At 45.0% G+C, this 70,165-nt stretch overlaps 20 non-coding genes and 2 pseudogenes across 20 annotated transcripts; all 22 read left to right on the forward strand.

Annotated features, from left to right (window-relative positions):
* Positions 1-22,866: 22,866 nt before the first annotated feature.
* Positions 22,867-23,030, forward strand: LOC135028027 (U1 spliceosomal RNA). Its single transcript, XR_010224393.1, has one exon. It is a non-coding gene; the product is annotated as a U1 spliceosomal RNA (small nuclear RNA).
* A 152-nt stretch (positions 23,031-23,182) lies between these two features.
* LOC135027970 (U1 spliceosomal RNA) lies at positions 23,183-23,345 on the forward strand. Its single transcript, XR_010224349.1, has one exon. It is a non-coding gene; the product is annotated as a U1 spliceosomal RNA (small nuclear RNA).
* A 671-nt stretch (positions 23,346-24,016) lies between these two features.
* Positions 24,017-24,180, forward strand: LOC135028021 (U1 spliceosomal RNA). The gene has a single exon (XR_010224387.1). It is a non-coding gene; the product is annotated as a U1 spliceosomal RNA (small nuclear RNA).
* A 152-nt stretch (positions 24,181-24,332) lies between these two features.
* Positions 24,333-24,495, forward strand: LOC135027973 (U1 spliceosomal RNA). Its single transcript, XR_010224352.1, has one exon. It is a non-coding gene; the product is annotated as a U1 spliceosomal RNA (small nuclear RNA).
* A 671-nt stretch (positions 24,496-25,166) lies between these two features.
* On the forward strand, positions 25,167-25,330 carry LOC135028026 (U1 spliceosomal RNA). The gene has a single exon (XR_010224392.1). It is a non-coding gene; the product is annotated as a U1 spliceosomal RNA (small nuclear RNA).
* A 152-nt stretch (positions 25,331-25,482) lies between these two features.
* On the forward strand, positions 25,483-25,645 carry LOC135028000 (U1 spliceosomal RNA). The gene has a single exon (XR_010224371.1). It is a non-coding gene; the product is annotated as a U1 spliceosomal RNA (small nuclear RNA).
* A 666-nt stretch (positions 25,646-26,311) lies between these two features.
* On the forward strand, positions 26,312-26,475 carry LOC135028025 (U1 spliceosomal RNA). Its single transcript, XR_010224391.1, has one exon. It is a non-coding gene; the product is annotated as a U1 spliceosomal RNA (small nuclear RNA).
* A 152-nt stretch (positions 26,476-26,627) lies between these two features.
* LOC135027980 (U1 spliceosomal RNA) lies at positions 26,628-26,790 on the forward strand. The gene has a single exon (XR_010224356.1). It is a non-coding gene; the product is annotated as a U1 spliceosomal RNA (small nuclear RNA).
* Positions 26,791-27,461: 671 nt separating this feature from the next.
* On the forward strand, positions 27,462-27,625 carry LOC135028011 (U1 spliceosomal RNA). Its single transcript, XR_010224377.1, has one exon. It is a non-coding gene; the product is annotated as a U1 spliceosomal RNA (small nuclear RNA).
* A 152-nt stretch (positions 27,626-27,777) lies between these two features.
* On the forward strand, positions 27,778-27,940 carry LOC135027968 (U1 spliceosomal RNA). Its single transcript, XR_010224347.1, has one exon. It is a non-coding gene; the product is annotated as a U1 spliceosomal RNA (small nuclear RNA).
* Positions 27,941-28,611: 671 nt separating this feature from the next.
* Positions 28,612-28,775, forward strand: LOC135027954 (U1 spliceosomal RNA). The gene has a single exon (XR_010224333.1). It is a non-coding gene; the product is annotated as a U1 spliceosomal RNA (small nuclear RNA).
* Positions 28,776-28,927: 152 nt separating this feature from the next.
* On the forward strand, positions 28,928-29,090 carry LOC135027981 (U1 spliceosomal RNA). The gene has a single exon (XR_010224357.1). It is a non-coding gene; the product is annotated as a U1 spliceosomal RNA (small nuclear RNA).
* A 671-nt stretch (positions 29,091-29,761) lies between these two features.
* Positions 29,762-29,925, forward strand: LOC135028012 (U1 spliceosomal RNA). The gene has a single exon (XR_010224378.1). It is a non-coding gene; the product is annotated as a U1 spliceosomal RNA (small nuclear RNA).
* Positions 29,926-30,077: 152 nt separating this feature from the next.
* LOC135027997 (U1 spliceosomal RNA) lies at positions 30,078-30,240 on the forward strand. The gene has a single exon (XR_010224369.1). It is a non-coding gene; the product is annotated as a U1 spliceosomal RNA (small nuclear RNA).
* A 671-nt stretch (positions 30,241-30,911) lies between these two features.
* On the forward strand, positions 30,912-31,075 carry LOC135028044 (U1 spliceosomal RNA). Its single transcript, XR_010224410.1, has one exon. It is a non-coding gene; the product is annotated as a U1 spliceosomal RNA (small nuclear RNA).
* Positions 31,076-31,227: 152 nt separating this feature from the next.
* LOC135027996 (U1 spliceosomal RNA) lies at positions 31,228-31,381 on the forward strand (annotated as a pseudogene).
* Positions 31,382-32,061: 680 nt separating this feature from the next.
* On the forward strand, positions 32,062-32,225 carry LOC135028034 (U1 spliceosomal RNA). The gene has a single exon (XR_010224400.1). It is a non-coding gene; the product is annotated as a U1 spliceosomal RNA (small nuclear RNA).
* Positions 32,226-32,377: 152 nt separating this feature from the next.
* LOC135027977 (U1 spliceosomal RNA) lies at positions 32,378-32,513 on the forward strand (annotated as a pseudogene).
* Positions 32,514-33,211: 698 nt separating this feature from the next.
* Positions 33,212-33,375, forward strand: LOC135028022 (U1 spliceosomal RNA). The gene has a single exon (XR_010224388.1). It is a non-coding gene; the product is annotated as a U1 spliceosomal RNA (small nuclear RNA).
* A 152-nt stretch (positions 33,376-33,527) lies between these two features.
* LOC135027990 (U1 spliceosomal RNA) lies at positions 33,528-33,690 on the forward strand. The gene has a single exon (XR_010224365.1). It is a non-coding gene; the product is annotated as a U1 spliceosomal RNA (small nuclear RNA).
* Positions 33,691-34,336: 646 nt separating this feature from the next.
* On the forward strand, positions 34,337-34,500 carry LOC135027957 (U1 spliceosomal RNA). The gene has a single exon (XR_010224337.1). It is a non-coding gene; the product is annotated as a U1 spliceosomal RNA (small nuclear RNA).
* Positions 34,501-34,652: 152 nt separating this feature from the next.
* Positions 34,653-34,815, forward strand: LOC135027993 (U1 spliceosomal RNA). Its single transcript, XR_010224368.1, has one exon. It is a non-coding gene; the product is annotated as a U1 spliceosomal RNA (small nuclear RNA).
* Positions 34,816-70,165: the final 35,350 nt, after the last annotated feature.

The raw sequence follows: 70,165 nt of genomic DNA on the forward strand, positions 1-70,165 counted from the left end.
ACATCCTGAAGGTAAATTTAGTGGATCCTGCGCTCTTGGCAGGGGGATAACCGCCACAGCCCACCCCCCAGTGGTCCGGAAACGCCTCCGTTGTGCAGACCATGCCCTGCCAATGGCATTCTAACGCTGTTTGCACGCCCCCCTCCTTCCCCGCAACCACCTCTGCCTATCAATCAGGCAGGGTGATAGCATCTCACTGGGCTCCTGGGGTACGCACGCGCAGTGCGGCCATTGCACGTGCGCACCTCACAAACTAATTCAGACTGCAATCGCTGCTGCTGCTGCGGTCTGAATTACCCCCTGTGTTTCTCTGTCCCCCCCATTAGTGCTGCTTAGTGTTCGCTCTATCCACACACTTCTGTTCCCCCATCCACACCGCTCTCCTCCCTCCAATCAACAACACTCTTACCTCATCTGAGCAGCTTTGTCTTCCGCTCAGACCTTCAGTTGCATAGACTGCATGTGTGTATTCCAATGAGCACACACATCTGTGAATTAGCAGCTCCACCATTGTGTGAGTGACAGCAATCTCACTCTGTGAGAGTGCTGAATCTGCACTTACCCACAGGCTGTGATGGCATACCATATCTGTATTGCGCAAGGAACACGTCCATTAAGGCGTCAGCCTTAATGATCGGAATTTCATTGCTTTTTGGAGTTTGAGTGGAAGAGTTACAACAGGTTTCTGAAATTTCGATCATGTCTAAGAAGCCTTAATGGGACATGTGAAACCGTAAGGTTTTTTGTCTATGGAATTTCATCGCTTTTTTTAAATTTATTTTTTTTATTCAGAAATGTAAAATTTCACTGTAAGAATAAACATTTGATTTTTTAAATGTTTAATGAAAATGTTCGTATAACATCACTGTTCTGTGCAAAATTATTTTATTAACCAAACCAAATTGTTTAAGGTCCGTACACACTTAACGATTTAATGAGCGACGTCGCTCATTTTATCGTTAAGTGTGTATGCAGCCAGCGACAAACGATGCGCGGCCCCGCGGGTCGGCAACAATCTTCGCTGTCGGTAGGGCATGCAGGAAGGATGTGGACTGTCGTCCACGACCTTCATGCAGGGCTGGCGGGGGCGTGACGTCACTGAGCGATATGAGCGGTCATATCGCTCAGTGTGTACAGTCGGCCGCCGGCCGGCCCGGGAGGGGAAACATTAGACGATGTAGCTCACAGAGCGACATCGTTTAATGTGTACGGGCCTTTAGACTTTGGTAAAAATATTTTGCTGCCTTTGCAGCTGATGCAGGGAGGGGGGTAGGCGGCAGCAGCCTGTAACTGAGGCTGGAGGTAGGCGTGAAATGCATTGCTTGTACGTGTGAGTGCGTGGTGTCAGGTGCTGCGCGTATATATGTGTGTGTGTGTCAGGTGCTGCCTGTGTATGTGTGTGTCAGCTCCTGTGTGTATGTGTGTGTCAGGTGCTGCGTGTATATATGAGTGTGTCTGATGGTGCGTGTGTATGCGTCAGCTGCCGCACGTGTGTGTGTGTGTGTGTGTGTGTCAGGTGTTGCGGGTGTATATGTGTGTGAGTATCAGGTGCTCCGCGTGTGTACAAGTGTATGTCTGGTGCTGTGCATGAATACTTATGTCTGTGTCAGGTGATGCGCGTGTACATGAGTGTGCGTCAGGTGCTGCGCGTGTACATGAGTGTGCATTAGGTGCTGCGCGTGTACATGAGTGTGCATCAGGTGCTGCGTGTGTACATGAGTGTGCGTCAGGTGCTGCGCGTGTACATGTGTGTGCGTCAGGTGCTGCGCGTGTACATGTGTGTGCCTCAGGTGCTGCACGTGTCTATGTGTGTGTGAGTAAGGCACTGCGTGTGTATGTGTGTGTCTGATGGTGTGCGTGTATATGTATGTGTCAGGTGCTGCGTGTATATGCATGTGTCAGGTGCTGCGTGTATATGCATGTGTCAGGTGCTGCGTGTATATGCATGTGTCAGGTGCTGCGTGTATATGCATGTGTCAGGTGCTGCGTGTATATGCATGTGTCAGGTGCTGCGTGTATATGCATGTGTCAGGTGCTGCATGTTTATTTTATTGTGTCTGATGGTACGTGTGTGTGTCAGGTGCCGCACGTGTATATGTGTGTGTGTGTCAGGTGTTGCGCGTGTATGTGTGGGTCAGGTGCTGCATGTTTATTTTATTGTGTCTGATGCTACGTGTGTGTGTGTCAGGTGCCGCACGTGTATGTGTGTGTGTCAGGTGTTGCGCGTGTATGTGTGGGTCAGGTGCTGCATGTTTATTTTATTGTGTCTGATGCTACGTGTGTGTGTGTCAGGTGCCGCACGTGTATGTGTGTGTGTCAGGTGTTGCGCGTGTATGTGTGTGTCAGGTGCCGCGCGTGTATGTGTGTGTCAGGTGCTGTTCCCCTTCTTCCCATCCCAGCTCTCTCTGTAGAATACAGCTCTGCACCCAGAGAGAGGGAAAGACTAGGGGGCTGATCACTGCACTGCTCACTTTTTGGTCATGAGTTCGGCCTCCTGTTTCTTCCAGTGCTGTGTTCCTGCAGCCTAGCCCTCCCTGTTGTGCCAGAGAATCAGCCCTTCCTTCCCCTGACAGAGAGAGAGAGCCCGAGGCAGAGACACTCTTCCCATAGCTGGCCTACCCCCAGTACTTCAGCACTGGCCATGCGGCAGTCAACAAAGGAGACCAGCAGGGGGTTCTGGCAGCATCAGCTGTGGCCGCAGCTGGATCGGGGAGGCCTGCAGTGTCTGAGGTGGGCAACACTTCCTCCGCCGCTGTCACCTTCCCCTGCCGGAGAGAAAGCCAGAGACATACCCTTCCCGCAGCTGGGATACCCCTAGTACCTCAGCGCTGGACAGGCAGAAGTCTATGGAGGGGACCGGCAGGGGTTTCGGGCCGCAGCAGTAGCAGCGGCCGCAGTCAGATCAGGGAGGCCTGCAGGGTCAGAACTGGGCAGCACTTCCACCAACACTGTCACCTCTGTGCTGGGCATGTACACCAGTCCGTACGGACGGAGGTGTCCACAACAGGCAGCAGTATAATGAGTCAGACAAACTCATTACATGCTGCCCACTGCTGCGCCGCATGCCCTCGATGGAGGAAGCCTAGATGCGGTCCCCAGCGGCAGCGAGGGAGAAGGGTGATCACATCACCCTTCAACCCGGCACCTCACAATCAGCTGGGGATCTGCAGTAGCTTCATCTCTCTCTTCCTCTCCCTCTCTGACAGCACAGCAGCCCCTCTGGGTCCCATGTAGCTCTGCCCCCCTGCTCACAGTTCACTCGGCCTCTCCTAAATAAAAAGAAAATAAGAGCCTGACCTGCTGCTCAGATGCGAGGAGGGGACGGGCGGTAGGTCCTCTGTGAGTACACTACACAGTCAAAATTAACTCTGACTCCTCACAACAGTGTGGACTGCAGGCGACGTCAGATGCCAATTTGGGTGTGCTTGCCGCACTACCTGCCCATCAAGCCCAACGTGGCATTTTGTATTAGGAACCCTATAACAGCATTCCGACATCCCTCCCTATGACGCTGCCATCCATACACTGCCGCTCTCATACATCCGTACACCGCCACTCTCATACATCCGCACACTGCCGCTCTCACACAACTGTACACTGTTGCTCTCATACATCCATACACTGCCGCTCTCATACATCCGTACAACCCCGCTCTCATACATCCGTACAACCCCGCACTCTTACAGCCGCACTCTTACAGCCGCACTCTTACAGCCGCACTCTTACAGCCGTACTCTTACAGCCGTACTCTTACAGCCGCACACTGCCGCACTCTTACAGCAGCACACCGCCGCACGCATACAGCCGCACACCATCGCACTCATACAGCCGCACACCGACGCAGTTATACAGCCGTACATTGCCGCTCTCATACATCCGCACACTGCCGCTCTCATACATCCGCACACTGCCGCTCACATCTATACATACATAGCCTCCATACATCTACACATCCAATCCCCGCGCAAGGGAACACTGAAATCACTATCACTTTTCCCCGGGGTGTGACCACAGCCAGCCACTACTCCGGCCACCTTCTTGTGACACCAAAATGCATCTTACCTATCATCAGGGTGGTGCTGCTGCTGGGGGCAGGTTGCTGCCTCAGTCTCCTAGTTGGTGCTGCGATTGGAGGGGGTACTGCTTCCCTGTGCTGCCACTGTCTCCCGGATCATCGTGCCGCTGGCTGAATTGCAGCTTGACGCTACTGCTGCCGGGAGTAACAGCTTCCTGACTGTTGTTGCTGGTGGCTGCCTACTGCTCATTGCCGCCGGAACACTGACCGGCTCGGCAGTGATGCTGGCGGAGGAGTAGTGGCGGTGGGGTGGTGCCTGCTCCCTTCCCTCGAGCATGCCGCAGTGTAAAAAAATAAATAATAGAGAGCATACCAGGGTGAGAGTCTGTATGGATCACAGTGATTACACGGGGCACAGCATAAGGACACCTTGCTGTGAGGGGCTCTGCCCACACAGATTGCTGCACCCTCTCTGATGTCAGCCGCTGCCCTCTCGTTCTCTGGGCGGCCAGTTCCAGTGTGAGGTAGGAGAGGAAGAGAACACACAGGTGTTAGGCGCCGTGGTCCGCGATGTCCTCGCGGCCCGGCGCCTAGCAACTAGGGACGCCGAGCGTGCTAGCCGCCGGCTCCCTAGCAACGCTAGGACGCCGGGCGCGCTGAGCCGCCTGGACCCTAGCAACGGGGACGCCACGGACGGACTGCGCTCCCCTTGCAGGGTCAATCAAGTGAACTACACACACACACTTGTCTTCTGGTCGTGCAGCAAGGCAGCTGCACGGCATTGTGCTAATCAGGCTCTGAACTTCTGATTGAAGGACTCCCTGCTAAATACCTTCTCAGTGCTTCACACAGACGCCGGTAATAGCTTCCTGCATGCTGCTTTGGTTTGCTGACGTCTGTTCCAGTTCTGCTGTGTCCGGTCATTCCTGTCCTCAGAGTTCCTGAATCTTAGTGTTGTCATCTCTTCCCAAGGAGTCTTCCGGTCCTCATTTACCCGCAACAGTCGCTAGAGGATCTCGTGTGGTTTTCGTGAGTGGCGGCTCTGCCGCGTGCTGCGGCCTAGGCCGCTTTATTTTGTATTCTGTGTTGGTGCATTTGCGGAGGTTTACGCTCCCACACTCCTCTCCGGAACTCGCCGGTGCCGGGTAGAAGAGTGGACAAGTGGGTATTTTGGTTGTCCTTTTCCCTGGCGGTTTTCCGTACATACTCTAGTTTAAAGTTAGTTTTGAGCCCCTGGCTTTGTTGTTTAGTAGAGGGCCCCTTGTTATCACCCTGTCTCGGATTTCTCTTTGTCTCCCATTAAGACCTGAGGGGGCATCGGAGTTGGGCAGACGTAATCCGCCCTTCAAACGCGGCTGCCATGGGCCCAAGCAACCATAGTCTCGCAAGAGATTTCTGACAGTACGGGCGAGACAACGGAGATAGGGCGCCAGGGGCTATTCCCGTTCCCACTCCCTTTCCAAGCATTACGTTCCAGTACTCAGGTCCTTGCTATAAGATATCCCCAGACCAGAGTATTGGAATCATAACAACAGGAGAGCAGCCCTGATATATAACAGAGGTGGAAGTTCTATAGGCAGCAGAGACGGAGACCAGCCAGCCAGTCTCCCAGTGCCCTGATCACTACACGCCGCCAGCACAGCATTACAGGAGGGTCCTATAGTGCTGCCCTGAGCTAACAGGTGTGTGTACCATTGTGCTGCGCCCTGGTGTCTCTGAGAGGGGTGAGGTCACCGTGCCGCTTTAGTATATGGCTTTTCCTTAGTACTGTAAGTTACAGCCCTGCACTAGTAGTGGCAACTCTGCCCTATGTGAACCTGTGAGGTTATTTTCCTATTTACAGAATAACCGGGGAGAAGGCGGCCATATTGCGGCTCTCAAGAGAAGGCACTCTAGTACACCCCCTGCTGGCGGCCACTGCGCAGGCGCAACAAATTGAAATGCCCGATCTCTATAATGGGGCATATTTCTCTTAATTAAAAAAAACCTGTAACTTTCTGAAAAACCACAACCCCAAAAGGCACTTCACAGGGACATGCTCTATCTAATAAAACAAACCCCAAGTCATATATATATATATAGATATATATATATATATATATATATAATAAGATTTTACTCACCGGTAAATCTATTTCTCGTAGTCCGTAGTGGATGCTGGGACTCCGTAAGGACCATGGGGAATAGCGGCTCCGCAGGAGACTTGGCACAACTAAAGAGAGCTTTAGGACTACCTGGTGTGCACTGGCTCCTCCCCCTATGACCCTCCTCCAGACCTCAGTTAGGATACTGTGCCCGGAAGAGCTGACACTAAGGAAGGATTTTGAATCCCGGGTAAGACTCATACCAGCCACACTAATCACACCGTACAACTCGTGATATTATACCCAGTTAACAGTATGACAACAACGGAGCCTCTGCACAGATGGCTCTCAACAATAACCCTTTTGTTAACAATAACTATGTACAAGTACTTGGGATGGGTGCCCAGCATCCACTACGGACTACGAGAAATAGATTTACTGGTGAGTAAAATCTTATTTTCTCTGACGTCCTAAGTGGATGCTGGGACTCCGTAAGGACCATGGGGATTATATCAAAGGGAGAGTGCGGATGACTCTGCAGCACCGAATGAGCGAACTCCAGGTCCTCCTCAGCCAGGGTGTCAAACTTGTAAAATCTTGCAAATGTGTTTGACCCCGACCAAGTAGCAGCTCGGCAAAGTTGTAAAGCAGAGACCCCTCGGGCAGCCGCCCAAGAAGAGCCCACCTTCCTCGTGGAATGGGCTTTTACTGATCTAGAATGCGGCAGTCCCGCCGCAGAATGTGCAAGCTGAATTGTGCTACATATCCAGCGAGCAATAGTCTGCTTTGAAGCAGGAGCACCCATCTTGTTTGGTGCGTAGAGGATAAACAGCGAGTCAGTTTTCCTGACTCCAGCCATTCTGGAAACATAAATTTTCAGGGCCCTGACTACATCCAGCAACTTGGAATCCTCCAAGTTCCGAGTAGCCGCAGGCACCACAATAGGTTGGTTCAAATGAAACGCTGAAACCACCTTAGGCAGAAATTGGGGATGAGTCCTTAATTCCGCCCTATCCATATGGAAAATCACATAAGGGCTTTTACATGACAAAGCCGCCAACTCTGACACACGCCTGGCCGAAGCCAGGGCCAATAGCATGACCACTTTCGACGTGAGATATTTTAACTCCACGGTTTTAAGTGGCTCAAACCAATGTGATTTAAGGAAATCCAACACCACGTTGAGATCCCAAGGTGCCACTGGAGGCACAAAAGGAGGCTGAATATGCAGCACTCCTTTAACAAAAGTCTGAACTTCCGGCAGGGAAGCCAGTTCTTTTTGGAAGAAAATCGACAGAGCCGAAATCTGGACCTTAATGGACCCCAATTTGAGGCCCATATTCACCCCTGACTGTAGGAAGTGCAGGAATCGACCCAGTTGAAATTCCTCCGTTGGGGCCTTCCTGTCCTCACACCAAGCAACATATTTTCGCCATATGTGGTGATAATGTTTTGCGGTCACGTCCTTCCTGGCTTTGATCAGCGTAGGAATGACTTCCTCCGGAATGCCCTTTTCCTTCAGGATCCGGTGTTCAACAGCCATGCCGTCAAATGCAGCCACGGTAAGTCTTGGAACAGACAAGGCCCCTGCTGCAGCAGGTCTTGTCTGAGCGGTAGAGGCCATGGGTCCTCCGAGATCATTTCTTGAAGTTCTGGGTACCAAGCTCTTCTTGGCCAATCCGGAATAATGAGTATAGTTCTTACTCTTCTCCTTCTTATTATCCTCAGCACCCTTGGTATGAGAGGAAGAGGAGGAAACACATAAACCGACCGGTACACCCACGGTGTCACTAGAGCGTCCAACGCTATCGCCTGAGGGTCCCTTGACCTGGCGCAATAGTTTTCTAGCTTTTTGTTGAGGCGGGACGCCATCATGTCCACCTGTGGCCATTCCCATCGGTTTGTAATCAGCCGGAAGACTTCTGGATGAAGTCCCCACTCTCCCGGGTGGAGGTCGTATCTACTGAGGAAGTCTGCTTCCCAGTTGTCCACTCCCGGAATAAACACTGCCGACAGTGCTAACACGTGATTTTCCGCCCATCGGAGAATCTTCGTGGCTTCTGCCATCGCCATCCTGCTTCTCGTGCCGCCTTGTCGGTTTACATGGGCGACCGCCGTGATGTTGTCTGACTGAATCAGTACTGGCTGACTTTGAAGCAGGGGTCTTGCCTGACTTAGGGCATTGTAAATAGCTCTTAGTTCCAGAATATTTATGTGTAGGGACATTTCCTGGCTTGACCATAGTCCCTGGAAATTTCTTCCCTGTGTGACTGCTCCCCAGCCTCGAAGGCTGGCGTCCGTGGTTACCAGGACCCAGTCCTGTATGCCGAATCTGCGGCCCTCCAGAAGATGAGCACTCTGCAGCCACCACAGTACAGACACCCTGGTCCTTGCAGACAGGGTTATCCTCTGATGCATCTGAAGATGCGATCCGGACCACTTGTCCAACAGATCCCACTGAAAGATCCGTGCATGGAACCTTCCGAACGGAATTGCTTCGTAAGAAGCTACCATCTTTCCCAGGACTCGCGTGCAGTGGTGCACCGACACCTGTTTTGGTCTTAGGAGGTCTCTGACTAGCGATGACAACTCCTTGTCCTTCTCCTCCGGGAGAAACACCCTTTTCTGTTCTGTGTCCAGAACCATCCCCAGGAACAATAGACGTGTTGCAGGAACCAGCTGCGACTTTGGAATATTCAGGATCCAGCCGTGCTGTTGTAGCACCTGCCGAGCAAGTGCTACTCCAATCAACAACTGTTCCTTGGACCTCGCCTTTATCAGGAGATCGTCCAAGTACGGGATAATTATAACTCCCTTTTTTCGCAGGAGTATCATCATCTCGGCCATTACCTTGGTAAACACCCTCGGTGCCGTGGACAGACCAAACGGCAGCGTCTGGAATTGGTAATGACAGTCCTGTACCACAAATCTGAGGTACTCCTGGTGAGGAGAGTAAATGGGGACATGCAGGTAAGCATCCTTGATGTCCAGTGATACCATGTAATCCCCTTCCTCCAGGCTTGAGATAACCGCCCTGAGCGATTCCATCTTGAACTTGAACCGTTTTATATACGTGTTCAAAGATTTAAAATTTAAAATGGGTCTCACCGAACCGTCCGGTTTCGGTACCACAAACATTGTGGAATAGTAACCCCTTCCTTGTTGAAGGAGGGGTACCTTGACTATCACCTGCTGCAAATACAGCTTGTGAATTTGCCTCTATCACAGCCTCCCTGTCCAAGGGAGATGTTGGCAAGGCAGATTTTAGGAAACGGCGAGGGGGAGACGTCTCGAATTCCAGCTTGAATCCCTGAGACACTACTTGTAGAATCCAGGGATCCACCTGTGAGCAAGCCCACTGATTGCTGAAGCACTTGAGATGGGCCCCCACCGCACCTGGCTCCACCAGTGGAGCCCCAGCGTCATGCTGTGGACTTAGCAGAAGCGGGGGAGGACTTTTGTTCCTGGGAACAGGCTGTATATATATATATATATATATATGCACACACACTCATGTATATACATGTATACACAAATACACGTATGTACATATTTATGTATGTCTTCAGGATCTCTTGCACTTACATGTGCAGCAGAGTACTGCAATGGAAGCATGCTGGGCCCATAACCCAGAGGTAGGCAGATTGAAACTATCCTCTGCTATATGCATTTTTTTTTGTTAATTAAAGTAATCCAAAACTGGGATTGATATTTTGTCTCTTTTATTTTTACTTAAAGTACAATAACTTTTACCATTTTAATTTGTTTTAATAGTATATTGACAGTATTGTTTTCTTTCAAAAATCCACTTCATTTTCTTTACCCTATTATTAAAATGGTAATTGACAAAAACAAACTACATTGTCACCAGAAGAGCAATACAAAATGTACAAGTGATATATTAAAATCATCTTTCCAGCTTGAATTTCAATGATGCATTGGGGCAACGATTTTGTGAGAAACATCTTCACCCTTAAATAAAGATTTTCTTAATTCCTTACCTGTGTGCTAATTAGATATCACCTTGTTTTCATATTAAACAGACTTCCACATGAGAAAGCAGCAAGGATGCAGTGGCGTTAATGTTTCCTGGTGTCAACCTGTATTATTTCAGTAGACATTGAAATGAGGATGCATCTTGCTGCCTTTCCAATGAAGCAAGTTTAATTTAGTAATAGGTGAAAAACCATCCTTACAAAGGTGTTAATCAGAGACTTGGCTTTGTGGACACTTTTCAGAGAACAAATTTGTTAGCATAAAAATAAAGCCAGAAAATAAAGAGCTGTTTAATCACTCAATTGGATTTTTCTGCCAGCATATTTTTTTTCTCTGCAACCCACTGCTAAATTGTGCTTCCTAGCTGTTTTTATAAAATCACTGAATCAAATCTAAATCTGATTACATCAGAGAAGGCCAAGTACCCTACACCATAACAGTGGGTTTGAAATTTTGACTTGTCTACTTAAAGATCACCAAAATCTGATAACAAGGTCAATTAGGTCCCTGGGTGGGATTGAACCACCAACCTTTTGGTTAATAGCTGTACATACTAACTGATTGCGCCACAGAGACACTTTGCAAAAGTCCATACTGACAAAGGCTAATAAGCATTCATCTAAAACGTTTCCTAGCAAAACTTTAAAAAGTCAATAATCTGGAGAGTTTTTGTAAGATGTTTCTTCCATCAACCAACGAAGAAACACATTGGTACTTTCCCATGATGAGTGAGTGCTTCAGGATCTCTTGCACTTACATGTGCAGCAGAGTACTGCAATGGAAGCATGCTGGACCCATAACCCAGAGGTAGGCAGATTGAAACTATCCTCTGCTGTATGCTTTTTTTTTTTTTTTGTTAATTAAAGTAATCCAAAACTGGGATTAATATTTTGGCTCTTTTATTTTTACTTAAAGTACAATAACTTTTACCATTTTAATTTGTTTTAATAGTATATTGACAGTATTGTTTTCTTTCAAAAATCCACTTCATTTTCTTTACCCTATTATTAAAATGGTAATTGACAAAAACAAACTACATTGTCACCAGAAGAGCAATACAAAATGTACAAGTGATATATTAAAATCATCTTTCCAGCTTGAATTTCAATGATGCATTGGGGCAACGATTTTGTGAGAAACATCTTCACCCTTAAATAAAGATTTTCTTAATTCCTTACCTGTGTGCTAATTAGATATCACCTTGTTTTCACATTAAACAGACTTCCACATGAGAAAGCAGCAAGGATGCAGTGGCGTTAATGTTTCCTGGTGTCAACCTGTATTATTTCAGTAGACATTGAAATGAGGATGCATCTTGCTGCCTTTCCAATGAAGCAAGTTTAATTTAGTAATAGGTGAAAAACCATCCCTACAAAGGTGTTAATCAGAGACTTGGCTTTGTGGACACTTTTCAGAGAACAAATTTGTTAGCATAAAAATAAAGCCAGAAAATGAAGAGCTGTTTAATCACGCAATTTGATTTTTTTGCCAGCATATTTCTTTTTCTCTGCAACCCACTGCTAAATTGTGCTTCCTAGATGTTTTTATAAAATCACTGAATCAAATCTAACTCTGATTACATCAGAGAAGGCCAGGTACCCTACACCATAACAGGGGGTATGAAATTTGACTTGTCTACTTAAAGATCACCAAAATCTGATACAAGGTCAATTAGGTCCCTGGGTGGGATTGAACCACCAACCTTTTGGTTAATAGCCGTACATACTAACTGATTGCGCCACAGAGACACTTTGCAAAAGTTCATACTGACAAAGGCTAATAAGCATTCATCTAAAACGTTTCCTAGAAAAACTTTAAAAAGTCAATAATCTGGAGAGTTTTTGTAAGATGTTTCTTCCATCAACCAACGAAGAAACACATTGGTACTTTCCCATGATGAGTGAGTGCTTCAGGATCTCTTGCACTTACATGTGCAGCAGAGTACTGCAATGGAAGCATGCTGGGCCCATAACCCAGAGGTAGGCAGATTGAAACTATCCTCTGCTATATGCATTTTTTTTTGTTAATTAAAGTAATCTAAAACTGGGATTGATATTTTGTCTCTTTTATTTTTACTTAAAGTACAATAACTTTTACCATTTTAATTTGTTTTAATAGTATATTGACAGTATTGTTTTCTTTCAAAAATCCACTTCATTTTCTTTACCCTATTATTAAAATGGTAATTGACAAAAACAAACTACATTGTCACCAGAAGAGCAATACAAAATGTACAAGTGATATATTAAAATCATCTTTCCAGCTTGAATTTCAATGATGCATTGGGGCAACGATTTTGTGAGAAACATCTTCACCCTTAAATAAAGATTTTCTTAATTCCTTACCTGTGTGCTAATTAGATATCACCTTGTTTTCACATTAAACAGACTTCCACATGAGAAAGCAGCAAGGATGCAGTGGCGTTAATGTTTCCTGGTGTCAACCTGTATTATTTCAGTAGACATTGAAATGAGGATGCATCTTGCTGCCTTTCCAATGAAGCAAGTTTAATTTAGTAATAGGTGAAAAACCATCCTTACAAAGGTGTTAATCAGAGACTTGGCTTTGTGGACACTTTTCAGAGAACAAATTTGTTAGCATAAAAATAAAGCCAGAAAATGAAGAGCTGTTTAATCACTCAATTGGATTTTTCTGCCAGCATATTTTTTTTCTCTGCAACCCACTGCTAAATTGTGCTTCCTAGCTGTTTTTATAAAATCACTGAATCAAATCTAACTCTGATTACATCAGAGAAGGCCAGGTACCCTACACCATAACAGGGGGTTTGAAATTTTGACTTGTCTACTTAAAGATCACCAAAATCTGATAACAAGGTCAATTAGGTCCCTGGGTGGGATTGAACCACCAACCTTTTGGTTAATAGCCGTACATACTAACTGATTGCGCCACAGAGACACTTTGCAAAAGTCCATACTGACAAAGGCTAATAAGCATTCATCTAAAACGTTTCCTAGAAAAACTTTAAAAAGTCAATAATCTGGAGAGTTTTTGTAAGATGTTTCTTCCATCAACCAACGAAGAAACACATTGGTACTTTCCCATGATGAGTGAGTGCTTCAGGATCTCTTGCACTTACATGTGCAGCAGAGTACTGCAATGGAAGCATGCTGGGCCCATAACCCAGAGGTAGGCAGATTGAAACTATCCTCTGCTATATGCATTTTTTTTTGTTAATTAAAGTAATCCAAAACTGGGATTGATATTTTGTCTCTTTTATTTTTACTTAAAGTACAATAACTTTTACCATTTTAATTTGTTTTAATAGTATATTGACAGTATTGTTTTCTTTCAAAAATCCACTTCATTTTCTTTACCCTATTATTAAAATGGTAATTGACAAAAACAAACTACATTGTCACCAGAAGAGCAATACAAAATGTACAAGTGATATATTAAAATCATCTTTCCAGCTTGAATTTCAATGATGCATTGGGGCAACGATTTTGTGAGAAACATCTTCACCCTTAAATAAAGATTTTCTTAATTCCTTACCTGTGTGCTAATTAGATATCACCTTGTTTTCATATTAAACAGACTTCCACATGAGAAAGCAGCAAGGATGCAGTGGCGTTAATGTTTCCTGGTGTCAACCTGTATTATTTCAGTAGACATTGAAATGAGGATGCATCTTGCTGCCTTTCCAATGAAGCAAGTTTAATTTAGTAATAGGTGAAAAACCATCCTTACAAAGGTGTTAATCAGAGACTTGGCTTTGTGGACACTTTTCAGAGAACAAATTTGTTAGCATAAAAATAAAGCCAGAAAATAAAGAGCTGTTTAATCACTCAATTGGATTTTTCTGCCAGCATATTTTTTTTCTCTGCAACCCACTGCTAAATTGTGCTTCCTAGCTGTTTTTATAAAATCACTGAATCACATCTAAATCTGATTACATCAGAGAAGGCCAAGTACCCTACACCATAACAGTGGGTTTGAAATTTTGACTTGTCTACTTAAAGATCACCAAAATCTGATAACAAGGTCAATTAGGTCCCTGGGTGGGATTGAACCACCAACCTTTTGGTTAATAGCCGTACATACTAACTGATTGCGCCACAGAGACACTTTGCAAAAGTCCATACTGACAAAGGCTAATAAGCATTCATCTAAAACGTTTCCTAGCAAAACTTTAAAAAGTCAATAATCTGGAGAGTTTTTGTAAGATGTTTCTTCCATCAACCAACGAAGAAACACATTGGTACTTTCCCATGATGAGTGAGTGCTTCAGGATCTCTTGCACTTACATGTGCAGCAGAGTACTGCAATGGAAGCATGCTGGACCCATAACCCAGAGGTAGGCAGATTGAAACTATCCTCTGCTGTATGCTTTTTTTTTTTTTTGTTAATTAAAGTAATCCAAAACTGGGATTGATATTTTGGCTCTTTTATTTTTACTTAAAGTACAATAACTTTTACCATTTTAATTTGTTTTAATAGTATATTGACAGTATTGTTTTCTTTCAAAAATCCACTTAATTTTCTTTACCCTATTATTAAAATGGTAATTGACAAAAACAAACTACATTGTCACCAGAAGAGCAATACAAAATGTACAAGTGATATATTAAAATCATCTTTCCAGCTTGAATTTCAATGATGTATTGGGGCAACGATTTTGTGAGAAACATCTTCACCCTTAAATAAAGATTTTCTTAATTCCTTACCTGTGTGCTAATTAGATATCACCTTGTTTTCACATTAAACAGACTTCCACATGAGAAAGCAGCAAGGATGCAGTGGCGTTAATGTTTCCTGGTGTCAACCTGTATTATTTCAGTAGACATTGAAATGAGGATGCATCTTGCTGCCTTTCCAATGAAGCAAGTTTAATTTAGTAATAGGTGAAAAACCATCCCTACAAAGGTGTTAATCAGAGACTTGGCTTTGTGGACACTTTTCAGAGAACAAATTTGTTAGCATAAAAATAAAGCCAGAAAATGAAGAGCTGTTTAATCACGCAATTTGATTTTTTTGCCAGCATATTTCTTTTTCTCTGCAACCCACTGCTAAATTGTGCTTCCTAGATGTTTTTATAAAATCACTGAATCAAATCTAACTCTGATTACATCAGAGAAGGCCAGGTACCCTACACCATAACAGGGGGTATGAAATTTGACTTGTCTACTTAAAGATCACCAAAATCTGATACAAGGTCAATTAGGTCCCTGGGTGGGATTGAACCACCAACCTTTTGGTTAATAGCCGTACATACTAACTGATTGCGCCACAGAGACACTTTGCAAAAGTTCATACTGACAAAGGCTAATAAGCATTCATCTAAAACGTTTCCTAGAAAAACTTTAAAAAGTCAATAATCTGGAGAGTTTTTGTAAGATGTTTCTTCCATCAACCAACGAAGAAACACATTGGTACTTTCCCATGATGAGTGAGTGCTTCAGGATCTCTTGCACTTACATGTGCAGCAGAGTACTGCAATGGAAGCATGCTGGGCCCATAACCCAGAGGTAGGCAGATTGAAACTATCCTCTGCTATATGCATTTTTTTTTGTTAATTAAAGTAATCTAAAACTGGGATTGATATTTTGTCTCTTTTATTTTTACTTAAAGTACAATAACTTTTACCATTTTAATTTGTTTTAATAGTATATTGACAGTATTGTTTTCTTTCAAAAATCCACTTCATTTTCTTTACCCTATTATTAAAATGGTAATTGACAAAAACAAACTACATTGTCACCAGAAGAGCAATACAAAATGTACAAGTGATATATTAAAATCATCTTTCCAGCTTGAATTTCAATGATGCATTGGGGCAACGATTTTGTGAGAAACATCTTCACCCTTAAATAAAGATTTTCTTAATTCCTTACCTGTGTGCTAATTAGATATCACCTTGTTTTCACATTAAACAGACTTCCACATGAGAAAGCAGCAAGGATGCAGTGGCGTTAATGTTTCCTGGTGTCAACCTGTATTATTTCAGTAGACATTGAAATGAGGATGCATCTTGCTGCCTTTCCAATGAAGCAAGTTTAATTTAGTAATAGGTGAAAAACCATCCTTACAAAGGTGTTAATCAGAGACTTGGCTTTGTGGACACTTTTCAGAGAACAAATTTGTTAGCATAAAAATAAAGCCAGAAAATAAAGAGCTGTTTAATCACTCAATTGGATTTTTCTGCCAGCATATTTTTTTTCTCTGCAACCCACTGCTAAATTGTGCTTCCTAGCTGTTTTTATAAAATCACTGAATCAAATCTAACTCTGATTACATCAGAGAAGGCCAGGTACCCTACACCATAACAGGGGGTTTGAAATTTTGACTTGTCTACTTAAAGATCACCAAAATCTGATAACAAGGTCAATTAGGTCCCTGGGTGGGATTGAACCACCAACCTTTTGGTTAATAGCCGTACATACTAACTGATTGCGCCACAGAGACACTTTGCAAAAGTCCATACTGACAAAGGCTAATAAGCATTCATCTAAAACGTTTCCTAGAAAAACTTTAAAAAGTCAATAATCTGGAGAGTTTTTGTAAGATGTTTCTTCCATCAACCAACGAAGAAACACATTGGTACTTTCCCATGATGAGTGAGTGCTTCAGGATCTCTTGCACTTACATGTGCAGCAGAGTACTGCAATGGAAGCATGCTGGGCCCATAACCCAGAGGTAGGCAGATTGAAACTATCCTCTGCTATATGCATTTTTTTTTGTTAATTAAAGTAATCCAAAACTGGGATTGATATTTTGTCTCTTTTATTTTTACTTAAAGTACAATAACTTTTACCATTTTAATTTGTTTTAATAGTATATTGACAGTATTGTTTTCTTTCAAAAATCCACTTCATTTTCTTTACCCTATTATTAAAATGGTAATTGACAAAAACAAACTACATTGTCACCAGAAGAGCAATACAAAATGTACAAGTGATATATTAAAATCATCTTTCCAGCTTGAATTTCAATGATGCATTGGGGCAACGATTTTGTGAGAAACATCTTCACCCTTAAATAAAGATTTTCTTAATTCCTTACCTGTGTGCTAATTAGATATCACCTTGTTTTCATATTAAACAGACTTCCACATGAGAAAGCAGCAAGGATGCAGTGGCGTTAATGTTTCCTGGTGTCAACCTGTATTATTTCAGTAGACATTGAAATGAGGATGCATCTTGCTGCCTTTCCAATGAAGCAAGTTTAATTTAGTAATAGGTGAAAAACCATCCTTACAAAGGTGTTAATCAGAGACTTGGCTTTGTGGACACTTTTCAGAGAACAAATTTGTTAGCATAAAAATAAAGCCAGAAAATAAAGAGCTGTTTAATCACTCAATTGGATTTTTCTGCCAGCATATTTTTTTTCTCTGCAACCCACTGCTAAATTGTGCTTCCTAGCTGTTTTTATAAAATCACTGAATCACATCTAAATCTGATTACATCAGAGAAGGCCAAGTACCCTACACCATAACAGTGGGTTTGAAATTTTGACTTGTCTACTTAAAGATCACCAAAATCTGATAACAAGGTCAATTAGGTCCCTGGGTGGGATTGAACCACCAACCTTTTGGTTAATAGCCGTACATACTAACTGATTGCGCCACAGAGACACTTTGCAAAAGTCCATACTGACAAAGGCTAATAAGCATTCATCTAAAACGTTTCCTAGCAAAACTTTAAAAAGTCAATAATCTGGAGAGTTTTTGTAAGATGTTTCTTCCATCAACCAACGAAGAAACACATTGGTACTTTCCCATGATGAGTGAGTGCTTCAGGATCTCTTGCACTTACATGTGCAGCAGAGTACTGCAATGGAAGCATGCTGGACCCATAACCCAGAGGTAGGCAGATTGAAACTATCCTCTGCTGTATGCTTTTTTTTTTTTTTGTTAATTAAAGTAATCCAAAACTGGGATTGATATTTTGGCTCTTTTATTTTTACTTAAAGTACAATAACTTTTACCATTTTAATTTGTTTTAATAGTATATTGACAGTATTGTTTTCTTTCAAAAATCCACTTAATTTTCTTTACCCTATTATTAAAATGGTAATTGACAAAAACAAACTACATTGTCACCAGAAGAGCAATACAAAATGTACAAGTGATATATTAAAATCATCTTTCCAGCTTGAATTTCAATGATGCATTGGGGCAACGATTTTGTGAGAAACATCTTCACCCTTAAATAAAGATTTTCTTAATTCCTTACCTGTGTGCTAATTAGATATCACCTTGTTTTCACATTAAACAGACTTCCACATGAGAAAGCAGCAAGGATGCAGTGGTGTTAATGTTTCCTGGTGTCAACCTGTATTATTTCAGTAGACATTGAAATGAGGATGCATCTTGCTGCCTTTCCAATGAAGCAAGTTTAATTTAGTAATAGGTGAAAAACCATCCTTACAAAGGTGTTAATCAGAGACTTGGCTTTGTGGACACTTTTCAGAGAACAAATTTGTTAGCATAAAAATAAAGCCAGAAAATAAAGAGCTGCTTAATCACTCAATTGGATTTTTCTGCCAGCATATTTTTTTTATCTGCAACCCACTGCTAAATTGTGCTTCCTAGCTGTTTTTATAAAATCACTGAATTAAATCTAACTCTGATTACATCAGAGAAGGCCAGGTACCCTACACCATAACAGGGGGTTTGAAATTTTGACTTGTCTACTTAAAGATCACCAAAATCTGATAACAAGGTCAATTAGGTCCCTGGGTGGGATTGAACCACCAACCTTTTGGTTAATAGCCGTACATACTAACTGATTGCGCCACAGAGACACTTTGCAAAAGTCCATACTGACAAAGGCTAATAAGCATTCATCTAAAACGTTTCCTAGAAAAACTTTAAAAAGTCAATAATCTGGAGAGTTTTTGTAAGATGTTTCTTCCATCAACCAACGAAGAAACACATTGGTACTTTCCCATGATGAGTGAGTGCTTCAGGATCTCTTGAACTTACATGTGCAGCAGAGTACTGCAATGGAAGCATGCTGGGCCCATAACCCAGAGGTAGGCAGATTGAAACTATCCTCTGCTATATGCATTTTTTTTTGTTAATTAAAGTAATCCAAAACTGGGATTGAAATTTTAGTCTCTTTTATTTTTACTTAAAGTACAATAACTTGTACCATTTTAATTTGTTTTAATAGTATATTGACAGTATTGTTTTCTTTCAAAAATCCACTTCATTTTCTTTACCCTATTATTAAAATGGTAATTGACAAAAACAAACTGCAATGTCACCAGAAGAGCAATACAAAATGTACAAGTGATATATTAAAATCATCTTTCCAGCTTGAATTTCAATGATGCATTGGGTCAACAATTTTGTGAGAAACATCTTCACCCTTAAATAAAGATTTTCTTAATTCCTTACCTGTGTGCTAATTAGATATCACCTTGTTTTCACATTAAACAGACTTCCACATGAGAAAGCAGCAAGGATGCAGTGGCGTTAATGTTTCCTGGTGTCAACTTGTATTATTTCAGTAGACATTGAAATGAGGATGCATCTTGCTGCCTTTCCAATGAAGCAAGTTTAATTTAGTAATAGGTGAAAAACCATCATTACAAAGGTGTTAATCAGAGACTAGGCTTTGTGGACACTTTTCAGAGAACAAATTTGTTAGCATAAAAATAAAGCCAGAAAATGAAGAGCTGTTTAATCACTCGATTGGATTTTTCTGCCAGCATATTTTTTTTCTCTGCAACCCACTGCTAAATTGTGCTTCCTAGCTGTTTTTTATAAAATCACTGAATCAAATCTAACTCTGATTACATCAGAGAAGGCCATGTACCCTACACCATAAGAGGAGGTTTGAAATTTTGACTTGTCTACATAAATATCACCAAAATACTGATCACAAGGTTAATTACATCCCTGGGTGGGATTGAACCACCAACCTTTTGGTTAATAGTCAAACACACTAACCGATTGCGCCACAGAGACACTTTGCAAAAAGTACGTACTGACAAAGGCTAATAAGCATTCATCTAAAACGTTTCCTAGAAAAACTTTAAAAAGTCAATAATCTGGAGAGTTTTTGTAAGATGTTTCTTCCATCAACCAACGAAGAAACACATTGGTACTTTCCCATGATGAGTGAGTGCTTCAGGATCTCTTGCACTTACATGTGCAGCAGAGTACTGCAATGGAAGCATGCTGGGCCCATAACCCAGAGGTAGGCAGATTGAAACTATCCTTTGCTATATGCATTTTTTTTGTTAATTTAAGTAATCAAAACTGGGATTGATATTTTTGCTCTTTTATTTTTACTTAAAGTACAATAACTTTTACCATTTTAATTTGTTTTAATAGTATATTGACAGTATTGTTTTCTTTCAAAAATCCACTTCATTTTCTTTACCCTATTATTAAAATGGTAATTGACAAAAACAAACTACATTGTCACCAGAAGAGCAATACAAAATGTACAAGTGATATATTAAATTCATCTTTCCAGCTTGAATTTCAATGATGCATTGGGTCAACAATTTTGTGAGAAACATCTTCACCCTTAAATAAAGATTTTCTTAATTCCTTACCTGTGTGCTAATTAGATATCACCTTGTTTTCACATTAAACAGACTTCCACATGAGAAAGCAGCAAGGATGCAGTGGCGTTAATGTTTCCTGGTGTCAACCTGTATTATTTCAGTAGACATTGAAATGAGGATGCATCTTGCTGCCTTTCCAATGAAGCAAGTTTAATTTAGTAATAGGTGAAAAACCATCCTTACAAAGGTGTTAATCAGAGACTTGGATTTGTGGACACTTTTCAGAGAACAAATTTGTTAGCATAAAAATAAAGCCAGAAAATGAAGAGCTGTTTAATCACTCAATTGGATTTTTCTGCCAGCATATTTTTTTTCTCTGCAACCCACTGCTAAATTGTGCTACCTAGATGTTTTTATAAAATTACTGAATCAAATCTAACTCTGATTACATCAGAGAAGGCCAGGTACCCTACACCATAAGAGGAGGTTTGAAATTTTGACTTGTCTAATTAAATATCTCCAAAATCTGATCACAAGGTCAATTACATCCCTGGGTGGGATTGAACCACCAACCTTTTGGTTAATAGCCGAACACACTAACCAATTGCGCCACAGAGACACTTTGCAAACAGTACCCACTGACAAAGGCTAATAAGCATACATCTAGAACGTTTCCTAGAAAAACATTAAAAAATCAATAATCTGGAGAGTTTTTGTAAGATGTTTCTTCCATCAACCAATGAATAAACACATTGGTACTTTCCCATGATGAGTGAGTGCTTCAGGATCTCTTGCACTTACATGTGCAGCAGAGTACTGCAATGGAAGAATGCTGGACCCATAACCCAGAGGTAGGCAGATTGAAACTATCCTTTGCTATATGCATTTTTTTTTGTTAATTTAAGTAATCAAAACTGGGATTGATATTTTTGCTCTTTTATTTTTACTTAAAGTACAATAACTTTTACCATTTTAATTTGTTTTAATAGTATATTGACAGTATAGTTTTCTTTCAAAAATCCACTTAATTTTCTTTACCCTATTATTAAAATGGTAATTGACAAAAAAAACTACATTGTCACCAGAAGAGCAATACAAAATGTACAAGTGATATATTAAAATCATCTTTCCAACTTGAATTTCAATGATGCATTGGGGCAACAATTTTGTGAGAAACATCTTCACCCTTAAATAAAGATTTTCGTAATTTCTTACCTGTGTGCTAATTAGATATCACCTTGTTTTCACATTAAACAGACTTCCACATGAGAAAGCAGCAAGGATGCAGTGGCGTTAATGTTTCCTGGTGTCAACCTGTATTATTTCAGTAGACATTGAAATGAGGATGCATCTTGCTGCCTTTCCAATGAAGCAAGTTTAATTTAGTAATAGGTGAAAAACCATCCCTACAAAGGTGTTAATCAGAGACTTGGCCTTGTGGACACTTTTCAGAGAACAAATTTGTTAGCATAAAAATAAAGCCAGAAAATGAAGAGCTGTTTAATCACGCAATTTGATTTTTTTGCCAGCATATTTCTTTTTCTCTGCAACCCACTGCTAAATTGTGCTACCTAGATGTTTTTATAAAATTACTGAATCAAATCTAACTCTGATTACATCAGAGAAGGCCAGGTACCCTACACCATAACAGGGGGTTTGAAATTTTGACTTGTCTACTTTAAGATCACCAAAATCTGATAACAAGGTCAATTAGGTCCCTGGGTGGGATTGAACCACCAACCTTTTGGTTAATAGCCGTACATACTAACTGATTGCACCACAGAGACCCTTTTACTTGCCTTACAGAGCAGCTCTGGAGCTGTTACAGTGCCCAGCTGCTGCAAGAAATCAGCTTGAATGCTTAAGGGGCTGGGGCATAGCCAACATGAGCCCCACACCGAAGGAGGGTGGAGGTGTTTAATGCGAACTAGGGGTCATCCAAGCGCCGCAAAAGGCCGCCATGCCCTGCACGCCCCTTTTCTCTTTTCATATGCAGACGAGGGTTGAAGCCAACTTTGACCCACTGCTTGGATGACATCACCATATGCAAATCCATCTGCTGCAGGCCTTCCCCCAAGAATGCTTGCACTAGTTGTTGCATTTGGTTTGTTGTTTGGGGGTGCTTCAGTATTAGGCAGCCTTCTGCCCTCCCATGTTCATCAGAAAATATGTGTTCTCCCTGCAGTTGTTGTCCCCAGATGAGAGTTCCCTTGTGCTGCCTCAGTTGAATCTCCTTTACTTGACAGAGATGTGCCTGAGCAGTGGCCCTCCCCAGCTCTATCCCAAATCATACTTATTTTGCATAGGAGATACCATGGTCATGAAGATTGTTCTCCCAGGGTGAGGTTCATTCATTGCATTCTGGGTATGCTGACCCCTATGATTTCCCCAAATGTGGGAAACTCGACTGCATTATTTGTGGTAGTGGGGGACTGTGTTTGTGCTTTCCTCTGGTCAGCTCTGGTAAAAGTCAGATTTCTTTGTCTCAGATCTTCCTCTAGCCTTGTTCTTTTTTCTAGAGTTCCCTTGCGCTGCCTCAGTTGGATCTCCTTCACTTGACAGGGGGGTACCCGAGCAGCAACCATCCCCAGCTCTAGCCCAACTCCTACTTACCTGCCAGGTGAGATACTATGATCATGAAGGTGCTTCTCCCAGGGCAAGGCTCACCCATTGCACTCTGGGTGTGCTGCTCCTGCGATTTACCCAAATGTGGGAAACTTGACTGCATAATTTGTGTTTCCCCTGGTCGGCTCTCGTATAATTCAGATCTCTTTGTCTCAGGTCTCTCTCCAGCCTAGTTTGCTGTCTGTTTCCACTTCTCTTTTCTTGAGCCGCTCCCTTCTATGCCCTTGCGCACTATCCTGACTTCTCCCGTCTGCTTACTTTGTGCTTTCCATTGCACAATGCAAACTACAGGTAGTACTGCAGGGCCCACACCCTTTTACTTGCCTTACAGAGCAGCTCTGGGGCTGTTACAGTGCCCAGCTGCTGCAAGAAATCAGCTTGAATGCTTCAGGGGCTGGGGCATAGCCAACATGAGCCCCACACCGAAGGAGGGTGGAGGTGTTTAATGCGAACTAGGGGTCATCCAAGCGCCGCAAAAGGCCGCCATGCCCTGCACGCCCCTTTTCTCTTTTCATATGCAGACGAGGGTTGAAGCCAACTTTGACCAACTGCTTGGATGGCATTACCATATGCAAATCAATCTGCTGCAGGCCTTCCCCCAGGAATGCTTGCACTAGTTGTTGCATTTGGTTTGTTGTTTGGGGGTGCTTCAGTATTAGGCAGCCTTCTGCCCTCCCATGTTCATCTGAAAATATGTGTTCTCCCTGCAGTTGTTGTCCCCAGATGAGAGTTCCCTTGTGCTGCCTCAGTTGAATCTCCTTTACTTGACAGAGATGTGCCTGAGCAGCGGCCCTCCCCAGCCCTATCTCAAATCATACTTATTTTGCATAGGAGATACCATGGTCATGAAGATTGTTCTCCCAGGGTGAGGTTCATTCATTGCATTCTGGGTATGCTGACCCCTGTGATTTCCCCAAATGTGGGAAACTCGACTGCATTATTTGTGGTAGTGGGGGACTGTGTTTGTGCTTTCCTCTGGTCAGCTCTGGTAAAAGTCAGATTTCTTTGTCTCAGATCTTCCTCTAGCCTTGTTCTTCTTTCGAGAGTTCCCTTGTGCTGCCTCAGTTGGATCTCCTTCACTTGACAGGGGGGTGCCCGAGCAGCGACCCTCCCCAGCTCTAGCCCAACTCCTACTTACCTGCCAGGTGAGATACTATGATCAGGAAGGTGCTTCTCCCAGGGCAAGGCTCACCCATTGCACTCTGGGTGTGCTGCTCCTGCGATTTCCCCAAATGTGGGACACTTGACTGCATAATTTGTGTTTCCTCTGGTCGGCTCTCGTATAATTCAGATCTCTTTGTCTCAGGTCTCTCTCCAGCCTAGTTTGCTGTCTGTTTCCACTTCTCTTTTCTTGAGCCGCTCCCTTCTATGCCCTTGCGCACTATCCTGACTTCTCCCGTCTGCTTACTTTGTGCCTTCCAACGCACAATGCGAACTACAGGTAGTGCTGCAGGGCCCACACTCTTTTACTTGCCTTACAGAGCAGCTCTGGAGCTGTTACAGTGCCCAGCTGCTGCAAGAAATCAGCTTGAATGCTTCAGGGGCTGGGGCATAGCCAACATGAGCCCCACACCGAAGGAGGGTGGAGGTGTTTAATGCGAACTAGGGGTCATCCAAGCGCCGCAAAAGGCCGCCATGCCCTGCACGCCCCTTTTCTCTTTTCATATGCAGACGAGGGTTGAAGCCAACTTTGACCCACTGCTTGGATGACATCACCATATGCAAATCCATCTGCTGCAGGCCTTCCCCCAGGAATGCTTGCACTAGTTGTTGCATTTGGTTTGTTGTTTGGGGGTGCTTCAGTATTAGGCAGCCTTCTGCCCTCCCATGTTCATCTGAAAATATGTGTTCTCCCTGCAGTTGTTGTCCCCAGATGAGAGTTCCCTTGTGCTGCCTCAGTTGAATCTCCTTTACTTGACAGAGATGTGCCTGAGCAGCGGCCCTCCCCAGCCCTATCCCAAATCATACTTATTTTGCATAGGAGATACCATGGTCATGAAGATTGTTCTCCCAGGGTGAGGTTCATTCATTGCATTCTGGGTATGCTGACCCCTGTGATTTCCCCGAATGTGGGAAACTCGACTGCATTATTTGTGGTAGTGGGGGACTGTGTTTGTGCTTTCCTCTGGTCAGCTCTGGTAAAAGTCAGATTTCTTTGTCTCAGATCTTCCTCTAGCCTTGTTCTTCTTTCGAGAGTTCCCTTGTGCTGCCTCAGTTGGATCTCCTTCACTTGACAGGGGGGTGCCCGAGCAGCGACCCTCCCCAGCTCTAGCCCAACTCCTACTTACCTGCCAGGTGAGATACTATGATCATGAAGGTGCTTCCCCCAGGGCAAGGCTCATCCATTGCACTCTGGGTGTGCTGCCCCTGTGATTTCCCCAAATGTGGGAAACTTGACGGCATAATTTGTGTTTCCACTGGTCGGCTTTCATATAATTCAGATCTCTTTGTCTAAGGTCTCTCTCCAGCCTAGTTTGCTGTCTGTTTCCACTTCTTTTTTTTTTGAGCCCCTCCCTTCTATACCCTTGTGCACTATCCTGACTTCTACTCCTGTCTGCTTACTTTGTGCCTTCCAATGCACAATGCAAACTACAGGTAGTGCTGCAGGGCCCACAACCTTTTACTTGCCTTACAGAGCAGCTCTGGAGCTGTTACAGTGCCAAGCTGCTGCAAGAAATCAGCTTGAAGGCTGGGGCATTGCCAATATGAGCCCCACACCGAAGGAGGGTGGGGGTGTTTAATGCGAACTAAGGGTCATCCAAGCGCCGCAAAAGGCCGCCATGCCCTGCATACCCCTTTTCTCTTTTCATATGCAGATGAGGGTTCCAGCCAACTTTGGCCCACTGCTTGGATGACATCACTGTATGCAAATCCGTCTTCTGCAGACCTTCCCCCAGGAATGCTTGTACTAGTTGTTGCATTTGGTTTGTTGTTTGGGGGTGCTTCAGTATTAGGCAGCCTTCTGCCCTCCCATGTTCATTTGAAAATATGTGTTCTCCCTGCAGTTGTTGTCCCCAGATGAGAGTTCCCTTGTGCTGCCTCAGTTGAATCTCCTTTACTTGACAGAGATATGCCTGAGCAGCGGCCCTCCCCAGCCCTATCCCAAATCATACTTATTTTGCATAGGAGATACCATGGTCATGAAGATTGTTCTCCCAGGGAGAGGTTCATTCATTGCATTCTGGGTATGCTGACCCCTGTGATTTCCCCAAATGTGGGAAACTCGACTGCATTATTTGTGGTAGTGGGGGACTGTGTTTGTGCTTTCCTCTGGTCAGCTCTGGTAAAAGTCAGATTTCTTTGTCTCAGATCTTCCTCTAGCCTTGTTCTTCTTTCGAGAGTTCCCTTGTGCTGCCTCAGTTGGATCTCCTTCACTTGACAGGGGGGTGCCCGAGCAGCGACCCTCCCCAGCTCTAGCCCAACTCCTACTTACCTGCCAGGTGAGATACTATGATCAGGAAGGTGCTTCTCCCAGGGCAAGGCTCACCCATTGCACTCTGGGTGTGCTGCTCCTGCGATTTCCCCAAATGTGGGACACTTGATTGCATAATTTGTGTTTCCTCTGGTCGGCTCTCGTATAATTCAGATCTCTTTGTCTCAGGTCTCTCTCCAGCCTAGTTTGCTGTCTGTTTCCACTTCTCTTTTCTTGAGCTGCTCCCTTCTATGCCCTTGCGCACTATCCTGACTTCTCCCGTCTGCTTACTTTGTGCCTTCCAACGCACAATGCGAACTACAGGTAGTGCTGCAGGGCCCACACCCTTTTAGTTGCCTTACAGAGCAGCTCTGGAGCTGTTACAGTGCCCAGCTGCTGCAAGAAATCAGCAGGAATGCTTCAGGGGCTGGGGCATTGCCAACATGAGCCCCACACCGAAGGAGGGTGGGGGTGTTTAATGCGAACTAAGGGTCATCCAAGCGCCGCAAAAGGCCGCCATGCCCTGCATACCCCTTTTCTCTTTTCATATGCAGATGAGGGTTCCAGCCAACTTTGGCCCACTGCTTGGATGACATCACTGTATGCAAATCCGTCTTCTGCAGACCTTCCCCCAGGAATGCTTGTACTAGTTGTTGCATTTCTTTTGTTGTTTGGGGGTGCTTCAGTATTAGGCAGCCTTCTGCCCTCCCATGTTCATTTGAAAATATGTGTTCTCCCTGCAGTTGTTGTCCCCAGATGAGAGTTCCCTTGTGCTGCCTCAGTTGAATCTCCTTTACTTGACAGATATATGCCTGAGCAGCGGCCCTCCCCAGCCCTATCCCAAATCATACTTATTTTGCATAGGAGATACCATGGTCATGAAGATTGTTCTCCCAGGGTGAGGTTCATTCATTGCATTCTGGGTATGCTGACCCCTGTGATTTCCCCAAATGTGGGAAACTCGACTGCATTATTTGTGGTAGTGGGGGACTGTGTTTGTGCTTTCCTCCGGTCAGCTCTGGTAAAAGTCAGATTTCTTTGTCTCAGATCTTCCTCTAGCCTTGTTCTTCTTTCGAGAGTTCCCTTGTGCTGCCTCAGTTGGATCTCCTTCACTTGACAGGGGGGTGCCCGAGCAGCGACCCTCCCCAGCTCTAGCCCAACTCCTACTTACCTGCCAGGTGAGATACTATGATCAGGAAGGTGCTTCTCCCAGGGCAAGGCTCACCCATTGCACTCTGGGTGTGCTGCTCCTGCGATTTCCCCAAATGTGGGACACTTGACTGCATAATTTGTGTTTTCTCTGGTCGGCTCTCGTATAATTCAGATCTCTTTGTCTCATGTCTCTCTCCAGCCTAGTTTGCTGTCTGTTTCCACTTCTCTTTTCTTGAGCCGCTCCCTTCTATGCCCTTGCGCACTATCCTGACTTCTCCCGTCTGCTTACTTTGTGCCTTCCAACGCACAATGCGAACTACAGGTAGTGCTGCAGGGCCCACACCCTTTTACTTGCCTTACAGAGCAGCTCTGGAGCTGTTACAGTGCCCAGCTGCTGCAAGAAATCAGCTTGAATGCTTCAGGTGCTGGGGCATAGCCAACATGAGCCCCACACCGAAGGAGGGTGGAGGTGTTTAATGCGAATTAGAAGTCATCCAAGCGCCGCAAAAGGCCGCCATGCCCTGCACATCCCTTTTTTCTTTTCATATGCAGACGAGGGTTGAAGCCAACTTTGACCCACTGCTTGGATGACATCACCATATGCAAATCCATCTGCTGCAGGCCTTCCCCCAGGAATGCTTGCACTAGTTGTTGCATTTGGTTTGTTGTTTGGGGGTGCTTCAGTATTAGGCAGCCTTCTGCCCTCCCATGTTCATTTGAAAATATGTGTTCTCCCTGCAGTTGTTGTCCCCAGATGAGAGTTCCCTTGTGCTGCCTCAGTTGAATCTCCTTTACTTGACAGAGATATGCCTGAGCAGCGGCCCTCCCCAGCCCTATCCCAAATCATACTTATTTTGCATAGGAGATACCATGGTCATGAAGATTGTTCTCCCAGGGAGAGGTTCATTCATTGCATTCTGGGTATGCTGACCCCTGTGATTTCCCCAAATGTGGGAAACTCGACTGCATTATTTGTGGTAGTGGGTGACTGTGTTTGTGCTTTCCTCTGGTCAGCTCTGGTAAAAGTCAGATTTCTTTGTCTCAGATCTTCCTCTAGCCTTGTTCTTCTTTCGAGAGTTCCCTTGTGCTGCCTCAGTTGGATCTCCTTCACTTGACAGGGGGGTGCCCGAGCAGCGACCCTCCCCAGCTCTAGCCCAACTCCTACTTACCTGCCAGGTGAGATACTATGATCAGGAAGGTGCTTCTCCCAGGGCAAGGCTCACCCATTGCACTCTGGGTGTGCTGCTCCTGCGATTTCCCCAAATGTGGGACACTTGATTGCATAATTTGTGTTTCCTCTGGTCGGCTCTCGTATAATTCAGATCTCTTTGTCTCAGGTCTCTCTCCAGCCTAGTTTGCTGTCTGTTTCCACTTCTCTTTTCTTGAGCTGCTCCCTTCTATGCCCTTGCGCACTATCCTGACTTCTCCCGTCTGCTTACTTTGTGCCTTCCAACGCACAATGCGAACTACAGGTAGTGCTGCAGGGCCCACACCCTTTTAGTTGCCTTACAGAGCAGCTCTGGAGCTGTTACAGTGCCCAGCTGCTGCAAGAAATCAGCAGGAATGCTTCAGGGGCTGGGGCATTGCCAACATGAGCCCCACACCGAAGGAGGGTGGGGGTGTTTAATGCGAACTAAGGGTCATCCAAGCGCCGCAAAAGGCCGCCATGCCCTGCATACCCCTTTTCTCTTTTCATATGCAGATGAGGGTTCCAGCCAACTTTGGCCCACTGCTTGGATGACATCACTGTATGCAAATCCGTCTTCTGCAGACCTTCCCCCAGGAATGCTTGTACTAGTTGTTGCATTTGGTTTGTTGTTTGGGGGTGCTTCAGTATTAGGCAGCCTTCTGCCCTCCCATGTTCATTTGAAAATATGTGTTCTCCCTGCAGTTGTTGTCCCCAGATGAGAGTTCCCTTGTGCTGCCTCAGTTGAATCTCCTTTACTTGACAGATATATGCCTGAGCAGCGGCCCTCCCCAGCCCTATCCCAAATCATACTTATTTTGCATAGGAGATACCATGGTCATGAAGATTGTTCTCCCAGGGTGAGGTTCATTCATTGCATTCTGGGTATGCTGACCCCTGTGATTTCCCCAAATGTGGGAAACTCGACTGCATTATTTGTGGTAGTGGGGGACTGTGTTTGTGCTTTCCTCCGGTCAGCTCTGGTAAAAGTCAGATTTCTTTGTCTCAGATCTTCCTCTAGCCTTGTTCTTCTTTCGAGAGTTCCCTTGTGCTGCCTCAGTTGGATCTCCTTCACTTGACAGGGGGGTGCCCGAGCAGCGACCCTCCCCAGCTCTAGCCCAACTCCTACTTACCTGCCAGGTGAGATACTATGATCAGGAAGGTGCTTCTCCCAGGGCAAGGCTCACCCATTGCACTCTGGGTGTGCTGCTCCTGCGATTTCCCCAAATGTGCGACACTTGACTGCATAATTTGTGTTTTCTCTGGTCGGCTCTCGTATAATTCAGATCTCTTTGTCTCATGTCTCTCTCCAGCCTAGTTTGCTGTCTGTTTCCACTTCTCTTTTCTTGAGCCGCTCCCTTCTATGCCCTTGCGCACTATCCTGACTTCTCCCGTCTGCTTACTTTGTGCCTTCCAACGCACAATGCGAACTACAGGTAGTGCTGCAGGGCCCACACCCTTTTACTTGCCTTACAGAGCAGCTCTGGAGCTGTTACAGTGCCCAGCTGCTGCAAGAAATCAGCTTGAATGCTTCAGGTGCTGGGGCATAGCCAACATGAGCCCCACACCGAAGGAGGGTGGAGGTGTTTAATGCGAATTAGAAGTCATCCAAGCGCCGCAAAAGGCCGCCATGCCCTGCACATCCCTTTTTTCTTTTCATATGCAGACGAGGGTTGAAGCCAACTTTGACCCACTGCTTGGATGACATCACCATATGCAAATCCATCTGCTGCAGGCCTTCCCCCAGGAATGCTTGCACTAGTTGTTGCATTTGGTTTGTTGTTTGGGGGTGCTTCAGTATTAGGCAGCCTTCTGCCCTCCCATGTTCATCTGAAAATATGTGTTCTCCCTGCAGTTGTTGTCCCCAGATGAGAGTTCCCTTGTGCTGCCTCAGTTGAATCGCCTTTACTTGACAGAGATGTGCCTGAGCAGCGGCCCTCCCCAGCCCTATCCCAAATCATACTTATTTTGCATAGGAGATATCATGGTCATGAAGATTGTTCTCCCAGGGTGAGGTTCATTCATTGCATTCTGGGTATGATGACCCCTGTGATTTCCCCAAATGTGGGAAACTCGACTGCATTATTTGTGGTAGTGGGGGACTGTGTTTGTGCTTTCCTCTGGTCAGCTCTGGTAAAAGTCAGATTTCTTTGTCTCAGATCTTCCTCTAGCCTTGTTCTTCTTTCGAGAGTTCCCTTGTGCTGCCTCAGTTGGATCTCCTTCACTTGACAGGGGGGTGCCTGAGCAGCGACCCTCCCCAGCTCTAGCCCAACTCCTACTTACCTGCCAGGTGAGATACTATGATCATGTAGGTGCTTCTCCCAGGGCAAGGCTCACCCATTGCACTCTGGGTGTGCTGCTTCTTTGATTTCCCCAAATGTGGGAAACTTAACTGCATAATTTGTGTTTCCCATGGTCGGCTCTCATATAATTCAGATCTCTTTGTCTCAGGTCTCTCTTCAGCCTAGTTTGCTGTCTGTTTCCACTTCTCTTTTCTTGAGCCGCTCCCTTCTATGCCCTTGCGCACTATACTGACTTCTCCCATCTGCTTACTTTGTGCCTTCCAACGCACAATGCGAACTACAGGTAGTGCTGCAGGGCCCACACCCTTTTACTTGCCTTACAGAGCAGCTCTGGAGCTGTTACAGTGCCCAGCTGCTGCAAGAAATCAGCTTGAATGCTTCAGGGGCTGGGGCATAGCCAACATGAGCCCCACACCGAAGGAGGGTGGAGGTGTTTAATGCGAACTAGGGGTCATCCAAGCGCCGCAAAAGGCCGCCATGCCCTGCACGCCCCTTTTCTCTTTTCATATGCAGATGAGGGTTGAAGCCAACTTTGACCCACTGCTTGGATGACATCACCATATGCAAATCCATCTGCTGCAGGCCTTCCCCCAGGAATGCTTGTACTAGTAGTTGCATTTGGTTTGTTGTTTGGGGGTGCTTCAGTATTAGGCAGCCTTCTGCCCTCCCATGTTCATCTGAAAATATGTGTTCTCCCTGCAGTTGTTGTCCCCAGATGAGAGTTCCCTTGTGCTGCCTCAGTTGAATCTCCTTTACTTGACAGAGATGTGCCTGAGCAGCGGCCCTCCCCAGCCCTATCCCAAATCATACCTATTTTGCATAGGAGATACCATGGTCATGAAGATTGTTCTCCCAGGGTGAGGTTCATTCATTGCATTCTGGGTATGCTGACCCCTGTGATTTCCCCAAATGTGGGAAACTCGACTGCATTATTTGTGGTAGAGGGGGACTGTGTTTGTGCTTTCCTCTGGTCAGCTCTGGTAAAAGTCAGATTTCTTTGTCTCAGATCTTCCTCTAGCCTTGTTCCTCTTTCGAGAGTTCCCTTGTGCTGCCTCAGTTGGATCTCCTTCACTTGACAGGGGGGTGCCCGAGCAGCGACCCTCCCCAGCTCTAGCCCAACTCCTACTTACCTGCCAGGTGAGATACTATGATCATGAAGGTGCTTCTCCCAGGGCAAGGCTCACCCATTGCACTCTGGGTGTGCTGCTCCTGCAATTTCCCCAAATGTGGGACACTTGACTGCATAATTTGTGTTTCCCCTTGTCGGCTCTCGTATAATTCAGATCTCTTTGTCTCAGGTCTCTCTCCAGCCTAGTTTGCTGTCTGTTTCCACTTCTCTTTTCTTGAGCCGCTCCCTTCTATGCCCTTGCGCACTATCCTGACTTCTCCCGTCTGCTTACTTTGTGCCTTACAATGCACAATGCAAACTACAGGTAGTGCTGCAGGGCCCACACCCTTTTACTTGCCTTACAGAGCAGCTCTGGAGCTGTTACAGTGCCCAGCTGCATCAAGAAATCAGCTTGAATGCTTCAGGGGCTGGGGCATAGCCAACATGAGCCCCACACCGAAGGAGGGTGGAGGTGTTTAATGCGAACTAAGGGTCATCCAAGCGCCGCAAAAGGCCGCCATGCCCTGCACACCCCTTTTCTCTTTTCATATGCAGACGAGGGTTGAAGCCAACTTTGACCCACTGCTTGGATGGCATTACCATATGCAAATCAATCTGCTGCAGGCCTTCCCCCAGGAATGCTTGCACTAGTTGTTGCATTTGGTTTGTTGTTTGGGGGTGCTTCAGTATTAGGCAGCCTTCTGCCCTCCCATGTTCATCTGAAAATATGTGTTCTCCCTGCAGTTGTTGTCCCCAGATGAGAGTTCCCTTGTGCTGCCTCAGTTGAATCTCCTTTACTTGACAGAGATGTGCCTGAGCAGCGGCCCTCCCCAGCCCTATCCCAAATCATACTTATTTTGCATAGGAGATACCATGGTCATGAAGATTGTTCTCCCAGGGTGAGGTTCATTCATTGCATTCTGGGTATGCTGACCCCTGTGATTTCCCCAAATGTGGGAAACTCGACTGCATTATTTGTGGTAGTGGGGGACTGTGTTTGTGCTTTCCTCTGGTCAGCTCTGGTAAAAGTCAGATTTCTTTGTCTCAGATCTTCCTCTAGCCTTGTTCTTCTTTCGAGAGTTCCCTTGTGCTGCCTCAGTTGGATCTCCTTCACTTGACAGGGGGGTGCACGAGCAGCGACCCTCCCCAGCTCTAGCCCAACTCCTATTTACCTGCCAGGTGAGATACTATGATCAGGAAGGTGCTTCTCCCAGGGCAAGGCTCACCCATTGCACTCTGGGTGTGCTGCTCCTGCGATTTCCCCAAATGTGGGACACTTGACTGCATAATTTGTGTTTCCTCTGGTCGGCTCTCATATAATTCAGATCTCTTTGTCTCAGGTCTTTCTCCAGCCTAGTTTGCTGTCTGTTTCCACTTCTCTTTTCTTGAGCCGCTCCCTTCTATGCAGTTGCGCACTTTCCTGACCTCTCCCGTCTGCTTACTTTGTGCCTTCCAACGCACAATGCATACTACAGGTAGTGCTGCAGGGCCCACACCCTTTTACATGCTTTACAGAGCAACTCTGGAGCTGTTACAGTGCCCAGCTGCTGCAAGAAATCATCTTGAATGCTTCAGGGGCTGGGGCATAGCCAACATGAGCCCCACACCGAAGGAGGGGTCATCCAAGCGCCACAAAAGGACACCATGCCCTGCACATCCCTTTTTTATTTTCATATGCAGACGAGGGTTGAAGCCAACTTTGACCCACTGCTTGGATGACATCACCATATGCAAATCCATCTGCTGCAGGCCTTCCCCCAGGAATGCTTGCACTAGTTGTTGCATTTGGTTTGTTGTTTGGGGGTGCTTCAGTATTAGGCAGCCTTCTGCCCTCCCATGTTCATCTGAAAATATGTGTTCTCCCTGCAGTTGTTGTCCCCAGATGAGAGTTCCCTTGTGCTGCCTCAGTTGAATCTTCTTTACTTGACAGAGATGTGCCTGAGCAGCGGCCCTCCCCAGCCCTATCCCAAATCATACTTATTTTGCATAGGAGATACCATGGTCATGAAGATTGTTCTCCCAGGGTGAGGTTCATTCATTGCATTCTGGGTATGCTGACCCCTGTGATTTCCCCAAATGTGGGAAACTCGACAGCATTATTTGTGGTAGTGGGGGACTGTGTTTGTGCTTTCTTCTGGTCAACTCTGGTAAAAATCAGATTTCTTTGTCTCAGATCTTCCTCTAGCCTTGTTCCTCTTTCGAGAGTTCCCTTGTGCTGCCTCAGTTGGATCTCCTTCACTTGACAGGGGGGTACCCGAGCAGCGACCCTCCCCAGCTCTAGCCCAACTCCTACTTACCTGCCAGGTGAGATACTATGATCATGTAGGTGCTTCTCCCAGGGCAAGGCTCACCCATTGCACTCTGGGTGTGCTGCCCCTGTGATTTCCCCAAATGTGGGAAACTTGACTGCATAATTTGTGTTTACCCTGGTCGTCTCTCGTATAATTCAGATCTCTTTGTCTCAGGTCTCTCTCCAGCCTAGTTTGCTGTCTGTTTCCACTTCTCTTTTCTTGAGCCGCTCCCTTCTATGCCCTTGCGCACTATCCTGACTTCTCCCGTCTGCTTACTTTGTGCCTTCCAACACACAATGCAAACTACAGGTAGTGCTGCAGGGCCCACACCCTTTTTTTTGTTAACTAAAGTAATCCAAAACTGGGATTGATATTTTGGCTCTTTTATTTTTACTTAAAGTACAATAACTTTTACCATTTTAATTTGTTTTAATAGTATATTGACAGTATTGTTTTCTTTCAAAAATCCACTTAATTTTCTTTACCCTATTATTAAAATGGTAATTGACAAAATCAAACTACATTGTCACCAGAAGAGCAATACAAAATGTACAAGTGATATATTAAAATCATCTTTCCAGCTTGAATTTCAATGATGCATTGGGGCAACGATTTTGTGAGAAACATCTTCACCCTTAAATAAAGATTTTCTTAATTCCTTACCTGTGTGCTAATTAGATATCACCTTGTTTTCACATTAAACAGACTTCCACATGAGAAAGCAGCAAGGATGCAGTGGCGTTAATGTTTCCTTGTGTCAACCTGTATTATTTCAGTAGACATTGAAATGAGGATGCATCTTGCTGCCTTTCCAATGAAGCAAGTTTAATTTAGTAATAGGTGAAAAACCATCCCTACAAAGGTGTTAATCAGAGACTTGGCTTTGTGGACACTTTTCAGAGAACAAATTTGTTAGCATAAAAATAAAGCCAGAAAATGAAGAGCTGTTTAATCACGCAATTTGATTTTTTTGCCAGCATATTTCTTTTTCTCTGCAACCCACTGCTAAATTGTGCTTCCTAGATGTTTTTATAAAATCACTGAATCAAATCTAACTCTGATTACATCAGAGAAGGCCAGGTACCCTACACCATAACAGGGGGTATGAAATTTGACTTGTCTACTTAAAGATCACCAAAATCTGATAACAAGGTCAATTAGGTCCCTGGGTGGGATTGAACCACCAACCTTTTGGTTAATAGCCGTACATACTAACTGATTGCGCCACAGAGACACTTTACGAAAGTTCATACTGACAAAGGCTAATAAGCATTCATCTAAAACGTTTCCTAGAAAAACTTTAAAAAGTCAATAATCTGGAGAGTTTTTGTAAGATGTTTCTTCCATCAACCAACGAAGAAACACATTGGTACTTTCCCATGATGAGTGAGTGCTTCAGCCGGGGGGCAATGGAGGAAGCCCCTTTAGGGCTGGAGCCCGGCGGCAACTGACTCCGTTGTCTCTGGCAGTTCCGCCCCTGGACTAGAGGAATGGTCAAGAACATGGCAACATTTAATGCCAAAAAATGCAAAATCATACACGTCTCAAAAATGCAAAGGCTAACTATAATATTAAGGGCATTATAATGGCAAGAGGAAAGCTATCTAAGTATTACTATTTCAGGTAAGCAATGTAACAAAGCAATAGGAAAGGCAAGTCAGATGCTTGTTTGCATAGGTTAAAGAACCAGTAGCAGAAAAAAGTAATACAGGTTGAGTATCCCATATCCAAATATTCCGAAATACGGAATATTCCGAAATACGGACTTTTTTGAGTGAGACTGAGATAGTGAAACCTTTGTGTTTTGATGGCTCAGTGTACACAAACTTTGTTTAATACTCAAAGTTATTAAAAATATTGTATTAAATGAACTTCAGACTGTGTGTATAAGGTGTATATGAAACATAAATGAATTCTGTGAATGTACACACACTTTGTTTAATGCACAAAGTTATAAAAAATATTGGCTAAAATGACCTTCAGGCTGTGTGTATAAGGTGTATATGAAACATAAATGCCTTCTGTGCTTAGATTTAGGTCCCATCACCATAATATCTCGTTATGGTATGCAATTATTCCAAAATACAGAAAAATCCGATATCCAAAATTCCTCTGGTCCCAAGCATTTTGGATAAGGGATACTCAACCTGTAATGCCACTGTATAGGTCCTTGGTACAGCCACATTTAGAATCCTGTGTTCAGTTCCAGAAGCCATATCTCCAGAAGGCTGTAAATACATTAGGGCAACTAAAATTGTGCATGGCCTACATCACAAAACTTACCTGGAAATACTAAAAAATGTTGATGTGTATAGTTTGGAGAAGGGAAGAGGGAACATACAGTAATAGAAACATTTAAATATATAGGGAGGAATGTAATAGGGTGTGAGAATCAGAAAGTGAGAGATTTTGTGTTTTTTCCTGTTGTTTTTTTTGTTTTTGTTTGATTGTTTGTTTTTAAAGTGGCAATCCTTTACATGGCAAAACCAGGTTGATATTTGCCATGTAAAGGATTGCCACCGTGGGCATGTGTAGAAGGGGCACTGCTTCTGTTGGCATTATGTGTGTAAGCTGCACTGATATGGTGGTTATGTGTATAAAGGGCACTGCGACTGTGGGTATTATTATTATTATTATTACATGCGGTGTAATGACAATAAGATAGTGCTACTGTGTGGCGTATTTTGATTTGGGGTGCTATTGTGTGGCCATGCCCCTTCCTTGTGATACCACACCTTCTTTTTTTAAGGAGCGCACTGTCCCTTTATTAAGTATTGGAGAGAGGGCCCAAATTAATAGTTTGCAGGGAGGCGCCAAACACCCTAGCACTGGCCCTTTGGTAGGGGACAGGATTTGCTTCTGCTTGTGCACATATGTTATGATTGCCAGCCAACAGCACTGGTTTTGCCTTTAACACTAACTATAAATATTTTGAATTGGTCCTGGACCACCAATCCAAGGCACCCCTGCAAGTGTCCTGAGGCACCCCAGGGTGCAGTTTGAGAACCACTGGTCTAGTGAGTACCCAGGATAATTATTGTAGCTGGTCTGCGGGTAACAGCTCTCAGATCCACTTCTAGAAAAAATGCAGCAATGTAATTTGAGTGACAAACTGCAGAGATGAACCCTTTCTGTGACTGCTGCACAGGGATCACACAAACTCTATTCATAGGGCTGACTTCACTTAGGGGAGATGTTCTCACCCCGCAAAGAAGTGCGAGTATATACCGCACTTACGGTACCATTGGATTTACAGATATTTTCTTGCAATACACTATGGGGGTCATTCTGAGTTGATTGCTCGCTAGCAGTTTTTAGCAGCCATGCAAACGCATTGTCGCTGCCCACTGGAGAGTGTATATTCACTTTGGAGAAGTGCGAACACTTGAGCAGCAGAGCGCCTGCAAAATCGTTTCAAAATAAGACCAGCACTGTAGTTACACTTCGTGTGCGTTGATTCTAACAACCGAGGGACGGCTTTTGATATCACACACCCATCCAGCGAATGCCCAGCCACGTCTGCATTTCTTCTGCCACGCCTGCATTTTTCCAAGCACTCCCTGAAAACGGTCAGTTGACACCCAGAAACGCCCTCTTTCTGTCAATCTCCTTGTGGCCTGTTCTGTGATTGGAATAATCGCTAGAACTAGTGCAAAACCACAATGGACTTTGTACCCGTACGATGCGCATGCACATTACGGAGCATGCGCATGCACAGATTAGCCATTTTTTTTCAACTGATTGCTACGCAGCGAACAACGGCAGCATGCGATCAACTCGGAATGACCCCCTATATACATAGAAACATGGATTTTTACTGCAGGAATTATGGTTAGTTTAGGGGTATCGGTTAGGGTCAACAGAGGTGTAGCTAGGGGTCCAAGCGCCCCTGGCAAAGTAAGGGACTGGCGCCCCCCTTTCGATAAAGCATTGCAGTCCATTGGCGGTTACCATGTTGGAGCCACAGCAACTGACCCCCTCCCCCACACGCTGCCCTACATCATCGGCTGGGATTCACTGTTGGTGTGAAGCCACTGGGAACAGTCTGGTAGCATTAGCAGCAGTCTGTGTCATAGATAGGGAAGGCAGAAGGTTAACTAGCTAATAGCAGTCTGTTGGCAGCAGAGGCTGGGCGGGGGGCTGAGAATGAGCCAACGCTGATCAGTGTCCAGTCTGCTCAGACAAAAATATTTTGTGATCAGGGCTGGTTCTAGACCAAAGGAGCCAATGGCAAAAATTTCGTTTGGCACCCCCCCCCCCCACACACACATACACACACACACACACACACACACACCAAAAAAGAACATATCCCAGTTTAACATAACGCTATGTGGTGCAAGGTGTGGAGCTGGTCACTTGTATCAGGCCTCTGACATTTGCCTTTTCACCCATATTGCATACTTTTTCTTGCAGGTTGTGTCTTAATTCAAGAAGTGTTCTAAGTACTTCAGCTTAGTATCTTTACTGACCCCTCTTTACCCCACACTACATAACTGACCCCTCTATACCCTACACTACATCACTGACCTTTCTATAACCATCACTGCATTACTGACCCCTCTATACAGTACACTGACCTCTATATACCTGCTAGTACATCCCTGATGCCTATATTCCCTAAGCTACATCCCTGACGCCTCTATTCCCTACGCTACATCCCTGACGCCTCTATTCCCTATGCTACATCCCTGACGCCTCTATACCCTACGCTACATCCCTGATGCCTCTATTCCCTACGCTACATTCCTGATGCCTCTATAACCTACGCTACATCCCTGACGCCTCTATACCCTACGCTACATCCCTGACGCCTCTATACAGTACAATGCATTACTGATCCCTCTAGACCATACATCCTCATTACATCAGAGAGATAGTGAAACACTGGAAAAAATAAGGATAAAGTGGACTACAGAAACTGATGCTCTAAACAAAGGAGAGAGAGAGAGAGAGAGAAAAGCACAAGGGAAAGTGGGCAATCGGAACACCATAGACAGAGGAGAGATAGAAATGCCTGAAAAAGTAAAGGGGGTTGGGTATGGCATCCGGCGCTCGGGATTCCAGCAGTCACATGATACCTAATCCTAATCCTCTGGGGGGGTGGCGGATAGGGCTAACCCTCAGGGGGTGGCAGCTAGGACTAACCCCCCCCCCTCCTAGTGCCTTCCCTAACACCCGCTCCCCCGGTCCTAACCCTCCCTCCAATACTCGCCTTCGGGATGTTGGCTGTCTGTGTGCCGGCACCAGTCTCCCAAGTGGTGTCAGGATTCCAACATCGGTCAAATGACCGCCGGTATACCGTCTGCCGGGATGGTAAATGTATCCTGAGGACAGGTAGTGAGTGTGGAGGGATAGGTGGTTCAGTAAAATGTAACAGCTCAAACTGCGATCATTCACTGATAAATTGATTTATAGCTCTCCCTTTTTAACCATTGCAGTCATAAAAGCAATGTTTTTTAAACTTTTAAATAAAGCTTGTTAGCATCCCCAGCACACTGTATATGCTGGGAGATGTAGTTCTCAATATGAAAACATTTAATTACTGTATGAACTCTAATTCCCCAACTGAAACCTCTCACAAACACACACTCCTAAATCTAGTACACACACACACACACACACACACACACACACACACACACACACACATTTCCCCAGTACTGACAACTCTCATCACTTCCACACACTGACAACTCCCTCCTGCTCCTCTCCCCACTGACACTGACAGCTCCCTCACAGTCACACACATCCTCCACCCCCCCACCCCCCCCACACACACACTGATAGCACACATGCACAAATCCCCCCCTCCTCGACACTAACTGTCACGGACTGCTTGGGCAGCAGGGGGCAGGCTCTGACTTGAAGTGCTGAAATTCAACAGCTCTCTCGAACTTGCAAGGCATGGCTGTGCAGCTGTCTCCAGCCATCTCCTTGCCCACTGTGTAATTTGTGGCGTTCTCTGATGTTCCCCGCTCTGCCTCTACAACCGGCACATAATGTACAGCAGTGGTGACTCCTGAGTATGGGCCTGGAGAACTCCGCCTACCGGGGGGTAGGAATTAATAATTTCAAAGGGGCAGAGCTAGGAGTGAAGCAGTGGACAGCAGTTGAGGGGCGTTTCAAACTGTAACAGGGTTGGGACAATTTCAGTATCCTTCCCTCACCGTCTAATTGGTCAGTCCCACGCTGATTGCCATAGCGCCCTTTCGAGACTGCAGAACTCTATCCCTTAGCCACGGTTGGCACAGCTGGATGGTGCCCCTGGCAAGTGCCATCCTGGCCAAGGGGTAGATACGCCCCTGAGGGTCAGGGCCAGCAACAGAAATCTCGGGGCCCAGTACACTGATATCTCTGGGGCCACCTCAACTCCCCCTTAACTTGGCAGAGGGATCTTTAAAAAAAAATGGAGCCTTTGACTCGGACCGTCAGTGAGGCCGGCAGGTGGTTTTCATACTGGGCTATCCAGCTCTTCGGTGGCGGTGGCAGGGACATTCAGAAAAGGGCCAGCACAGCAAAATGCATAATAATGGCAATACAGTATGGACCACAGGGACTGGACAAAGTGATGGGGTAAAAGGAGGGGGGAGGGTTTAGTTGGCCTGTTAATTGTTTTCCTGCTTAAATTGAGCAGTTGGTGGATACACTTTAAAAAGCAATATTGGCACTGTGGCCCCATTATTTCTGTTCTTAATACTTGGAGCCCTGAACAAGTGTCCCCTTTGTCCCCCCTGTCACTGGGCCTGTTCAGGCGTTACCTATGGAGAAGCTGCGACATGACATCCTAGGACACGATACTGCACCATGCATCACCATTATATTTCAGTGTGCCTTGTCAATATTTAAATCTTGTTCTGTGTGACGTGAGTTGTAAATGGTTGAAAATCTCTGTGCTACAGTATCGTCACCATGTAGTTATAACAACACCGCAAAACCACCAAAAGACGTGTTTTGGTAGAGGGACTGCTGGAGGGGCCAATTGGGGCCCCCAGTTTGCTACCCCACCCCAGTATACCTGTGCTGTAGCCAGTGGAAGGGGCACTATCTTCCCGGTGATCTCTTCGGGAAGATGGTGCCGCACATAGAAAGCAAAGACTCTGGCTGCACTCTCCTGCCCTCGCTCTAAGCAAGGTGATCGGGCCACAAAAGGACCCCTGTCGGACCTCGGCCTGTGGGCCACAAAAGGATGCATTGGGGGCGGCATGCGGCCCATGGGTTTGACACCCCTGCCCTAGAGTATCAAAATTTGTTTCATGGCACCCCTAGGCCAAAGTTTTTTTTATTGAGAAATTCAGAAAAAAATATAAAATTAAGTAAATTGTGTTTATAGCATGTCATCCTCAGGTTCAGTTATGTTGTGAGGGAATGGTTTTGCCAATTTAATAAAGTATAAATAATTTTAATTGGTCCTGGACCACCAAACTATGCTACCAGTGCAAGAACCCCAGTTTGGAAACTACTGCCATAAAATAAACCTTTTTTGTTTTTTTTAAACTACATGTAATACACCTTAGATCTCAGTTCCTAAAAGGTTTTAAACCCTTGCATACAGTAAACTACACATATTTAAAAATCCTACACCGGGCACAAGTGCTCACGGGCCAATTTCATGGCAGTCTCGGATAGGAGGGCATTGTGGATTCACCAAGGGAATGCTGATGCTGACTCCAAGAAGAAAGGGAGTCTCTTCCCTATGAAGGTGAAGCCTTGTTTGGCGACGGCCTAGTTAATTTGATCTCGGCAGCTCCCGCAGGTAAGTCATCCTTCTTGCCCTATGTTCCCTCTCAACGGATGAAGACGCATCATTATCTGACGCAGTCATTTCGGCCCAATAGATATGCAAGAAGTTAAGATTCCCCTTTCTTTGCAGGTAGAGGAAGGAAAAGAGGGAAGAGGTCTGTAGCCTCTTCAAGATCGCAGGAGCAGAGATCGTCCTCTGCTTCTGCCAAATCCACTGCATGACGCTGGGGCTCTCTTGCAGGAGCCCGCACCAGTGGGGGGCACGTCTAAAACTCTTCAGTCAGTTCTAGATTCATTCGGACCTGGACTCGTGGGTTTTACAAATAGTGTCCCAAGGGTACAAACTGGGGTTTCAAGACATTCCCCCTCACCGATTGTTCAAATCAGCCTTAGTCAGCAGGGAGAAGGTTTTTATTCAAGCCTCTTCGTGGTCCCGAAGCCGGACGGCTCAGTCAGACCAATCTTAAATCTGAAATCCCTTAATTTCTACCTAAAGAAATTCAATTTCAAGATGGAATCTCTCAGGGTAGTGATCTCCAGTCCGGGGGATAAAGGAGATTTCATGGTTTTGGTAGACATAAAGGATGCCTACTAATATGTTCCCATTTAGCCACTGCATCAAGCTACCTGAGGTTTGCAATTCAGGATTGTCATTACCAATTTCAGACGTTGCCGTTTGGTCTGTCCACGGCTCCGAGGATTTTCACCAGGGTGATGGCGGAAATGATGGTCCTCCTTCGCAAGCAAGGAGTCACAATTATCCCGTACTTGGATGATCTCCTGATAAAGGCGAGATCCAGGGACCAGTTGGTGCAAAACATCTACTCTCCCTGACAGTTCTTCAACAACATGGTTGGCTCCTAAACTTGCCAAAATCGCAGTTGGTCCCAATGACGCGGTTGTTGTTTTTGGGAGTGATACTGGACACAGAAGAGGTTTTCTTCTAGTGGAAAGGCTCTGGAGATCCAGAGTCTGGTCAAACAAATTCTGAAACCAGCAAGAGTGTTAATCCATCAATGCATTCAGTTGCTGGGGAAGATGGTCGCGGCCTACGAGGCCATTCAGTTTGGCAGGTTCCATGCCAGAGTGTTCCAGTGGGACCTGTTGGACAAGTGGTCCGGATCCCACCTACACATGCACCGGAGGATAATCCTGTCTTCCAAGACCAGAATCTCACTCCATTGGTGGCTGCACAGTTCTCACCACCTAGAGGGGCGATGGTTCGGGATCCAGGACGGGATCCTAGGGACCACGGATGCAACCCTCCGAGGCTGGAGAGCAGTCACACAGGGGGAAAACATCCAAGGAAGATGGTCAAGTCTTCCTTGGATGTTTTCATCTCCACATAAATGTTCTGGAGTTAAGGGCCATTTAATAACTGCAGACACAGTACGCACTGGGACGGGTGCCCAGCATCCTCTACGGACTAAGAGAAAAGGATTTACCGGTAGGTATTAAAATCCTATTTTCTCTAACGTCCTAGAGGATGCTGGGGACTCCGTAAGGACCATGGGGATAGACGGGCTCCGCAGGAGACATGGGCACTTTAAGAAAGACTTTAGTTCTGGGTGTGCACTGGCTCCTCCCTCTATGCCCCTCCTCCAGACCTCAGTTTGATACTGTACCCAGTGGAGACTGGGTGCTTTTCAGGAGCTCTCCTGAGCTTTCTGACAGAAAGTATTTTGTTAGGTTTTTAATTTTCAGGGAGCACTGCTGGCAACAGACACCCTCATCGAGGGACTGAGGGGAGAGAAGCAGCCCTACTCTCTGAGTTGCAAGGTCCTGCTTCTTAGGCTACTGGACACCATTAGCTCCAGTGTGATTGGTACGCAGTATCTCACCCTCGCCGTCCGTCCCAGAGCCGCGCCGCCGTCCCCCTCGCAGAGCCGGAAGATAGAAGCCGGGTGAGTATGAGAAGAAAAGAAGACTTCAGAGGCGGCAGAAGACTTCATGATCTTCACTGAGGTAACGCACAGCACTGCAGCTGTGCGCCTTTGCTCCCATACACCTCACATACTCCGGTCACTGTAAGGGTGCAGGGCGCAGGGGGGGCGCCCTGGGCAGCAATATAAACCTCTTTCGCAAAAATATAACATATATACAGCTGGGCACTTTATATATGTATAAGCCCCCACCAATTTTAGTTTAAGCGGGACAGAAGCCCGCCTCCGAGGGGGCGGGGCTTCTCCCTCAGCACTCACCAGCGCCATTTTTTCTCCACAGCACCGCTGAGAGGAAGCTCCCCGGACTCTCCCCTGCTTATACCACGTTAGACAAGAGGGTTGAAAAGAGGGGGGGGGCACATAATTCGCAAATTACATACAGCAGCACTACTGGGCAAACATTAAGTTACTGTTTTATTCCTGGGTTATATAGCGCTGGGGGGTGTGCTGGCATACTCTCTCTCTGTCTCTCCAAAGGGCCTTGTGGGGAAACTGTCTTCAGAAAAAGCATTCCCTGTGTGTGTAGTGTGTCGGTACACGTGTGTCGACATGTCTGAGGAAGAAGGCTATATTAGAGAGGAGCGGGAGCAAATGAATGTGGTGTCTCCGCCGACAGCTGATTGGATGGATATGTGGAATGTTTTAAATGCTAGTGTAAACTCATTGCACAAAAGATTAGACAAGGCAGAAGCTTTGGGACAGTCAGGGTTTAAACCCATGCCTGATCCTATGTTGCAGGGACTGTCAGGGTCTCATAAGCGCCCACTATCCCAGATTGTTGACACAGATACCGACACGGATTCTGACTCCAGTGTCGATTACGATGATGCAAAGTTACAGCCAAAATTGGCAAAATCCATTCGATTTATGATTATGGCAATAAAAGATGTTTTGCACATCACAGAGGAACCCCCTGTCGCTGACAAGAGGGTACATATGTACAAGGGTAAGAAGCCTGAGGTAACCTTTCCCCCCTCACACGAGCTGAACGAGTTATGTGAAAAAGCTTGGGAATCTCCAGATAAAAGACTGCAGATTTCCAAAAGGATTCTTATGGCGTATCCTTTCCCATCAACGGATAGGTTACGATGGGAATCCTCCCCTAGGGTGTACAAAGCATTAACACGCTTATCCAAGAAGGTAGCCCTCCCGTCCCAGGATACGGCTACCCTCAAAGAGTGTGCTGACCGCAAACAGGAGATTACCCTGAAGTCCATTTATACACATTCAGGTACCTTACTCAGACCGGCAATTGCGTCGGCCTGGGTGTGTAGTGCTGTAGCGGCATGGACAAATACCTTATCTGAGGGGATGGATAGCCTAGACAAGGATACTATTTTATTGACCCTGGGGCATATAAGAGATGCTGTCCTATATATGTGTGTATGCAAACTACAGGTGGTGCTGCAGGGCCCACACCCTTTTACTTGTCTTGTAGAGCAGCTCTGAAGCTGTTACAGTGCCCAGCTGCTGCAAGAAATCAGCTTGAATGCTTCAGGGGCTTGGGCATGGCCAACATGAGCCCCACACCGAAGGAGGGTGGGGGTGTTTAATGCAAACTTGGGGTTATCCAAGCGCCGCAAAAGGCCGCCATGCCCTACATGCCCCTTTTCTCTTTTCATATACAGATGACGGTTCCAGCCAACTTTGGCCCACTGCTTGGATGACATCACCGTATGCAAATCCGTCTGCTGCAGACCTTCCCCCAGGAATGCTTGCAATAGTTGTTGCATATGGTTTAATGTCTGAGGGTGCTTCAGTATTAGGCAGCCTTCCGCCCTCCCATGTTCATCTGAAAAGATGTGGTCTCCCTGCAGTTGTTGTCCCCAGACGAGAGTTCCCTTGTGCTTCCTCAGTTAAATCTCCTTAACTTGACGGGGGTGTGCCCGAGCAGCCGCCCTCCCCAGCCCTATCCCAACACATACTTATCTTGCATATGAGATCTCTTGATCAGGAAGATAGTTCTCACAGGTTGAGGTTCATCCTGGCCCCGCTCCCCGCTGGAGATCGCTGATGGGGACAGCAGCGGGGCTTCAGCAGAAGGGTGAGTATGTGTGGCCAGAGACCTCCCTTCCCATGTGCAGGCCTGCAGAGTCTGCCGCGCAGGATGGGGCATGTGGCACTCTCCCTCCCAGGGGCTCTTCCAGATGTAGCTCCTCAGCAGTATTTTTCCCGGGCTGCGCGGCGCTCTCCCCGACTGGCATCCGCCCTGGAACACTGCCTTCCTCAACGCAACATCAGCAGGGGGCCCTGGCCTCATCACCATCCCAGGTCTTTCTCATGTATGTATCATGTATGTGTGTGTGATATATGTATGAATCATATATGTTTGTGATATATATATATATTCCATAGACAAAAAACCTTACGGTTTCACATGTCCCATTAAGGCTTCTTAGACATGATCGAAATTTCAGAAACCTGTTGTAACTCTTCCACTCAAACTCCAAAAAGCAATGAAATTCCGATCATTAAGGCTGACGCCTTAATGGACGTGTTCCTTGCGCAATACAGATATGGTATGCCATCACAGCCTGTGGGTAAGTGCAGATTCAGCACTCTCACAGAGTGAGATTGCTGTCACTCACACAATGGTGGAGCTGCTAATTCACAGATTTGTGTGCTCATTGGAATACACACATGCAGTCTATGCAACTGAAGGTCTGAGCAGTTTTGTGGTGCTCCCATCCCACACAGTGCCCACAACCATCCCATTCAGTCAACACAACAAAGCCACCTTCTTACAACATCCTTCTAACTCCATACATCCATCTCACTTAGTATACACATTTAGCTCCCTCAAACATCTTGGTTAATTGCTAAACTATAATACCCCATCTACAGTCTATGCATCTACACTTACTTCCCCTATACACCCCCATGCTGCCCGGTCTTCCCCAATCCCTACTGCTGTGTTCTCCCATCTGTGCTAGTCTGTACTAACTTATCTGTACCATCTGTCTTTCCCCACCTGTGTATTGTCTGTACCACCGTTTCCTTCTCTCTGTGCTGCTCAGTGTTTCCTTCTTCAACGTCACTCTGCCTCCTCCAGTACATGGCACACTGTCTTCTCTCCCATCTGCACCAGTTTTCTACCCATCCATGCCAGTGTTTTCAACCCATCTGCACCATTTCCCCCATCTGCACCGCTCTGTCTCCCTTCCCATACTTGCTGCTTAATCTACCCCCTATCCACACCACTCTTACCCTATTCATGTAGCTGACATCCTGAAGGTAAATTTAGTGGATCCTGCGCTCTTGGCAGGGGGATAACCGCCACAGCCCACCCCCCAGTGGTCCGGAAACGCCTCCGTTGTGCAGACCATGCCCTGCCAATGGCATTCTAACGCTGTTTGCACGCCCCCCTCCTTCCCCGCAACCACCTCTGCCTATCAATCAGGCAGGGTGATAGCATCTCACTGGGCTCCTGGGGTACGCACGCGCAGTGCGGCCATTGCACGTGCGCACCTCACAAACTAATTCAGACTGCAATCGCTGCTGCTGCTGCGGTCTGAATTACCCCCTGTGTTTCTCTGTCCCCCCCATTAGTGCTGCTTAGTGTTCGCTCTATCCACACACTTCTGTTCCCCCATCCACACCGCTCTCCTCCCTCCAATCAACAACACTCTTACCTCATCTGAGCAGCTTTGTCTTCCGCTCAGACCTTCAGTTGCATAGACTGCATGTGTGTATTCCAATGAGCACACACATCTGTGAATTAGCAGCTCCACCATTGTGTGAGTGACAGCAATCTCACTCTGTGAGAGTGCTGAATCTGCACTTACCCACAGGCTGTGATGGCATACCATATCTGTATTGCGCAAGGAACACGTCCATTAAGGCGTCAGCCTTAATGATCGGAATTTCATTGCTTTTTGGAGTTTGAGTGGAAGAGTTACAACAGGTTTCTGAAATTTCGATCATGTCTAAGAAGCCTTAATGGGACATGTGAAACCGTAAGGTTTTTTGTCTATGGAATTTCATCGCTTTTTTTAAATTTATTTTTTTTATTCAGAAATGTAAAATTTCACTGTAAGAATAAACATTTGATTTTTTAAATGTTTAATGAAAATGTTCGTATAACATCACTGTTCTGTGCAAAATTATTTTATTAACCAAACCAAATTGTTTAAGGTCCGTACACACTTAACGATTTAATGAGCGACGTCGCTCATTTTATCGTTAAGTGTGTATGCAGCCAGCGACAAACGATGCGCGGCCCCGCGGGTCGGCAACAATCTTCGCTGTCGGTAGGGCATGCAGGAAGGATGTGGACTGTCGTCCACGACCTTCATGCAGGGCTGGCGGGGGCGTGACGTCACTGAGCGATATGAGCGGTCATATCGCTCAGTGTGTACAGTCGGCCGCCGGCCGGCCCGGGAGGGGAAACATTAGACGATGTAGCTCACAGAGCGACATCGTTTAATGTGTACGGGCCTTTAGACTTTGGTCAAAATATTTTGCTGCCTTTGCAGCTGATGCAGGGAGGGGGGTAGGCGGCAGCAGCCTGTAACTGAGGCTGGAGGTAGGCGTGAAATGCATTGCTTGTACGTGTGAGTGCGTGGTGTCAGGTGCTGCGCGTGTATATGTGTGTGTGTGTCAGGTGCTGCCTGTGTATGTGTGTGTCAGCTCCTGTGTGTATGTGTGTGTCAGGTGCTGCGTGTATATATGAGTGTGTCTGATGGTGCGTGTGTATGCGTCAGCTGCCGCACGTGTGTGTGTGTGTGTGTGTCAGGTGTTGCGGGTGTATATGTGTGTGAGTATCAGGTGCTCCGCGTGTGTACAAGTGTATGTCTGGTGCTGTGCATGAATACTTATGTCTGTGTCAGGTGATGCGCGTGTACATGAGTGTGCGTCAGGTGCTGCGCGTGTACATGAGTGTGCATTAGGTGCTGCGCGTGTACATGAGTGTGCGTCAGGTGCTGCGTGTGTACATGAGTGTGCGTCAGGTGCTGCGCGTGTACATGTGTGTGCGTCAGGTGCTGCGCGTGTACATGTGTGTGCCTCAGGTGCTGCACGTGTCTATGTGTGTGTGAGTAAAGCACTGCGTGTGTATGTGTGTGTCTGATGGTGTGCGTGTATATGTATGTGTCAGGTGCTGCGTGTATATGCATGTGTCAGGTGCTGCGTGTATATGCATGTGTCAGGTGCTGCGTGTATATGCATGTGTCAGGTGCTGCGTGTATATGCATGTGTCAGGTGCTGCGTGTATATGCATGTGTCAGGTGCTGCGTGTATATGCATGTGTCAGGTGCTGCATGTTTATTTTATTGTGTCTGATGGTACGTGTGTGTGTCAGGTGCCGCACGTGTATATGTGTGTGTGTGTCAGGTGTTGCGCGTGTATGTGTGGGTCAGGTGCTGCATGTTTATTTTATTGTGTCTGATGCTACGTGTGTGTGTGTCAGGTGCCGCACGTGTATGTGTGTGTGTGTCAGGTGTTGCGCGTGTATGTGTGGGTCAGGTGCTGCATGTTTATTTTATTGTGTCTGATGCTACGTGTGTGTGTGTCAGGTGCCGCACGTGTATGTGTGTGTGTCAGGTGTTGCGCGTGTATGTGTGTGTCAGGTGCCGCGCGTGTATGTGTGTGTCAGGTGCTGTTCCCCTTCTTCCCATCCCAGCTCTCTCTGTAGAATACAGCTCTGCACCCAGAGAGAGGGAAAGACTAGGGGGCTGATCACTGCACTGCTCACTTTTTGGTCATGAGTTCGGCCTCCTGTTTCTTCCAGTGCTGTGTTCCTGCAGCCTAGCCCTCCCTGTTGTGCCAGAGAATCAGCCCTTCCTTCCCCTGACAGAGAGAGAGAGCCCGAGGCAGAGACACTCTTCCCATAGCTGGCCTACCCCCAGTACTTCAGCACTGGCCATGCGGCAGTCAACAAAGGAGACCAGCAGGGGGTTCTGGCAGCATCAGCTGTGGCCGCAGCTGGATCGGGGAGGCCTGCAGTGTCTGAGGTGGGCAACACTTCCTCCGCCGCTGTCACCTTCCCCTGCCGGAGAGAAAGCCAGAGACATACCCTTCCCGCAGCTGGGATACCCCTAGTACCTCAGCGCTGGACAGGCAGAAGTCTATGGAGGGGACCGGCAGGGGTTTCGGGCCGCAGCAGTAGCAGCGGCCGCAGTCAGATCAGGGAGGCCTGCAGGGTCAGAACTGGGCAGCACTTCCACCAACACTGTCACCTCTGTGCTGGGCATGTACACCAGTCCGTACGGACGGAGGTGTCCACAACAGGCAGCAGTATAATGAGTCAGACAAACTCATTACACGCTGCCCACTGCTGCGCCGCATGCCCTCGATGGAGGAAGCCTAGATGCGGTCCCCAGCGGCAGCGAGGGAGAAGGGTGATCACATCACCCTTCAACCCGGCACCTCACAATCAGCTGGGGATCTGCAGTAGCTTCATCTCTCTCTTCCTCTCCCTCTCTGACAGCACAGCAGCCCCTCTGGGTCCCATGTAGCTCTGCCCCCTGCTCACAGTTCACTCGGCCTCTCCTAAATAAAAAGAAAATAAGAGCCTGACCTGCTGCTCAGATGCGAGGAGGGGACGGGCGGTAGGTCCTCTGTGAGTACACTACACAGTCAAAATTAACTCTGACTCCTCACAACAGTGTGGACTGCAGGCGACGTCAGATGCCAATTTGGGTGTGCTTGCCGCACTACCTGCCCATCAAGCCCAACGTGGCATTTTGTATTAGGAACCCTATAACAGCATTCCGACATCCCTCCCTATGACGCTGCCATCCATACACTGCCGCTCTCATACATCCGTACACCGCCACTCTCATACATCCGCACACTGCCGCTCTCACACAACTGTACACTGTTGCTCTCATACATCCATACACTGCCGCTCTCATACATCCGTACAACCCTGCTCTCATACATCCGTACAACCCCGCACTCTTACAGCCGCACTCTTACAGCCGCACTCTTACAGCCGCACTCTTACAGCCGTACTCTTACAGCCGTACTCTTACAGCCGCACACTGCCGCACTCTTACAGCAGCACACCGCCGCACGCATACAGCCGCACACCATCGCACTCATACAGCCGCACACCGACGCAGTTATACAGCCGTACATTGCCGCTCTCATACATCCGCACACTGCCGCTCTCATACATCCGCACACTGCCGCTCACATCTATACATACATAGCCTCCATACATCTACACATCCAATCCCCGCGCAAGGGAACACTGAAATCACTATCACTTTTCCCCGGGGTGTGACCACAGCCAGCCACTACTCCGGCCACCTTCTTGTGACACCAAAATGCATCTTACCTATCATCAGGGTGGTGCTGCTGCTGGGGGCAGGTTGCTGCCTCAGTCTCCTAGTTGGTGCTGCGATTGGAGGGGGTACTGCTTCCCTGTGCTGCCACTGTCTCCCGGATCATCGTGCCGCTGGCTGAATTGCAGCTTGACGCTACTGCTGCCGGGAGTAACAGCTTCCTGACTGTTGTTGCTGGTGGCTGCCTACTGCTCATTGCCGCCGGAACACTGACCGGCTCGGCAGTGATGCTGGCGGAGGAGTAGTGGCGGTGGGGTGGTGCCTGCTCCCTTCCCTCGAGCATGCCGCAGTGTAAAAAAATAAATAATAGAGAGCATACCAGGGTGAGAGTCTGTATGGATCACAGTGATTACACGGGGCACAGCATAAGGACACCTTGCTGTGAGGGGCTCTGCCCACACAGATTGCTGCACCCTCTCTGATGTCAGCCGCTGCCCTCTCGTTCTCTGGGCGGCCAGTTCCAGTGTGAGGTAGGAGAGGAAGAGAACACACAGGTGTTAGGCGCCGTGGTCCGCGATGTCCTCGCGGCCCGGCGCCTAGCAACTAGGGACGCCGAGCGTGCTAGCCGCCGGCTCCCTAGCAACGCTAGGACGCCGGGCGCGCTGAGCCGCCTGGACCCTAGCAACGGGGACGCCACGGACGGACTGCGCTCCCCTTGCAGGGTCAATCAAGTGAACTACACACACACACTTGTCTTCTGGTCGTGCAGCAAGGCAGCTGCACGGCATTGTGCTAATCAGGCTCTGAACTTCTGATTGAAGGACTCCCTGCTAAATACCTTCTCAGTGCTTCACACAGACGCCGGTAATAGCTTCCTGCATGCTGCTTTGGTTTGCTGACGTCTGTTCCAGTTCTGCTGTGTCCGGTCATTCCTGTCCTCAGAGTTCCTGAATCTTAGTGTTGTCATCTCTTCCCAAGGAGTCTTCCGGTCCTCATTTACCCGCAACAGTCGCTAGAGGATCTTGTGTGGTTTTCGTGAGTGGCGGCTCTGCCGCGTGCTGCGGCCTAGGCCGCTTTATTTTGTATTCTGTGTTGGTGCATTTGCGGAGGTTTACGCTCCCACACTCCTCTCCGGAACTCGCCGGTGCCGGGTAGAAGAGTGGACAAGTGGGTATTTTGGTTGTCCTTTTCCCTGGCGGTTTTCCGCACATACTCTAGTTTAAAGTTAGTTTTGAGCCCCTGGCTTTGTTGTTTAGTAGAGGGCCCCTTGTTATCACCCTGTCTCGGATTTCTCTTTGTCTCCCATTAAGACCTGAGGGGGCATCGGAGTTGGGCAGACGTAATCCGCCCTTCAAACGCGGCTGCCATGGGCCCAAGCAACCATAGTCTCGCAAGAGATTTCTGACAGTACGGGCGAGACAACGGAGATAGGGCGCCAGGGGCTATTCCCGTTCCCACTCCCTTTCCAAGCATTACGTTCCAGTACTCAGGTCCTTGCTATAAGATATCCCCAGACCAGAGTATTGGAATCATAACAACAGGAGAGCAGCCCTGATATATAACAGAGGTGGAAGTTCTATAGGCAGCAGAGACGGAGACCAGCCAGCCAGTCTCCCAGTGCCCTGATCACTACACGCCGCCAGCACAGCATTACAGGAGGGTCCTATAGTGCTGCCCTGAGCTAACAGGTGTGTGTACCATTGTGCTGCGCCCTGGTGTCTCTGAGAGGGGTGAGGTCACCGTGCCGCTTTAGTATATGGCTTTTCCTTAGTACTGTAAGTTACAGCCCTGCACTAGTAGTGGCAACTCTGCCCTATGTGAACCTGTGAGGTTATTTTCCTATTTACAGAATAACCGGGGAGAAGGCGGCCATATTGCGGCTCTCAAGAGAAGGCACTCTAGTACACCCCCTGCTGGCGGCCACTGCGCAGGCGCAACAAATTGAAATGCCCGATCTCTATAATGGGGCATATTTCTCTTAATTAAAAAAAACCTGTAACTTTCTGAAAAACCACAACCCCAAAAGGCACTTCACAGGGACATGCTCTATCTAATAAAACAAACCCCAAGTCATATATATATATATATATATATATATAATAAGATTTTACTCACCGGTAAATCTATTTCTCGTAGTCCGTAGTGGATGCTGGGACTCCGTAAGGACCATGGGGAATAGCGGCTCCGCAGGAGACTTGGCACAACTAAAGAGAGCTTTAGGACTACCTGGTGTGCACTGGCTCCTCCCCCTATTACCCTCCTCCAGACCTCAGTTAGGATACTGTGCCCGGAAGAGCTGACACTAAGGAAGGATTTTGAATCCCGGGTAAGACTCATACCAGCCACACCAATCACACCGTACAACTCGTGATATTATACCCAGTTAACAGTATGACAACAACGGAGCCTCTGCACAGATGGCTCTCAACAATAACCCTTTTGTTAACAATAACTATGTACAAGTACTTGGGATGGGTGCCCAGCATCCACTACGGACTACGAGAAATAGATTTACCGGTGAGTAAAATCTTATTTTCTCTGACGTCCTAAGTGGATGCTGGGACTCCGTAAGGACCATGGGGATTATATCAAAGGGAGAGTGCGGATGACTCTGCAGCACCGAATGAGCGAACTCCAGGTCCTCCTCAGCCAGGGTGTCAAACTTGTAAAATCTTGCAAATGTGTTTGACCCCGACCAAGTAGCAGCTCGGCAAAGTTGTAAAGCAGAGAGCCCTCGGGCAGCCGCCCAAGAAGAGCCCACCTTCCTCGTGGAATGGGCTTTTACTGATCTAGAATGCGGCAGTCCCGCCGCAGAATGTGCAAGCTGAATTGTGCTACATATCCAGCGAGCAATAGTCTGCTTTGAAGCAGGAGCACCCATCTTGTTTGGTGCGTAGAGGATAAACAGCGAGTCAGTTTTCCTGACTCCAGCCATTCTGGAAACATAAATTTTCAGGGCCCTGACTACATCCAGCAACTTGGAATCCTCCAAGTTCCGAGTAGCCGCAGGCACCACAATAGGTTGGTTCAAATGAAACGCTGAAACCACCTTAGGCAGAAATTGGGGATGAGTCCTTAATTCCGCCCTATCCATATGGAAAATCACATAAGGGCTTTTACATGACAAAGCCGCCAACTCTGACACACGCCTGGCCGAAGCCAGGGCCAATAGCATGACCACTTTCGACGTGAGATATTTTAACTCCACGGTTTTAAGTGGCTCAAACCAATGTGATTTAAGGAAATCCAACACCACGTTGAGATCCCAAGGTGCCACTGGAGGCACAAAAGGAGGCTGAATATGCAGCACTCCTTTAACAAAAGTCTGAACTTCCGGCAGGGAAGCCAGTTCTTTTTGGAAGAAAATCGACAGAGCCGAAATCTGGACCTTAATGGACCCCAATTTGAGGCCCATATTCACCCCTGACTGTAGGAAGTGCAGGAATCGACCCAGTTGAAATTCCTCCGTTGGGGCCTTCCTGTCCTCACACCAAGCAACATATTTTCGCCATATGTGGTGATAATGTTTTGCGGTCACGTCCTTCCTGGCTTTGATCAGCGTAGGAATGACTTCCTCCGGAATGCCCTTTTCCTTCAGGATCCGGTGTTCAACAGCCATGCCGTCAAATGCAGCCACGGTAAGTCTTGGAACAGACAAGGCCCCTGCTGCAGCAGGTCTTGTCTGAGCGGTAGAGGCCATGGGTCCTCCGAGATCATTTCTTGAAGTTCTGGGTACCAAGCTCTTCTTGGCCAATCCGGAATAATGAGTATAGTTCTTACTCTTCTCCTTCTTATTATCCTCAGCACCCTTGGTATGAGAGGAAGAGGAGGAAACACATAAACCGACCGGTACACCCACGGTGTCACTAGAGCGTTCAACGCTATCGCCTGAGGGTCCCTTGACCTGGCGCAATAGTTTTCTAGCTTTTTGTTGAGGCGGGACGCCATCATGTCCACCTGTGGCCATTCCCATCGGTTTGTAATCAGCCGGAAGACTTCTGGATGAAGTCCCCACTCTCCCGGGTGGAGGTCGTATCTACTGAGGAAGTCTGCTTCCCAGTTGTCCACTCCCGGAATAAACACTGCCGACAGTGCTAACACGTGATTTTCCGCCCATCGGAGAATCTTCGTGGCTTCTGCCATCGCCATCCTGCTTCTCGTGCCGCCTTGTCGGTTTACATGGGCGACCGCCGTGATGTTGTCTGACTGAATCAGTACTGGCTGACTTTGAAGCAGGGGTCTTGCCTGACTTAGGGCATTGTAAATAGCTCTTAGTTCCAGAATATTTATGTGTAGGGACATTTCCTGGCTTGACCATAGTCCCTGGAAATTTCTTCCCTGTGTGACTGCTCCCCAGCCTCGAAGGCTGGCGTCCGTGGTTACCAGGACCCAGTCCTGTATGCCGAATCTGCGGCCCTCCAGAAGATGAGCACTCTGCAGCCACCACAGTACAGACACCCTGGTCCTTGCAGACAGGGTTATCCTCTGATGCATCTGAAGATGCGATCCGGACCACTTGTCCAACAGATCCCACTGAAAGATCCGTGCATGGAACCTTCCGAACGGAATTGCTTCGTAAGAAGCTACCATCTTTCCCAGGACTCGCGTGCAGTGGTGCACCGACACCTGTTTTGGTCTTAGGAGGTCTCTGACTAGCGATGACAACTCCTTGTCCTTCTCCTCCGGGAGAAACACCCTTTTCTGTTCTGTGTCCAGAACCATCCCCAGGAACAATAGACGTGTTGCAGGAACCAGCTGCGACTTTGGAATATTCAGGATCCAGCCGTGCTGTTGTAGCACCTGCCGAGCAAGTGCTACTCCGATCAACAACTGTTCCTTGGACCTCGCCTTTATCAGGAGATCGTCCAAGTACGGGATAATTATAACTCCCTTTTTTCGCAGGAGTATCATCATCTCGGCCATTACCTTGGTAAACACCCTCGGTGCCGTGGACAGACCAAACGGCAGCGTCTGGAATTGGTAATGACAGTCCTGTACCACAAATCTGAGGTACTCCTGGTGAGGAGAGTAAATGGGGACATGCAGGTAAGCATCCTTGATGTCCAGTGATACCATGTAATCCCCTTCCTCCAGGCTTGAGATAACCGCCCTGAGCGATTCCATCTTGAACTTGAACCGTTTTATATACGTGTTCAAAGATTTAAAATTTAAAATGGGTCTCACCGAACCGTCCGGTTTCGGTACCACAAACATTGTGGAATAGTAACCCCTTCCTTGTTGAAGGAGGGGTACCTTGACTATCACCTGCTGCAAATACAGCTTGTGAATTTGCCTCTATCACAGCCTCCCTGTCCAAGGGAGATGTTGGCAAGGCAGATTTTAGGAAACGGCGAGGGGGAGACGTCTCGAATTCCAGCTTGAATCCCTGAGACACTACTTGTAGAATCCAGGGATCCACCTGTGAGCAAGCCCACTGATTGCTGAAGCACTTGAGATGGGCCCCCACCGCACCTGGCTCCACCAGTGGAGCCCCAGCGTCATGCTGTGGACTTAGCAGAAGCGGGGGAGGACTTTTGTTCCTGGGAACTGGCTGTATATATATATATATATATGCACACACACTCATGTATATACATGTATACACAAATACACGTATGTACATATTTATGTATGTCTTCAGGATCTCTTGCACTTACATGTGCAGCAGAGTACTGCAATGGAAGCATGCTGGGCCCATAACCCAGAGGTAGGCAGATTGAAACTATCCTCTGCTATATGCATTTTTTTTTGTTAATTAAAGTAATCCAAAACTGGGATTGATATTTTGTCTCTTTTATTTTTACTTAAAGTACAATAACTTTTACCATTTTAATTTGTTTTAATAGTATATTGACAGTATTGTTTTCTTTCAAAAATCCACTTCATTTTCTTTACCCTATTATTAAAATGGTAATTGACAAAAACAAACTACATTGTCACCAGAAGAGAAATACAAAATGTACAAGTGATATATTAAAATCATCTTTCCAGCTTGAATTTCAATGATGCATTGGGGCAACGATTTTGTGAGAAACATCTTCACCCTTAAATAAAGATTTTCTTAATTCCTTACCTGTGTGCTAATTAGATATCACCTTGTTTTCATATTAAACAGACTTCCACATGAGAAAGCAGCAAGGATGCAGTGGCGTTAATGTTTCCTGGTGTCAACCTGTATTATTTCAGTAGACATTGAAATGAGGATGCATCTTGCTGCCTTTCCAATGAAGCAAGTTTAATTTAGTAATAGGTGAAAAACCATCCTTACAAAGGTGTTAATCAGAGACTTGGCTTTGTGGACACTTTTCAGAGAACAAATTTGTTAGCATAAAAATAAAGCCAGAAAATAAAGAGCTGTTTAATCACTCAATTGGATTTTTCTGCCAGCATATTTTTTTTCTCTGCAACCCACTGCTAAATTGTGCTTCCTAGCTGTTTTTATAAAATCACTGAATCAAATCTAAATCTGATTACATCAGAGAAGGCCAAGTACCCTACACCATAACAGTGGGTTTGAAATTTTGACTTGTCTACTTAAAGATCACCAAAATCTGATAACAAGGTCAATTAGGTCCCTGGGTGGGATTGAACCACCAACCTTTTGGTTAATAGCCGTACATACTAACTGATTGCGCCACAGAGACACTTTGCGAAAGTCCATACTGACAAAGGCTAATAAGCATTCATCTAAAACGTTTCCTAGCAAAACTTTAAAAAGTCAATAATCTGGAGAGTTTTTGTAAGATGTTTCTTCCATCAACCAACGAAGAAACACATTGGTACTTTCCCATGATGAGTGAGTGCTTCAGGATCTCTTGCACTTACATGTGCAGCAGAGTACTGCAATGGAAGCATGCTGGACCCATAACCCAGAGGTAGGCAGATTGAAACTATCCTCTGCTGTATGCTTTTTTTTTTTTTTGTTAATTAAAGTAATCCAAAACTGGGATTGATATTTTGGCTCTTTTATTTTTACTTAAAGTACAATAACTTTTACCATTTTAATTTGTTTTAATAGTATATTGACAGTATTGTTTTCTTTCAAAAATCCACTTAATTTTCTTTACCCTATTATTAAAATGGTAATTGACAAAAACAAACTACATTGTCACCAGAAGAGCAATACAAAATGTACAAGTGATATATTAAAATCATCTTTCCAGCTTGAATTTCAATGATGCATTGGGGCAGCGATTTTGTGAGAAACATCTTCACCCTTAAATAAAGATTTTCTTAATTCCTTACCTGTGTGCTAATTAGATATCACCTTGTTTTCACATTAAACAGACTTCCACATGAGAAAGCAGCAAGGATGCAGTGGCGTTAATGTTTCCTGGTGTCAACCTGTATTATTTCAGTAGACATTGAAATGAGGATGCATCTTGCTGCCTTTCCAATGAAGCAAGTTTAATTTAGTAATAGGTGAAAAACCATCCCTACAAAGGTGTTAATCAGAGACTTGGCTTTGTGGACACTTTTCAGAGAACAAATTTGTTAGCATAAAAATAAAGCCAGAAAATGAAGAGCTGTTTAATCACGCAATTTGATTTTTTTGCCAGCATATTTCTTTTTCTCTGCAACCCACTGCTAAATTGTGCTTCCTAGATGTTTTTATAAAATCACTGAATCAAATCTAACTCTGATTACATCAGAGAAGGCCAGGTACCCTACACCATAACAGGGGGTATGAAATTTGACTTGTCTACTTAAAGATCACCAAAATCTGATAACAAGGTCAATTAGGTCCCTGGGTGGGATTGAACCACCAACCTTTTGGTTAATAGCCGTACATACTAACTGATTGCGCCACAGAGACACTTTGCAAAAGTTCATACTGACAAAGGCTAATAAGCATTCATCTAAAACGTTTCCTAGAAAAACTTTAAAAAGTCAATAATCTGGAGAGTTTTTGTAAGATGTTTCTTCCATCAACCAACGAAGAAACACATTGGTACTTTCCCATGATGAGTGAGTGCTTCAGGATCTCTTGCACTTACATGTGCAGCAGAGTACTGCAATGGAAGCATGCTGGGCCCATAACCCAGAGGTAGGCAGATTGAAACTATCCTCTGCTATATGCATTTTTTTTTGTTAATTAAAGTAATCTAAAACTGGGATTGATATTTTGTCTCTTTTATTTTTACTTAAAGTACAATAACTTTTACCATTTTAATTTGTTTTAATAGTATATTGACAGTATTGTTTTCTTTCAAAAATCCACTTCATTTTCTTTACCCTATTATTAAAATGGTAATTGACAAAAACAAACTACATTGTCACCAGAAGAGCAATACAAAATGTACAAGTGATATATTAAAATCATCTTTCCAGCTTGAATTTCAATGATGCATTGGGGCAACGATTTTGTGAGAAACATCTTCACCCTTAAATAAAGATTTTCTTAATTCCTTACCTGTGTGCTAATTAGATATCACCTTGTTTTCACATTAAACAGACTTCCACATGAGAAAGCAGCAAGGATGCAGTGGCGTTAATGTTTCCTGGTGTCAACCTGTATTATTTCAGTAGACATTGAAATGAGGATGCATCTTGCTGCCTTTCCAATGAAGCAAGTTTAATTTAGTAATAGGTGAAAAACCATCCTTACAAAGGTGTTAATCAGAGACTTGGCTTTGTGGACACTTTTCAGAGAACAAATTTGTTAGCATAAAAATAAAGCCAGAAAATAAAGAGCTGTTTAATCACTCAATTGGATTTTTCTGCCAGCATATTTTTTTTCTCTGCAACCCACTGCTAAATTGTGCTTCCTAGCTGTTTTTATAAAATCACTGAATCAAATCTAAATCTGATTACATCAGAGAAGGCCAGGTACCCTACACCATAACAGTGGGTTTGAAATTTTGACTTGTCTACTTAAAGATCACCAAAATCTGATAACAAGGTCAATTAGGTCCCTGGGTGGGATTGAACCACCAACCTTTTGGTTAATAGCCATACATACTAACTGATTGCGCCACAGAGACACTTTGCAAAAGTCCATACTGACAAAGGCTAATAAGCATTCATCTAAAACGTTTCCTAGCAAAACTTTAAAAAGTCAATAATCTGGAGAGTTTTTGTAAGATGTTTCTTCCATCAACCAACGAAGAAACACATTGGTACTTTCCCATGATGAGTGAGTGCTTCAGGATCTCTTGCACTTACATGTGCAGCAGAGTACTGCAATGGAAGCATGCTGGACCCATAACCCAGAGGTAGGCAGATTGAAACTATCCTCTGCTGTATGCTTTTTTTTTTTTTTGTTAATTAAAGTAATCCAAAACTGGGATTGATATTTTGGCTCTTTTATTTTTACTTAAAGTACAATAACTTTTACCATTTTAATTTGTTTTAATAGTATATTGACAGTATTGTTTTCTTTCAAAAATCCACTTAATTTTCTTTACCCTATTATTAAAATGGTAATTGACAAAAACAAACTACATTGTCACCAGAAGAGCAATACAAAATGTACAAGTGATATATTAAAATCATCTTTCCAGCTTGAATTTCAATGATGCATTGGGGCAACGATTTTGTGAGAAACATCTTCACCCTTAAATAAAGATTTTCTTAATTCCTTACCTGTGTGCTAATTAGATATCACCTTGTTTTCACATTAAACAGACTTCCACATGAGAAAGCAGCAAGGATGCAGTGGCGTTAATGTTTCCTGGTGTCAACCTGTATTATTTCAGTAGACATTGAAATGAGGATGCATCTTGCTGCCTTTCCAATGAAGCAAGTTTAATTTAGTAATAGGTGAAAAACCATCCCTACAAAGGTGTTAACCAGAGACTTGGCTTTGTGGACACTTTTCAGAGAACAAATTTGTTAGCATAAAAATAAAGCCAGAAAATGAAGAGCTGTTTAATCACGCAATTTGATTTTTTTGCCAGCATATTTCTTTTTCTCTGCAACCCACTGCTAAATTGTGCTTCCTAGATGTTTTTATAAAATCACTGAATCAAATCTAACTCTGATTACATCAGAGAAGGCCAGGTACCCTACACCATAACAGGGTGTATGAAATTTGACTTGTCTACTTAAAGATCACCAAAATCTGATAACAAGGTCAATTAGGTCCCTGGGTGGGATTGAACCACCAACCTTTTGGTTAATAGCCGTACATACTAACTGATTGCGCCACAGAGACACTTTGCAAAAGTTCATACTGACAAAGGCTAATAAGCATTCATCTAAAACGTTTCCTAGAAAAACTTTAAAAAGTCAATAATCTGGAGAGTTTTTGTAAGATGTTTCTTCCATCAACCAACGAAGAAACACATTGGTACTTTCCCATGATGAGTGAGTGCTTCAGGATCTCTTGCACTTACATGTGCAGCAGAGTACTGCAATGGAAGCATGCTGGGCCCATAACCCAGAGGTAGGCAGATTGAAACTATCCTCTGCTATATGCATTTTTTTTTGTTAATTAAAGTAATCCAAAACTGGGATTGATATTTTGTCTCTTTTATTTTTACTTAAAGTACAATAACTTTTACCATTTTAATTTGTTTTAATAGTATATTGACAGTATTGTTTTCTTTCAAAAATCCACTTCATTTTCTTTACCCTATTATTAAAATGGTAATTGACAAAAACAAACTGCATTGTCACCAGAAGAGCAATACAAAATGTACAAGTGATATATTAAAATCATCTTTCCAGCTTGAATTTCAATGATGCATTGGGGCAACGATTTTGTGAGAAACATCTTCACCCTTAAATAAATATTTTCTTAATTCCTTACCTGTGTGCTAATTAGATATCACCTTGTTTTCATATTAAACAGACTTCCACATGAGAAAGCAGCAAGGATGCAGTGGCGTTAATGTTTCCTGGTGTCAACCTGTATTATTTCAGTAGACATTGAAATGAGGATGCATCTTGCTGCCTTTCCAATGAAGCAAGTTTAATTTAGTAATAGGTGAAAAACCATCCTTACAAAGGTGTTAATCAGAGACTTGGCTTTGTGGACACTTTTCAGAGAACAAATTTGTTAGCATAAAAATAAAGCCAGAAAATAAAGAGCTGTTTAATCACTCAATTGGATTTTTCTGCCAGCATATTTTTTTTCTCTGCAACCCACTGCTAAATTGTGCTTCCTAGCTGTTTTTATAAAATCACTGAATCAAATCTGATTACATCAGAGAAGGCCAAGTACCCTACACCATAACAGTGGGTTTGAAATTTTGACTTGTCTACTTAAAGATCACCAAAATCTGATAACAAGGTCAATTAGGTCCCTGGGTGGGATGGAACCACCAACCTTTTGGTTAATAGCCGTACATACTAACTGATTGCGCCACAGAGACACTTTGCAAAAGTCCATACTGACAAAGGCTAATAAGCATTCATCTAAAACGTTTCCTAGCAAAACTTTAAAAAGTCAATAATCTGGAGAGTTTTTGTAAGATGTTTCTTCCATCAACCAACGAAGAAACACATTGGTACTTTCCCATGATGAGTGAGTGCTTCAGGATCTCTTGCACTTACATGTGCAGCAGAGTACTGCAATGGAAGCATGCTGGACCCATAACCCAGAGGTAGGCAGATTGAAACTATCCTCTGCTGTATGCTTTTTTTTTTTTTTTTTGTTAATTAAAGTAATCCAAAACTAGGATTGATATTTTGGCTCTTTTATTTTTACTTAAAGTACAATAACTTTTACCATTTTAATTTGTTTTAATAGTATATTGACAGTATTGTTTTCTTTCAAAAATCCACTTAATTTTCTTTACCCTATTATTAAAATGGTAATTGACAAAAACAAACTACATTGTCACCAGAAGAGCAATACAAAATGTACAAGTGATATATTAAAATCATCTTTCCAGCTTGAATTTCAATGATGCATTGGGTCAACAATTTTGTGAGAAACATCTTCACCCTTATTTTCCAATGCGTAGCTCTTTGCAAAAGAGAGATATTGGCAAGGAAAAGCTGTCTTGTACCTTTGCATTTTTCTCCCAAACGAAGGTCACTAGAAAGAAAATTTTAAAGCCTCCTGTTAGGCCATCATCTACACGACATAGCCCTGAATTTTCCAATGCGCAGCTCTTTGCAAAAGAAAGATATTGGCAAGGAAAAGCTGTCTTGTACCTTTGCATTTTTCTCCCAAACGAAGGACACTAGAAAGAAAATTTTAAAGCCTCCTGTTAGGCCATCATCTACACGACATAGCCCTGAATTTTCCAATGCGCAGCTCTTTGCAAAAGAGAGATATTGGCAAGGAAAAGCTGTCTTGTACCATTGCATTTTTCTCCCAAACGAAGGACACTAGAAAGAAAATTTTAAAGCCTCCTGTTAGGCCATCATCTACACGACATAGCCCTGAATTTTCCAATGCGTAGCTCTTTGCAAAAGAGAGATATTGGCAAGGAAAAGCTGTCTTGTACCTTTGCATTTTTCTCCCAAACGAAGGACACTAGAAAGAACATTTTAAAGCCTCCTGTTAGGCCATCATCTACACGACATAGCCCTGAATTTTCCAATGCGTAGCTCTTTGCAAAAGAGAGATATTGGCAAGGAAAAGCTGTCTTGTACCTTTGCATTTTTCTCCCAAACGAAGGACACTAGAAAGAAAATTTTAAAGCCTCCTGTTAGGCCATCATCTACACGACATAGCCCTGAATTTTCCAATGCGCAGCTCTTTGCAAAAGAGAGATATTGGCAAGGAAAAGCTGTCTTGTACCATTGCATTTTTCTCCCAAACGAAGGACACTAGAAAGAAAATTTTAAAGCCTCCTGTTAGGCCATCATCTACACGACATAGCCCTGAATTTTCCAAAGCGTAGCTCTTTGCAAAAGAGAGATATTGGCAAGGAAAAGCTGTCTTGTACCTTTGCATTTTTCTCCCAAACGAAGGACACTAGAAAGAAAATTTTAAAGCCTCCTGTTAGGCCATCATCTACACGACATGGCCCTGAATTTTCCAATGCGCAGCTCTTTGCAAAAGAGAGATATTGGCAAGGAAAAGCTGTCTTGTACCATTGCATTTTTCTCCCAAACGAAGGACACTAGAAAGAACATTTTAAAGCCTCCTGTTAGGCCATCATCTACACGACATAGCCCTGAATTTTCCAATGCGCAGCTCTTTGCAAAAGAGAGATATTGGCAAGGAAAAGCTGTCTTGTACCTTTGCATTTTTCTCCCAAACGAAGGTCACTAGAAAGAAAATTTAAAGCCTCCTGTTAGGCCATCATCTACACGACATAGCCCTGAATTTTCCAATGCGCAGCTCTTTGCAAAAGAGAGATATTGGCAAGGAAAAGCTGTCTTGTACCATTGCATTTTTCTCCCAAACGAAGGACACTAGAAAGAAAATTTTAAAGCCTCCTGTTAGGCCATCATCTACACGACATAGCCCTGAATTTTCCAATGCGCAGCTCTTTGCAAAAGAGAGATATTGGCAAGGAAAAGCTGTCTTGTACCATTGCATTTTTCTCCCAAACGAAGGACACTAGAAAGAACATTTTAAAGCCTCCTGTTAGGCCATCATCTACACGACATAGCCCTGAATTTTCCAATGCGCAGCTCTTTGCAAAAGAGAGATATTGGCAAGGAAAAGCTGTCTTGTACCATTGCATTTTTCTCCCAAACGAAGGACACTAGAAAGAACATTTTAAAGCCTCCTGTTAGGCCATCATCTACACGACATAGCCCTGAATTTTCCAATGCGCAGCTCTTTGCAAAAGAGAGATATTGGCAAGGAAAAGCTGTCTTGTACCATTGCATTTTTCTCCCAAACGAAGGACACTAGAAAGAAAATTTTAAAGCCTCCTGTTAGGCCATCATCTACACGACATAGCCCTGAATTTTCCAATGCGCAGCTCTTTGCAAAAGAGAGATATTGGCAAGGAAAAGCTGTCTTGTACCATTGCATTTTTCTCCCAAACGAAGGACACTAGAAAGAAAATTTTAAAGCCTCCTGTTAGGCCATCATCTACACGACATAGCCCTGAATTTTCCAATGCGTAGCTCTTTGCAAAAGAGAGATATTGGCAAGGAAAAGCTGTCTTGTACCTTAGCATTTTTCTCCCAAACGAAGGACACTAGAAAGAAAATTTTAAAGCCTCCTGTTAGGCCATCATCTACACGACATAGCCCTGAATTTTCCAATGCGCAGCTCTTTGCAAAAGAGAGATATTGGCAAGGAAAAGCTGTCTTGTACCTTTGCATTTTTCTCCCAAACGAAGGTCACTAGAAAGAAAATTTTAAAGCCTCCTGTTAGGCCATCATCTACACGACATAGCCCTGAATTTTCCAATGCGTAGCTCTTTGCAAAAGAGAGATATTGGCAAGGAAAAGCTGTCTTGTACCTTTGCATTTTTCTCCCAAACGAAGGACACTAGAAAGAAAATTTTAAAGCCTCCTGTTAGGCCATCATCTACACGACATAGCCCTGAATTTTCCAATGCGCAGCTCTTTGCAAAAGAGAGATATTGGCAAGGAAAAGCTGTCTTGTACCATTGCATTTTTCTCCCAAACGAAGGACACTAGAAAGAAAATTTTAAAGCCTCCTGTTAGGCCATCATCTACACGACATAGCCCTGAATTTTCCAATGCGTAGCTCTTTGCAAAAGAGAGATATTGGCAAGGAAAAGCTGTCTTGTACCTTTGCATTTTTCTCCCAAACGAAGGACACTAGAAAGAAAATTTTAAAGCCACCTGTTAGGCCATCATCTACACGACATAGCCCTGAATTTTCCAATGCGCAGCTCTTTGCAAAAGAGAGATATTGGCAAGGAAAAGCTGTCTTGTACCTTTGCATTTTTCTCCCAAACGAAGGTCACTAGAAAGAAAATTTTAAAGCCTCCTGTTAGGCCATCATCTACACGACATAGCCCTGAATTTTCCAATGCGTAGCTCTTTGCAAAAGAGAGATATTGGCAAGGAAAAGCTGTCTTGTACCTTTGCATTTTTCTCCCAAACGAAGGACACTAGAAAGAAAATTTTAAAGCCTCCTGTTAGGCCATCATCTACACGACATAGCCCTGAATTTTCCAATGCGCAGCTCTTTGCAAAAGAGAGATATTGGCAAGGAAAAGCTGTCTTGTACCATTGCATTTTTCTCCCAAACGAAGGACACTAGAAAGAACATTTTAAAGCCTCCTGTTAGGCCATCATCTACACGACATAGCCCTGAATTTTCCAATGCGCAGCTCTTTGCAAAAGAGAGATATTGGCAAGGAAAAGCTGTCTTGTACCTTTGCATTTTTCTCCCAAACGAAGGTCACTAGAAAGAAAATTTTAAAGCCTCCTGTTAGGCCATCATCTACACGACATAGCCCTGAATTTTCCAATGCGCAGCTCTTTGCAAAAGAGAGATATTGGCAAGGAAAAGCTGTCTTGTACCATTGCATTTTTCTCCCAAACGAAGGACACTAGAAAGAAAATTTTAAAGCCTCCTGTTAGGCCATCATCTACACGACATAGCCCTGAATTTTCCAATGCGCAGCTCTTTGCAAAAGAGAGATATTGGCAAGGAAAAGCTGTCTTGTACCATTGCATTTTTCTCCCAAACGAAGGACACTAGAAAGAACATTTTAAAGCCTCCTGTTAGGCCATCATCTACACGACATAGCCCTGAATTTTCCAATGCGCAGCTCTTTGCAAAAGAGATATATTGGCAAGGAAAAGCTGTCTTGTACCATTGCATTTTTCTCCCAAACGAAGGACACTAGAAAGAACATTTTAAAGCCTCCTGTTAGGCCATCATCTACACGACATAGCCCTGAATTTTCCAATGCGCAGCTCTTTGCAATAGAGAGATATTGGCAAGGAAAAGCTGTCTTGTACCATTGCATTTTTCTCCCAAACGAAGGACACTAGAAAGAAAATTTTAAAGCCTCCTGTTAGGCCATCATCTACACGACATAGCCCTGAATTTTCCAATGCGCAGCTCTTTGCAAAAGAGAGATATTGGCAAGGAAAAGCTGTCTTGTACCTTTGCATTTTTCTCCCAAACGAAGGAAACTAGAAAGAAAATTTTAAAGCCTCCTGTTAGGCCATCATCTACACGACATAGCCCTGAATTTTCCAATGCGCAGCTCTTTGCAAAAGAGAGATATTGGCAAGGAAAAGCTGTCTTGTACCATTGCATTTTTCTCCCAAACGAAGGAAACTAGAAATAAAATTGTAAAGCCTCCTGTTAGGCCATCATCTACACGACATAGCCCTGAATTTTCCAATGCGCAGCTCTTTGCAAAAGAGAGATATTGGCAAGGAAAAGCTGTCTTGTACCATTGCATTTTTCTCCCAAACGAAGGACACTAGAAAGAACATTTTAAAGCCTCCTGTTAGGCCATCATCTACACGACATAGCCCTGAATTTTCCAATGCGCAGCTCTTTGCAAAAGAGAGATATTGGCAAGGAAAAGCTGTCTTGTACCATTGCATTTTTCTCCCAAACGAAGGACACTAGAAAGAACATTTTAAAGCCTCCTGTTAGGCCATCATCTACACGACATAGCCCTGAATTTTCCAATGCGCAGCTCTTTGCAATAGAGAGATATTGGCAAGGAAAAGCTGTCTTGTACCATTGCATTTTTCTCCCAAACGAAGGACACTAGAAAGAAAATTTTAAAGCCTCCTGTTAGGCCATCATCTACACGACATAGCCCTGAATTTTCCAAAGCGCAGCTCTTTGCAAAAGAGAGATATTGGCAAGGAAAAGCTGTCTTGTACCTTTGCATTTTTCTCCCAAACGAAGGAAACTAGAAAGAAAATTTTAAAGCCTCCTGTTAGGCCATCATCTACACGACATAGCCCTGAATTTTCCAATGCGCAGCTCTTTGCAAAAGAGAGATATTGGCAAGGAAAAGCTGTCTTGTACCATTGCATTTTTCTCCCAAACGAAGGACACTAGAAAGAAAATTTTAAAGCCTCCTGTTAGGCCATCATCTACACGACATAGCCCTGAATTTTCCAATGCGTAGCTCTTTGCAAAAGAGAGATATTGGCAAGGAAAAGCTGTCTTGTACCTTTGCATTTTTCTCCCAAACGAAGGACGCTAGAAAGAAAATTTTAAAGCCTCCTGTTAGGCCATCATCTACACGACATAGCCCTGAATTTTCCAATGCGCAGCTCTTTGCAAAAGAGAGATATTGGCAAGGAAAAGCTGTCTTGTACCTTTGCATTTTTCTCCCAAACGAAGGAAACTAGAAAGAAAATTTTAAAGCCTCCTGTTAGGCCATCATCTACACGACATAGCCCTGAATTTTCCAATGCGTAGCTCTTTGCAAAAGAGAGATATTGGCAAGGAAAAGCTGTCCTGTACCTTTGCATTTTTCTCCCAAACGAAGGACGCTAGAAAGAAAATGTTAAAGCCTCCTGTTAGGCCATCATCTACACGACATAGCCCTGAATTTTCCAATGCGCAGCTCTTTGCAAAAGAGAGATATTGGCAAGGAAAAGCTGTCTTGTACCTTTGCATTTTTCTCCCAAACGAAGGTCACTAGAAAGAAAATTTTAAAGCCTCCTGTTAGGCCATCATCTACACGACATAGCCCTGAATTTTCCAATACGCAGCTCTTTGCAAAAGAGAGATATTGGCAAGGAAAGCTGTCTTGTACCATTGCATTTTTCTCCCAAACGAAGGACACTAGAAAGAAAATTTTAAAGCCTCCTGTTAGGCCATCATCTACACGACATAGCCCTGAATTTTCCAATGCGCAGCTCTTTGCAAAAGAGAGATATTGGCAAGGAAAAGCTGTCTTGTACCTTTGCATTTTTCTCCCAAACGAAGGTCACTAGAAAGAAAATTTTAAAGCCTCCTGTTAGGCCATCATCTACACGACATAGCCCTGAATTTTCCAATGCGTAGCTCTTTGCAAAAGAGAGATATTGGCAAGGAAAAGCTGTCTTGTACCTTTGCATTTTTCTCCCAAACGAAGGACACTAGAAAGAAAATTTTAAAGCCTCCTGTTAGGCCATCATCTACACGACATAGCCCTGAATTTTCCAATGCGCAGCTCTTTGCAAAAGAGAGATATTGGCAAGGAAAAGCTGTCTTGTACCATTGCATTTTTCTCCCAAACGAAGGACACTAGAAAGAAAATTTTAAAGCCTCCTGTTAGGCCATCATCTACACGACATAGCCCTGAATTTTCCAATGCGTAGCTCTTTGCAAAAGAGAGATATTGGCAAGGAAAAGCTGTCTTGTACCTTTGCATTTTTCTCCCAAACGAAGGACACTAGAAAGAAAATTTTAAAGCCACCTGTTAGGCCATCATCTACACGACATAGCCCTGAATTTTCCAATGCGCAGCTCTTTGCAAAAGAGAGATATTGGCAAGGAAAAGCTGTCTTGTACCTTTGCATTTTTCTCCCAAACGAAGGTCACTAGAAAGAAAATTTTAAAGCCTCCTGTTAGGCCATCATCTACACGACATAGCCCTGAATTTTCCAATGCGTAGCTCTTTGCAAAAGAGAGATATTGGCAAGGAAAAGCTGTCTTGTACCTTTGCATTTTTCTCCCAAACGAAGGACACTAGAAAGAAAATTTTAAAGCCTCCTGTTAGGCCATCATCTACACGACATAGCCCTGAATTTTCCAATGCGCAGCTCTTTGCAAAAGAGAGATATTGGCA

The sequence above is a fragment of the Pseudophryne corroboree genome, unplaced genomic scaffold (genome assembly GCF_028390025.1).
Source record: "Pseudophryne corroboree isolate aPseCor3 unplaced genomic scaffold, aPseCor3.hap2 scaffold_472, whole genome shotgun sequence".
NCBI lineage: Eukaryota > Metazoa > Chordata > Amphibia > Anura > Myobatrachidae > Pseudophryne > Pseudophryne corroboree.